The sequence below is a fragment of the Barbus barbus genome, assembly GCF_936440315.1.
Source record: "Barbus barbus genome assembly, chromosome: 41".
Classification (NCBI taxonomy): domain Eukaryota; kingdom Metazoa; phylum Chordata; class Actinopteri; order Cypriniformes; family Cyprinidae; genus Barbus; species Barbus barbus.
The window spans coordinates 5,538,043-5,610,131 of record NC_136719.1 but is presented as its reverse complement, the minus strand read 5'-3'; the positions used below and the strand labels follow the sequence as shown (position 1 = coordinate 5,610,131).

The 72,089-nt window shown below is 36.9% G+C and overlaps 5 protein-coding genes across 7 annotated transcripts; 2 read left to right on the top strand and 3 right to left on the bottom strand.

The window, feature by feature from the left end:
- Positions 1-1,971: 1,971 nt before the first annotated feature.
- On the bottom strand, positions 1,972-2,929 carry LOC306860539 (putative methyltransferase YdaC; the record flags this gene model as incomplete). The annotated part of the gene is made up of 2 exons (XM_079402268.1): positions 1,972-2,168; positions 2,494-2,929. The coding sequence occupies 2 exons, from the start codon at positions 2,927-2,929 to the stop codon at positions 1,972-1,974; spliced, it is 633 nt and encodes a 210-aa protein (XP_079258394.1).
- Positions 2,930-15,384: 12,455 nt separating this feature from the next.
- On the top strand, positions 15,385-22,162 carry LOC306860446 (transcription factor ETV7-like). Of its 3 annotated transcripts, none has more exons than XM_079402170.1 (9): positions 15,385-15,666; positions 16,139-16,265; positions 16,700-16,864; positions 16,953-17,072; positions 17,809-17,913; positions 19,375-19,539; positions 19,663-19,805; positions 19,891-19,991; positions 21,283-22,162. In XM_079402170.1, the coding sequence occupies exons 1-9, from the start codon at positions 15,631-15,633 to the stop codon at positions 21,464-21,466; spliced, it is 1,146 nt and encodes a 381-aa protein (XP_079258296.1). In that variant the 5' UTR covers positions 15,385-15,630; the 3' UTR covers positions 21,467-22,162. The 3 variants fall into 3 exon arrangements, with proteins under 3 accessions (XP_079258296.1, XP_079258297.1, XP_079258298.1); XM_079402171.1 differs by having other exon boundaries at positions 15,388-15,666; positions 17,812-17,913; positions 21,283-22,161; XM_079402172.1 differs by having other exon boundaries at positions 15,509-15,666; positions 16,145-16,265.
- A 1,278-nt stretch (positions 22,163-23,440) lies between these two features.
- Positions 23,441-36,198, top strand: LOC306860398 (1-acylglycerol-3-phosphate O-acyltransferase Pnpla3-like). Its single transcript, XM_079402072.1, has 9 exons — positions 23,441-23,690; positions 24,617-24,849; positions 25,401-25,466; positions 25,565-25,774; positions 26,043-26,103; positions 29,318-29,539; positions 29,620-29,752; positions 35,303-35,425; positions 35,513-36,198. The coding sequence occupies exons 1-9, from the start codon at positions 23,486-23,488 to the stop codon at positions 35,775-35,777; spliced, it is 1,518 nt and encodes a 505-aa protein (XP_079258198.1). The 5' UTR covers positions 23,441-23,485; the 3' UTR covers positions 35,778-36,198.
- A 597-nt stretch (positions 36,199-36,795) lies between these two features.
- On the bottom strand, positions 36,796-44,565 carry LOC306860399 (uncharacterized protein). The gene is made up of 6 exons (XM_079402073.1): positions 44,412-44,565; positions 43,390-43,981; positions 40,717-40,857; positions 40,271-40,335; positions 38,522-38,788; positions 36,796-37,647 (listed from the first exon to the last, which is right to left on the bottom strand). Exons 2-6 carry the CDS (start codon positions 43,955-43,957, stop codon positions 37,603-37,605), a joined length of 1,086 nt encoding a protein of 361 aa, XP_079258199.1. The 5' UTR covers positions 43,958-43,981; positions 44,412-44,565; the 3' UTR covers positions 36,796-37,602.
- A 14,433-nt stretch (positions 44,566-58,998) lies between these two features.
- Positions 58,999-60,705, bottom strand: LOC306860764 (potassium voltage-gated channel subfamily A member 10-like; the record flags this gene model as incomplete). Its single annotated transcript, XM_079402653.1, has 1 exon — positions 58,999-60,705. One exon carries the CDS (start codon positions 60,703-60,705, stop codon positions 58,999-59,001), a length of 1,707 nt encoding a protein of 568 aa, XP_079258779.1.
- Between the last annotated feature and the right edge of the window lie 11,384 nt (positions 60,706-72,089).

Genomic DNA, 72,089 nt, shown 5'->3' with positions numbered 1-72,089 from the left:
TTTGTAACATGGGAAATATGATTTTCAAAGGACAAATTGCTGTCTAATATAACACCCAGATTTTTTACTTTGCATCTGTCTAGTTGCAAATTGTAATCCAAGAGATTCTGTGTACTGTACTGGTTTTGGGACGTGACCTAAAGATAACGATGAGTTAATAATATTGAGAAGCGGTTCTTCTGCTACAGGTAACAACTCTTTCAGTAGTTTAGTGGGTACAGGATCTAATAAACACGTTGTTGGTTTAGATGCACTGATAAGTTTATTCAGCTCTTCCTGTCCTATAGTTGTAAAGCACTGCAGTTCTACATTTGATATTGTATTTCTGTTGTTATCTATTTTATCAGTAAAGAAATTCATAAAGTCATTACTATTAAACTGTGAGGGAATATTTAGATCGGGCGGTGTCTGTTTATTTGTTAATCTAACATTTTTAGAGCTTTATAAATGAAAACCTTCACGGTCACTATTGTGACCTGTGGGATTAAATGGGTTTTAATATGGGTCATCACCTTTGGATTCAAAAACAATGTGTGTAGAACTAGAAAGAAAAGCACTCATCAAAGTCTGGACTTGTCTAAAATGAGACCTTCAGGAAAAAAGCTGCCTTGCAGGACATAGTTTCTTTAAATTAAAGATAATACTGTAATTTGAGAATAATTATGGATTTCTATAGGGACAATAGCCTGTTTGCCTCATAGGCCCATATAGACAACATTCCCTGCAGTGTGTTAAGTGAACTGCTGTTCACGGCAATGTTCAAACACTTTTTTTTGTGCTCAAGATTTCTAGGTATGCGCCTACACCAAGGGCGTAGTTTTGGTTTGAACATTGGGGGATGGTTGAAGTGGACCCTGCGGGTCATTCTCCCTCTTAAGGTTTATTTATTTGCTTAAATGTTTATTTTTGTAAAATGGTATTTTGTGCTATCCACCACACCTGCAAAGTTGGTTGATAGTGTAACTGCAATAAAGTAATAGGCTAGTTTATTACTTGTTTACATAGGATAGCCTATATAATGTATTTTAAATTATTTAGACATTTAGGCTATAGTTTGACAGAATGTTCTAATTCAACACACCATGGGAAGTCAATCTAACTTAACATTTTCTTATAATGATATTGTTTATTCCTTACTCCTTAACAGTTTATCAGGCTCTTAATTATTTAATCTGTGCCATCATTGGAATATCTGAAGGCCAGGTTTTTTCATCACTCATCATTAGAACCCATTGGCTCTCGATTCTGACTTGTACTTGCTCTTATGAAAAAGTACCACAGTTCTTAACTGTAGCATTTGTTATAATAAGGCTAGCCGATTAATCATTAGCAGGCCAATAATTACGTTTTTATTAATCTATATTGCATTTGTTATGAGAAACAACAGAAACAATAGCTACAACATGCCAGTTGTAATATAAATCTTAAGGGAAAAATCTATTCCCTTAACAGACTGTCTATTATATATTCTACAAGTTAGACAAAATGTACCACAATAAATAAGCCTGCAGTAAAACGTGATAAATTATAGTAAAGGTGGCCATGAGTAGTTTAAAAATATTTTAATGTTAGTGCTGGTGCAAGATTACGTTTTCTCCTCTTTTTAGTTTGTGCCTTTTTTTTTAGAGTACTTGCTAGTTTTGGTTATTGTTTTTTTTTTTAAATACGCCCCTGTCCAAAAACAAGCCCACCCTGAGGAAATACACACAAAAATGTCAGATCTTGCTTCATTGCACTGGAAAAAACACCTTTAAATAATTTAGGTTTAGGATTTAATGGACAGGGTAATAATTTGAAATGTGCATCATGATTATTTTATTGAACTTTTGTTAATTTGTATTAAATGTGAGAAGTGAAATGTTTTCTAAAACAGATATATTATATACAATGTCAATCACTGGAAATATTTACTCCTGTTAGATGAATTTTATTATTTAGTATTATTACACATCAGTACATTATATAGCATTTTTACTTAACAGCAGTGGCAAAAATAGCTTGAAATGTGATGAGTTTCTCTCTTTTATTCTCCATTCGGACATCTGTGAATCCAGAGGACTGCAGTGCTTCCATGTAGACCTCAGGACGCCATTTGTCTCCAGTGAGCACTTTCATATGAGCAGCTTTAATAACACTGTCTCGTCTGAGAGTTGTAACCATAATACCACCTGCAGGGACAGAAAATGATACATTCCACAATTATAACAAAAAGACATGCAGTTGGGTCCATCAATCTGACACAAAATTTTCATTCTCAATTCATTTTGGATGATATCATGTACTGTAGTTTTGAACTTATGGAGTTCATGCATCTCTAGATAATGAGAGGCATTCTAAATACTGTACAAAAAATAAACAATAAATAAATAAACCTTTTCAATAAACCAGTTCCAGTTCCATCGGTTTCTTTTATGAAGTTTACCATCTTAAATACAAAAGCATAGATGTTGATTTGGACATTTGATTGAATCACTCAAGTTCTCGAGATCTCACCTGGTTTCATCACTCTGTGAATCGCTCTCGATCCTGCTTTCAGATCCGGCCAGAAGTAATAACAGTTGCAGTGAAACACCTTGTCAACCGTGTTTTCCTCTATCGGCATGGCCACCAAATCACTGTAATACAGCAGAGCCTTTCCTCTTGAGATCTGCTCCTTCATGCGCTTACTGGCCATCTCATGCATGTATTGAGAGTAATCCACCCCGAGCAGTTTTCCCTCCGGACCCGTGAGGAGCTGCACTGCCGCTTGCAGACCGAAGCCCGGCCCGTGACCGAGCTCCAGCACCTTGTCATTGGGTTGTATGTTGCACAATCTCACTGCATTCTCCTCCAAAATCAGATTGTGCCATTTAAAGAACTTGGTCACCAGCCATCCAGTTACAGAATATGTGGGGTGACCCAGCTGTTTCCCCACTTTGGTAGGCAGCATTTCTATGCTGAAAACAAAAGAATAAAACTATACTGTATGTGTATATATATTGTAGATGGACCCTCAATAGTTAGGAACTCAGAGTGTGTGCTCAGAGAGCTACTCCCTCTCAGAAGGTTATGAGAAGGGGGTTGTGGGTTCAGGGAGCCTGAGGTAGGGGAGTGTGGGAGAAAGTATCAAATAGCAGCAGGACCAGTTCTTCTGGAAAATTTTAGGGCTGTGCTACATCCAACAATTTTAGCAAACATCCCAGTATAATTTAGATAAAGTGCCCGGTAGGGGACATGTTCGGTTCACTTGTTGTGGCCATGAAATATTAATTTGTGAGAATGTCATATTAACTTATATTAATTACACAGTTTTTGTAAATAAAAATAACTGTTTTATTGTATTAGAGACTGTATGAATGCGTTGGTTACTGTTACGGTACTAAATCACCTTAGATTGTCAGTTACTACAAGTAATTTCCAGTGACCAAGAGAGTAATGAAACAGGCAGTTGTATCTCAGCTTTATGAATTTACTCTATTAGAAGTTGAGTATCAAGAGATCGACTCAATATATGTACACTCTCATGATTTAAAGAGTTCACATAAGTGCAAATACAATGTACATATAAGGAGCGTAGGCCTACGCAAATAACAACTGAAAACAAATAGTTACAACAGATTTAGACCTCAAGGATACATAATCTTGCAATTATACTGAGATAACCAATATGAGAAACAATGCTCCTGGTTGGTTTTCACAGTCTCAGGAACGTTCAGATATCTGGTTAACTGTGAACTTGGGCATTGAGCTGTAGTCTAAGGTCCACTGATGCACAACATCCGAGGAGAATAAATGCAGGTCCATAAATGAATGTTTGTTACTGCAAACGGATCTTGTTCATGTGGTGTGTATAATTCTTGGGTGTGGTTCACATGCATCCATTTTTCTTCTCATCTCAAAAGCAGGTAAAACTCGCTGCCTAAATTCATCATAAGCACCCAAGACCTTATTTTTTAACTGCCTCCAAAGTATCAATTAAAATAGCCAACTGAGTTTCCGAAACATCTGATTTAAGACGCTCACGTGCACTACGAGCTTCCATTTTCCATTGGTCATATAAAGATACAATCTTTTTCTCTCTCTTTAACTGCTCTTCTTGCTTATAGGCTAACATTTTTTACTGTAGGAACAGGTGCACGTTTTGAACGGCATATATTTTCACTTTGAGTTTCTACATGTTGTCTGTCAACTTGCCTATTTACCTCTGAGCCGGTGTCTGATTTTGACATTCTCTCATATTTGTAATTCACCAGTTACACAATTCACATTTCACAATCAAGTTAATTTGACAACGAACACTCAGCAAATTCACTTTAACCACAAATTCTAAAACATTAACTCTTAAATGCAAAACTGAATAATTCGATACACTTTAGTCCATTAACAGGTGAACTGCATATGCAGCAATGTCCATTACCTTTAAATCGCGCACGATAAACGAGAGAAGATTTGTCCCTTCAGAACTAATTTCATTTCTTTATGTTCGATACTCACTGCGATCCACCAAACCATTTGGAAACAGTTCTCTTTCTTTAAGTAGTCCATTAGATCGGTTCATTTGCTGCCCGTAGACTTATACAGCCTTCCGCTGAGAGCTAGCTTTAATCTTGGTCCGTTGAAAGAACAATCACGCTGTCCCCGACGAGCGCAACGACACCAAAGTTCCTTCACCAACCATGGCGTTCCTTGAAGCAGCACCGCGGATCGACGATGGCAAGCTCTTACTGTAGCTCCCTGGCTTAATAAAAGGATAGACGACTCTGCGACTGGTGATTTCCAGACGTTATTTGAATGCTCGTCACTGATATAATCACCGCTGAATGCCGTAAGACATAGCACATCACTGTATCACTTTGTGAGAATCGACCGTAAGAGCTTGTACAAAAAAGAAAACACCAAATAAACACTTATTCAAGCATATTTAAATATAACACAAAATAACAAACAAATAATCTTACTATAAAGAAAACAGATCAAAATAACAACAAACATAAACGGGTAACAAGAAATCTAAAACTATACCTTGTTCTCCATTTAAACCAGGAGCTAAATCCTTTTGGACTCGTTGTAAATCGTGAACCTTTGAAATCGTGACCATGTGCGTCTAGCTTTCGCTCCGTACTGACATTTTTGGCGCAGACTCTCACTATATCCGCTCACGCCAATGACCGTCAAAATAAAAGACTTCTGTTACCATAACACAAATAAAATTAAGTGACATACAAAATATCAAGAATAAAATCGACACCAAGCTAAAAATGAAATAAAATAAAATAAAAATACAATGAAATCATTAACAGGGGGTGCTCACACTCTGTTCTTTGTGGGTCCTAGCACCGAAGTATAGTGATGAACACACTATACTGTCAACAAGCACTGTCCTTTGGATGAGACGTTAAACCAAGGTCCTGAATTTCTTTGGTCATTAAAAATCCCAGGATGTCTTTCGAGGTGTGACCTCAGCATCCTGGCCAAATTTGCCCATTGGCCTCTGACCATGGATGCTGCACACTGGTGGTGGATGAGGAGACCCCCCTCACAATGTAAAGTGCTTTGAGTGCCTAGAAAAAGCTCTATATAAATGTGCTGAATTAATTAATTAATATCACTTCACTTCAGCACGGAAGCTGTAGGGGTTGGGTGCCACTTTTTTTAAATATAAAATTTCTCCTGTTTTTTGGCTAGTCAGGGAGTTAGTTCAGTTCCTGTATTTTTTGTTCAGATTTTTACAAAAAAGGACATGGAGCACGTGGAAACACAAGACATGGGGACAAAAGTCTGACAATTACTCACGCCGTGCAACATCCAAAGGGGAGGGGGTGGGCGTTCTGTAGGCCTCAAGGGACAGGGTGACAGGATAGATGGCCTCCAGGGCGGTGCCCGTTCCGGGACCCACGGTGGAGCAGGGAGCTCAGGAGGCCATGGCTGGTCAGGGGACTCGGGAGGCCATGACGGATCTGGAGACTCCGGAGGCCATGGTTGGTCAGGGGACTTGGGAAGCCATGGCGGTCCCAGCCTCTACGGCTGGAGCCATACTGAGTTCTGGGGGGGTCTCTCCTCAACCACCACCAGTGTGCAGCATCCACTTGGATGATGCGACGGCAGCCACAGGACAACGGCGCCAGTGCGCTCACCACACACCAACTACAGATGGAGAGGAGAGAGAGTCATAGAACCAATTAAGAGGATGGGGATTATTAGGAGGCCATGATTGAAAAGGTCTAGTGGAGGGGTTACAATTTGGCCAGGACACTGGGGTTACAGCCCTACTCTTTACGAGAAGCGCCATGGGATTTTTAATGACCCTTATATTTAATGTTTAAATAGTTAATGAATTTGATTAAATTAATCAAAGAGAACAGAAACAGTGGAGGAATCATAATCAAACTAAACAAGAACAGGAAACAGGAAAAAACAAAAAAGAACATGGAAACACTGGGAGCATGTGGAAACACAAGACACGGGGACAAAAGTCTGACAGAGCCACTGTCTCCAAAATTACTTAATTATTTAATAATGACAGACACAGTAATGCATCATGTTCTATAATATCATCAAGTTTGTAGTGTGTTCCAGGGGATTAAAACGTACAATATATTTTTCAGACCTAGTGGAGAAATAGTAACTACTAATATAGTAATAGTAAATGTGTAAAGTTGCATAAACTCATTCTAACTTAGTGTCATATCCATATAAATCATTATTATGGTTTCTATGGCTAGGACCTGCAGTTCCTAAGAGGAATTAAGTTTACTACTAGACTAAAAACCTCAAACCTCCTGAGAGGTTTGCGATTGTAGCTCCGTGTAGCTTCGCTTTTCTGTTGAATCTCTATCTTATATTCACTCTCTGTTGTTTAAGTAAACTTAATTCCCACCATATTTCTGATCAAACTAATCTGACTAATTCGATCGTTCGCTTTTAATCCAAAGCCGTGAGTGCAGCACGCATGCAGTGCGTTAGCATTTGTTAGCCGGTTAGCTTGTCATTCGCGTTTCCATTCTATTACTGTTTTCTTTTTCGGTTTTCTTTTTTTTTGCTCCGTTTCATTTCTCTCTCTCTCTGTTTTTCACGAATTTATCAAACAACAGTGGTAAGACAGAATCAGTCATCAATCCCGGTGAGTAATGGCTTCTTCTCCTGCTATTGTTGTTTGCACCGCTTGCCATTTTTATACAGTTTATCTCTCTCTGTCGGCGACAAGGGATTCACATGTGATCCTAAATTTTAGTTGAGGATAGTAAGAATGTGAGGATGGTAAATATGGCTTTGGATGCTACTAGCTCAGGGAGTCTTGTACATTGTTTGGTTCTGGTTACAGAGCCTCCGCAGCAGGGCAACTGGATGACTGTTATGCGGCATAGTCGCGGGTCAAAACACTGCTCTTCCATTCCGATTAAAACATCAAACAGGTTCTCCACACTCAGTGACACTGAGAAACCTGATGAAAGTGCTCTAGTTATTGGCAATTTTATTGTACGGAATGTGAAAATAGTGACACCAACCACCATAGTCCAATGTTTACCGATCCAGGATGGGGCTTCCCTCCAAGCCCTCGATCACCACCAAAACTTCCTCTGGACGGACCATATTGCCGGCTCACACACTTGATCAGACCACTCCTGAGGCTCAGGCTCCGGGGTGACGATTGGCTCAGTCGCGGGTCTCGGATCAGGCTCATGTGTCACGGCAGGCTCAGGCTCTCCGTCTGAAGTGGGCTCTGGCAAATTTCCGTATAGCAGGATTCCTCGGCAGGGCAGACGGAGAAATACAATCCATTTTTCTCCAGCACCCACACAAGCGGCAAAATTCTTTTTTGGACCGTCTGCTGGCAGGCATGCCTTACACCGCTCGCTCAGGTTAGCAATGTAGAAAACACAGAGCGAGCGGTCTGGGAAGTGAGTAAGGCACGCCAGATCGATAAAGTCCCTGGTGTGGTCTTCCAGCGGACTGTCCTGCTGCTCCAGGCAAAGCAGCTGGGTTGCGGGCAGGTCCATAATGGGAGAGGGAAGGAAAAAAAAAAGAAAAACGCAGCTAAATAAATACTCTACCCGATAGTTTATTTTCAACTTTTTTATTATTTCCTTAATTTTTCTTAAAAATAAATTTGATTTGAAAAAAGTATGCCAGAACGCAGATTCGAACCCGGATTGATCACGTCAAAGGGAGTATATGACACGTTTTACCATCTAAAGCCCTATTCGGACGGGAGTAGTTTTACAGGGGTAGATGGGGTAATGTAATTTTACCACAAGACATCTGTAATATTAATGGCCGATTCAAACGGGATTAGAAATCTCAGTAAAACTATCAGAAGTGGGAGGGGTAATTCGATTTACGCACCGCCGTCACCTGCCTGTCGTCACATGCGTTTTATGTTACATGAATGTAAGTGCTCTTCCTCGTTCTGTAACAGTAAAAATGCTTGAGGTGGTTTAGACAAGACGAGTGATGCACTGAGTGATTGATAGGAGGCGTGACTGTAGAACTGCTGTGTGTGACACTCACTGTCAGAGAGAGTAAGCGTAGCGTAGCTGGTATTGTTTTACTAATCCTGCATCGTTTTATGTTGAAAAGAATTGAGGTTTGCCACTGACTTGTCCCTCTGTCTAGAACGCAACTGAAAGCTTCTTCAAGCGACTCCATATTTGAAAAACCGTGGAAAATGACAGGAAATGATGGAATATTTACGTATATTTTTACAGCTGGTCTATTCACACGGGATTAGTATTACCTGAGATAATTTCTCCGGGCCTTTTTACAGAAGGTAAAAGTTGTCGTAATCTTTACTGACATTGTCTGTAATGATTACTGAGATGGCGCATTCAGACGGGACTAAGCTCTGGTGATAATTAATTTACCCCACCTCTCCATGTAAAACTAATCCCGTCCAGATAGGTCTTAAGCCACTGGATCTAACGACTGGCGAGCGTTTTATGTAATGTTGACTAGCCTAATCACACGTTGATGGATGGAGCACCCTCAGGATCCCCACTTCCCGCGCCTATGACAGTGCGATCTTAGTTTTGTGGAGAAAACTTACATCTCGCAAAGAAGAAAGTATTTGGAGTGCACTAAAATTAATTTAGCATTTAAAATAAGTTTTTGGATGCGTGTAGACCTTCTCTTTTGCACGTGCAACATTTTACTAGCTTGCTCCCTTGATGCCCTCCCTTAGTGCTCTCTAAAGTTCCAACCCTGTATTGATATTTTGAAGAAAGTTTGTAACCAGGCTGTTTTGGGGCGCCATTGACTTCCATAGTAGAAAAAAAAAAAAAACTATTGAAGTCAGTGGTGCCCCAGAACTGCTCTGGTTCCCACATTCTTCTGAATATCTTCCTTTGTGTTGTGATTGGTTGTCAAGGCAGCCAATCAGAATTTAGCAGCCTCATCTCTGATTGGCTGGAATTATGGCATATTGTAACGCTGGGTTGGGTTGAGCAAGCAAGTGAAACATTGCACACGCAAAAGAGAAGGTCTGCACACATCCAAAAATGTATTTTAAATGCAAAATAGATTTTAGTGTGCTCCAAATAGTTTCTTCTTTGTGAAACAAACATTTTGTTCACAAAACTCAGTTTGCGCGTGTGCAAAACACATTTTTGCACACTCAAAATATGATCTTTTGCACGCAGAATTGTGGCAATTGTGATCTAATCCCATATGCTTTTAGCTATTATGTGCCCGCAGTTGGAACCAGCTTCCAGAAGAGATCAGATGTGCTAAAACATTAGCCATATTTAAATAAAGAGTCAAAACTCACCTGTTTTTTTATCTGTGCATTTACTGAATGAGCACTATGCTACGTCCAAACTGATTGCACTGTATTTTATGTATAATCATTTTTATTCTTAACTCTTTTAATTCATTTTAAATCAATTTTTAATTCACTGTTTTATTGTTGTGATTGTTGTTTCATGATTATTTTACTTCCTTTTTATGTAAAGCACTTTGAATTATCATTGTATGTAATGTGCTATATAAATAAACTTGCCTAAAAAAAAAAAAAAAGCCAACACGGATAAGTTGTGTGAAACAAAGCAAAATCAACGTTGCTCACTTATGAAGAGAAAACAACTCAACCTCGGCGTCCGATTCCAGGCCTTCCCGCTCTTTGAGTTCTCTCCAGCGCTGGAAAGCTGCACCGATATTTACGTGGGTCCTACCTCTTGCTGTAACGTTACGCTGCTGCGGGAAGAACGTTTGAGACACGGAGTAGCATTCACAGTCTTTAATAGAAAAACACAGGAGATAGTCCACAATAGATGTCTGTAAAAATGTTATCTCAAAGTTGTATAGTGGGCTACAACAAGCTAAGCTGCAGACACACTATATATAAAGGAGAGATGGGAGCGAGAAGGCAACCTCAATATTTCGGTAGGGGAGTGGGAAAGGAGTATATGAGTCACAATGGAAAACTACACATTCCTTGCTCTGGAGATAGTTTGAGTGGACGGGAGTTGCTAGGTTTTTTTTTTTCCACACATGCACAGATTAAACGAGAGTTACACAGATCCAAATGTTGGCGAAGGTGTGGGGTTGACAAAGCAAATAATTTCCACATTTTCTGGAGATGCCTTCTATTAATCAATATTGGAATTCAATGTCTAGAAATAATTTTTTAAGATTCAAATTCCTTTCAGTTTTGAGATGATGCACCTAGGTTTGATTTCCAGTGGTTTTACAAACAAATATCTGTTCAGAATCCTAACAATAGCAAGTAAGAAAGCAATTACAAGAAAGTGGCTAACCAACTTTGTCGACTCTTGAAGACTGGGTGGATATAGTGTAACAGACGCAGGCAAGTGTGCTGGTGTGTGTAAACCTCACTCCCTTGATCTCAAAGAAGTGGCGCTCTAGCGACTGACGCTAGAGGCCGTGGCCTTTAGCCTCCTCGTTAGAGCGCCCGACTCCCGCGCCGGAAACCGTGGTTCGAATCCCGCTCGGAGCGAGGCGAAGTAGAACCGGTTACAATAGGACAGGATATATTTTCAATGGAGAAGCTAACATATGCTCTAAGACTTAAGTCTCAGTTGTTTTCAGTATTATGGAAAGATTGGATTAAGGATATATCCCTATATGATCAGATTTTGTTTAAATGAATAAAATAAAGACAGTCACTATAAGTGACTTCTAAGCAGACATTCTGCAAGAATTGGGTCAATAACGTGGTGGGATTGCTTTGGTGTTGGTGGGGTGGGGGTTCATTTAATACTCGAATTCTGGAAATGTTGGGATGTTTTTTTTTTTATTATTATTTGAATAGAATGAAAATTAAAAGACTCAAATCACATGAGCCAATATTTTAACAAATGTTTAAACTGAGAAATTTTACAATTTTATGCACAAAATGAGCTCATTTCAAATTTGATGCCTGCTACAGGTCTAAAAAAAGTTGGCACGGGGGCAACAAAGGGCTGAAAAAGCAAGAAGTTTTGAAAATATTCAGCTGGGAGAACATCTAGCAATTAATTAAGTTAACCCTTAACTGTCACCGTCCCGTATACGGGACACCTAACTTTACTTCAATATATTACCATTAAATCCTAATCTAATCATGACAAACTATATATCATTGGAAAGGTCCAAGACTCCTAAATAGATATTTTACCACTGTTTGTTATAAAACATTATGTAGGAGCAGTAATAGATTAATTTATGACAAGATCGCACCTCAAAACATATACACCATAATAGGAGCTCTGACCTTTGAAACAAAAATTATATTCGTTTCCTTTTTTTCCTATCACATGTTTTAGTAATCATCATATATTATATATCATTTGAAAGCTTAAAATCTCAAAATTCATCCTGTGAAAACCGTTTTGAAATTGGATATTGCGTCACCATAGAAATGGTACTTTAAAATATTTTAGCGGGCTCCTCCCCCTTAGTGGGAGGTGTCATATTCTAAATGTATTACGGTCTTATAGAATCAAAACTTTTTATAATATTGACAAAATACATATCATCAGAAAGGTCTGGGCCCGGTTGCATGAAAACCCTTAAGTAAGGGTATCCCTGAAGGGGAAAAGATCCCTGAGGCAAGGGATTTCCTTAAGAGAGTTGCAACAAACGTCTTAACCGTCACCCTTACCTAAGTGTTTATATTAAGCGTTTCACTGTAGTTTCTGGCAGCGCGAGCTGCGGTTGCCATAGTTACTCTTCCATATCGCACTATAAACATAACGGACCGCCAAAATTACCTTACAACTACAGCTATAAAATATTTTTTATTTTTTTACAAAATATAATTTTTTTGACAAATTGATCTTCATATAGGTGTGGGGCCTGAATTCGCACGTGTTCCATCTATCACTCCGCAAACGCGTGGGAAACCAGCAACTGCAAAAAAACGCTCCGCTAATACGTCCTGCTCATCTCTGGAAGGAAATTTGACATATGTGTCAATTCGGCAACACAGGGCTAAGGCCACTCGATGGACAGCTCTGCAGACAGTGGATTTGTGTACTCTGAAAACGTCGCCAATGACAGACTGAAAAGTACCGCAAGCGAAAAACCTTAAAGCAATCAAAACTTGAAGCAGTGGGAGTGCACGACTTCGTCGGGTTTGGTGTTGGTGGCTCAAGCGTTGCGGTGAGATGAAGGATTGACTGATGATCAAACCTATATTCTCTCAATAACTGCGCATCATTCATAGTCTCCAATGGATTATTTAGATCATTAAAAATGCGCCTAGGTACTTGCTCCTCTTCTATGAACATGAAATAAGCCATCGTGCTAGAGTAAAAGATGACTTAAGGGAGCTATTTTGGTCCCTTAATTTTTTAAGGTGAAACGGTTACTAAGGACTTTGTAGCAACGCATAACAGAACTTAAGGGAACACTTAAGCAATTAAGGGAAATACTTAAGTGACAGCCTTAACTTCCCTTAAGTAAGCCCTTAGGTTTTTTTCTTGCAACCCATGTTTCACTAAGGGTACCCTTAACCTTATAATTAAGGGTTTTCTTATCTTAAGGGTTTTCATGCAAACGGGCCCTGAGTCTCAAGATTCCATATTTGGTGGTTATGTTGTGATAGGAGTAAGAGTGAGAGAGAAATTGATCCATTTGTTACAGAAAAGTGCATAAAAAAACTTCAATGGGGTTTGAATGGCACCCGGTGGCTGTTTGTGGTATAACGCCTAAACAAAATTGCATAGTAACCTCAATTTTTTTATATCAACTTCAAATTTGGAACACAACATATTTAGACATATGGCTTTAATTTTAATTTTAAAATATATTTTGTAAAATATTTATTTTATATAATATATAATAATAATAGTATCGTACATGTTATTTACAGTAAATTTAAACTTTTATAACTTTTTTTTGCTTTCGTTTTTTGAAATTATTTAACTTCTGCAATAATATGCTGATTGTCTTCTTTAAAAGGAGACCAATCTTAGGTCTGTATTCAAAAGCATTCATGAATTATTACAATTTAACTTTAAATAGTGCACTTTCAAAAAGTTTTCAAAAAGGGGGGGGTGTTGACATCAGGTCTATAACATGACAAGCAGAGGCAGAGTCTCTCAGAAGTAAAGATGGGCAAAAGCTCTCAAATCTGTGAAAGAGTGCGTTAAAAAGTTTGTGGAATACTTTAAAAACAACGTTCCTCAACATTAAATTGCAAATGCTTTGCAAATCTCATCATCTTCAGTGTATAACATCATCAAAAGATTCAGAGAAACTGGAGAAATCTGTCAAAGGCCAAAGACCATTGTTGGATGGCCGTGGTCTTTGGGCCCTCAGACGAAATTGCATCACATTTATCGGCATGATTCTGTAATTTACATTACTAAATGGGCCCAGGAATTCTTCCAGAAACCACTGTCGGTAAACACAACCCGCCGTGCCATCTTCAGATGCCAACTAAAGCTCTATCATGCAAAAAGGAAGCCATATGCAAACATTGTCCAGAAGCACCGTCGTGTCCTGTGGGCTAAGGCTCATTTAAAATGGACTGTTTCAAAGTGGAAAAGTATTCTAAGGACTTCCGGTTATAGTGCGCAACTGTTAGGTCACGCTGATTTGAGCTGATGCTAACTTTCTTAAAATGAATCCTACAAAGCGACCAAAACGTACCCGCAAGTGGTGAAAACTAAAAGAAATAACTCTGCAAGCGACCATGCCACCAAAAAACATAAAGCTGGAGCAACAGCCGAAATCTCAGCCACAAACTAGCTCTGACACCGTGGAAAATGGTCGTGGCCTAATGTTTAGAGAGTCGGACTCGTAATCCAAAGGTTGCGGGTTCGAGTCTCGGGCCGGCAGGGATTGTAGGTGGGGGGAGTGGATGTCCAGCGCTCTCTCCACCCTCAATACCACGACTGAGGTTCCCTTGAGCAAGGCACTGAACCCCCAACTGCTCCCCGGGCGCCGCAGCATAAATGGCTGCCCACTGCTCCGGGTGTATGTTCACGGTGTGTGTGTGTCCACTACTGTGTGTGTGCACGTTGGATGGGTTAAATGCAGAGCACAAATTCCGAGTATGGGTCACCATACTTGGCTGTATGTCACTTCACTTTCACTTTCAAAAGGTAGGCAAGCTGACAGCTAGCGAACAGAGCGACGCTAACGGGAACGACTCCATAAGCTCAATTCTCTTGGCCATCCAGCCATTAAGGGATGATATGACTAAGCAATCCTCCGATATACTTGAAGCTATCAATGGTTTTAAAACAGAGCTGATGTCACATTCCAAAAGAATCGGAGAGGCCGAGGACAGGATATCGCAAACGGAGGAGGATGTTACTACACTCCAGCAGAAGGTTAAGAAACTCAAGCAGATGGTCGAGACATTAACCAACAAGATTGAAGACCTGGAAGATCGCGGGAGCCATTCAAATCTAAGGATGGCCGGCCTAAGCGGAAGGCTCGGACACATGCGCTTTTCTGGAGGATTGGCTCCCCAAAGTTTTAACAATTTTGTGGTAGATGCAATATTGTGAAAGAAATTGATAGATTTGTGACAGAAATGCATAAAAAAAAAAAAAAATTCAATGGAGTTTAGATGGCACCCGGTGGCTGTTTTTGGTATAAAACCTAAACAAAATTGCATATGAACCTCAATTTCTTTTGTTATATCAACTTCAAATTTGGAACACAACTTATGTAGACATGGCTTTAATTGTATAGCAATTTTTGATTTTTATCTATTTTAAATAGTATAATATATAAATAGCCCTCATACATGTCATGACTAACAATTAAACTCATAACGATAAACAATACTTAACCTTTTTTTTCAAAGCTTCTATGCAATATTTTTAGTTTGCTTTGTTTTGTTTTTTTCTTACTTTTAAAGATTTGCTCATTGCACACACATTTAATCTTTCTGGGCTTTCAGGAAATACCAGATTGGCTACCTGAAACACAAACACCAGAGCGATCTCTCTTCCCATACAGTGTTTGCGACATTCATGTGCACACTAACCCTGGCAGATCCGCGCTTTCGTTTTCATTTCCCGGAAGGATTCTTAATATTGCAGCGATTCGCATAAGAAAATACAAACTCTGCTCTGCGAGACTGCGACTTTACGCGACACCACATGCTTTATTTGGTGTATACATCGACCAGCTATTGATACAGTAATCAGGTATTAATATTGTAGCGAGTTTGTGAAGTCTTGAAGGTTACAGAACATGAGCGACGCCTCCTCACCGCCACCTTTGATAAAGGTAAGGTCCACGATAGACACAGCACTCACTCAATACCAAATAATAGGCTAGTAGAAAAAAATAAAATGACTGTAGTCAGTGCGTTTATTAGAGCCACAACTCAAACTGCTCACTTAAGCAAATATTACATTAAACTGACTTTTTTTGTTGTTATTTTGTAAACCCTCTCAAATGTCATAATAAAAAGTTACATATCAATGTAGATTTTTGATGCAAAATTAGCTTATTAAAAATTTAACCGACGGTGCAAAACTGAAAATAAAAGCTGGTGTGTGTCTCAAATGTACTTTCACTTTTGCTGTGTGTATTGAGATTGAGTTTGTTTTCATACTGCAAGAGTCGATTGTCTAGTTTCCGCACTTTCTGATTCATTCATATAAATGCTTTATTATACATCACTGAAAACATGGATTTTGGATTTATTTCATTTTTATTGAAGTAAATGTTTCTTTCTGCTTCTTTCGCTTCCAAGCTTCAGCAGAGTTGTAATGGGAACAAACCCCCAGTTTGCTCTCCGGTTCTGCGCGACCCTAAAAATGAACCTCCCTTCGGGTACGACACAGTGCCTGATGAACTCTGCAAGCTACCTGGAAGACTACGTATGTTCCCACATAACATATTTACATGAACAGCTTACACATCATTATAAAAGAACAAATGTACTCAACATTATACCCTTTCAAAGATAACTTCTACAGAACACAAAAGATGTTTAACAGAGATACAAAGCTACACTTTCCACATTGTACACATACACAGGTGATGTTGTTCATCAAATTATGACCCAAATCTTCTTCGGTCCCCCACGCAAAGGCCTTAACATGACAAGAAATATAGTAAATCAAGCATTTACGTGCTTGGATGGTGTTTTTATGTCTTTTATGGAGATTCATAGCCATGTCCATTGCAGCTTCATCATTTCCATAAAATAATGAAATTCATAGAGATTTGGAATGACATGAGGATGAATAAATGCGGACAGTGTTTTCATGTTTGGGTGAACTAACACTGTGTTTTATGGTTGTAATGTAAGGGATCAATCCATCTTTGTGGAATAAGGAGGACGTGAATCTCTGGCTGCGCTGGGCTCAGAGGGAATATTCTCTACGACGTGCGGACCACCAAAAATTTGAGATGAACGGAAAGGCACTTTGTCTTCTAACCAAAGAGGACTTCCGTCTTCGCTGTCCCAGCTCTGGTGTGTGATCTGAAATGAATTCTAGTTATCAGTTTGTTCATAGCTTTCATGATAACTGTGCACTATGAATGGGAACTGCTGTGAACAGGTGATGTTCTGTATGAACTCCTTCAACATGTGAAGCAGAAGAGGAGATGTGCGATCTTCAGTCCGCTGTCCAGCTCCAACACACAGTCACAACAGACTACCGACTCGCACAGGACGACAGGTGATCTAGTTGTTCATAAACTTTTATTCATAAAATTGGGAGCGTTCAGCTAAAGTCTAAAATGCAATCAAATTCATCCATTTTAAACAGTCATGCATGTATTATTTGATCGCTTGCATATTTTTATACAGTTATTGTTTGGTTATTTAGGTTTAAATTTACAGAATTTTAGAGCCTTTTTAAGTTAAAAGCTGAGAGGACTCTTCCTTGTTCAGGCTGTTCTTGTGTAATCATCTATTATGGGCATTTTGATAAATGTCTGACTTCCTATTTGAACAGTTGACAGAGAATAAATGAATGACTTGCCGAAACTTGTAGCAAACCCACCGTTGAAGGAACTGAGCCACTGTTTTTGCTTCAACATGCTTTGGAGTCCTTGTAAAGGGAAATATTTTGCATATCATACTGAACATTTATATCAGTATTTTATAGTAATACCTTTATAACTGATACTGACGGGAAGCACACTGCTCTCCTTCATGGTGTTAAATAACATTTCTTTATTCAGGAGGGAATTTCCTGGTTGTAAAGCAGCTAGAGCTGTTGCCAATAGGTGTGGCTAAATTAGACCTACCTCCATTCAAACAATAGTACACAATACGTTTCTTTCATATTTGCCCTTTTCCATGTAATGTTATAAATAAAATGAATTGTTTTGCAATTAATAAATAGCATTTGATAATTGGTCTTGCAGGTCCTTATGTTCCCTCTAACAGAAATGTTCCTGTTTGTCCAGTAGATACAAACTCCGGGGTGTTAACAGCTGGATGCAGCACAGATCAGAGCCAGGAGAAGAAACCTCTGTTTTCTGACCCTGAGCACTCACATGGCATGCACAGAGGTCAGTGTTTAAACTGTCCTTATTGACCCCAGAAAGTCATGAAATCAAAGACCTTGGGATAGATTTCACCCAAACTTGGTGAAAATGTATTAACTCTCAGGCCAGCCAAGACATAGATGAGATTGTTTTTCATCAGAACAGATTTGGAGAATTGTAGCATTACGTCACTTGCTCACCAATGGATCCTCTGCAGTGAATGGGTGCCGTCAGAATGAGAGTGCAAGCAGCTGATAAAAACATCACAATAATCCACAAGAAATCAGTTAATGTCTTGTGAAGAGAAAAGCTGTGTGTTTGTAAGAAACAAATCCATGAAAACATTTTAACTTTAGCTTTCTGTTAAGACGTTTTTAACCTAAAATTATCACTTGTTAAAATACGAGTCCTCTATCTGTAATATTCAAGCACATATTAACAAAATATGTCTGTAACGGGGCGAACAAGACGTGAGGGTCCATGTGCAAACCTTTATTTTTAGGCTTATAAAAAGTGTGTGATTGGGTGATAGTGATTGTGAGATAGTTCTCAGCTGTGAGCATGATTAGTGTAATCAGCTGTGTGTGTGTGTCGTCCGTGCAGTGGATGATGGGAAATGCAGTCCAGTGTGCTGTGTGGTGTGAGAGTCAATATGATGGAGAGGCAACCTCTGGTGGCTATCGGGCGGAAGGCCACAGACCGGATTCGTGACAATGTCAGTGGATTTTGATGTGAGAAAACATGGAATTCTGACGGCACCCATTCACTGCAGAGGATCCATTGATGAGCAATCGATGTAATGCTACATTTCTCCAAATCTGTTTTGATGAACAAACAAACTCATCCACATCTTGGATGGCCTGAGGATGAGTAAATTTTCAGCAATATTTCATTTTTGGAAGAACTATTCAAGGTTAGATGCAGCTATGAAGATGTAGACATTTTTGAGAATGTTTATTTTGCAAGTCTTCAGGGGTTCATCTTTGAAATAATGTGATAGAAAGCCCTTTTTGTATTTAATAAAAAGTACAAAATATTTTATTTTCAAGCCCCATGCATGAAATATGGAAGATTTTGTAGACATGAATTAAGAATTTGATCCCATGATTTAATTAATTCCCTAGTATTGGTTAAACCATGGCTTTTAGTTTAACTTATAACTGAGATTAAAACAAGGGAAGAATTTACTATAATATCACCACAATTTACCTAAATTGAGGGGACAAACCTAACCACAATTGTGGACAACATGGACACAAAGTCATGTAAACAAATTTGTGGCCACGATATATATTTTCCTTCTTCAGCATGTCATATGTCTCGAGCTTCATAAAAAATGCACATATTTTTGTTGTTAAAATTGAAGTGTAGAATTTTATGTTAAAACTTTTTGGAAGTGTTCTGCACCCCATAGAGGACCCAGGCTTCCTGACCGATACAGGAATTAGAAAACTTCACTTTCTCCTTTTATTTCATATTTTGCAGAGATTTCACATCATTCTCCCAAGGAAAAAAATCAACAGACATCTCCAGACAAAACCAGACAACCGGTAAATGTTTACTGTACAGATGAGCCTCTCAACCTGTCCAATAAACCCAAAAATCCTGCAAACACCACACAAACCAATGAGGCCAATGGAAAGATTGCAGGTGCTCATGCATGTTGCTTCAGACACTGTAAACTGGCATTAATAAAAAAAAATGATATCAGACATTGTTAAAATTTGCTCTATGTCAAAAATCATAGAGATTGCTATTCCGTCTTTTCATTAGACTGCAAACTCTTATGGGACTATGTGTACCAGCTGCTGTCGGACAGCAGGTATGAGGCCTACATACGCTGGGAGGATCCAGATGCCATGATCTTCAGAGTGGTGGATCCCAACGGACTGGCACGACTCTGGGGCAACCACAAAGTACTACAGCAGACAAGACCAGCTCACTTCTTCATTGCTTTAAGTCGGATCGATATTAATTGGGTCTGTTTGTTTGTTATTGCAGAACAGGGCCAATATGACCTATGAGAAAATGTCCAGAGCATTACGTCATTACTACAAGCTCAACATTATCAAGAAAGAGACAGGCCAGAGGCTGCTCTTCCGGTGAGTGGAAGCACTTGAAAGGCATTTAATGCACATTTGTATTTTTGTACTCAAATGTAGTAGTCAGGTGACATGGGCTTTTCAGTCATTGGTTTATAGGTGATGCTGATATAATTCCTATTTAATGATGGTAAATGAGATGTACCTGATGTTTTAAAGAAATGTGCTCTTAATCATAAAAAAGTGCATTTGTAGTGTACTTCAAATTTTAAAAGAATATTTAAAAAAAACGGTTCTTGCATAAAATATATTAACGGTAATCAAATAAAAGGCTGGTAATTAAATACAAATGTACTTAAAGAGAGTACACTTTCCTAACACACTTAAATACAATTTTAAAAAGTGCAACTTTAATAATTGTCACGGATTGCTGAGGGAAGAAGCTCGAAGGAGCACAAAGGAGGCAGATAGTCAAAACAAATAGAGTTTTTCATAAATCCACATTGGAGAATGGGAGAACACAACCTCTTTACACAACGTAGGCAGGACAAAGAAACTGAGGAAAGGCAGGGCTATAAGTACTAAACCAAACGAGGGACTACTGAGTAAATTAACAAGACACAGGTGAACAGAATGGTATCATCAGGAAACAGAAGGTCAAATGATGAAGGCAAACTGAAAACAAAAAGAGCAACTATGAGACTAAAACACACACAGAACGTGACAATAATGTCAAACGCTTTACTTTAAAGTACTTTTAAATCATTGTTTTATTTTTTTTTTATTCAGCTTTAAACGACATCCTGAAGTACATGTAAAATACTATATATTATAATTTTAACTAGTGTTTTCGATATTACTTTTAAAAGTAATATAATGTAAATATGCTAAATTGCAACTTCATCATTACAAATGTGTAATTACAAATATATGTGACATTAGTATACCATGAATATTGGATTTCAAAGACAATATAATTATGAAATGATATGTAAATATGTACTTTAGTCCTATACTTCAATCAAAACACTCTAAAGTTCAGCAACATGCATTTAATATAAATTTCAGTTCACACTTGTGTCCACATTTAAAATATTCATAAGTATATTATTTCCGTATTATATTAAATTTAATTAAAATTAAGTTAAAACCTATTTTAGAAAATATGTATTTGAAATTCACTAACATATTTGAAAACAGAAATTCTTTATCATTAAAAAGGAGTCAGTATATTTTTGAACTCACACAAGGGGGAGCTAAAACTGTAAAAATTTAAAATATTCTGGCTTGGCCCATATATTGTTCAGTCATACTTGTTCTTATGTTTTCAAACACTCCCTCTGTGCTGCAGGTTTCTGAAGACCCCTGAGGAAATCATGCAAGGCAGGTCAGACCGCACAGAACCGACAGAGTCTCCTGACAGTCCTACATCTCCTGACTACAGAGAAGACGCTCTGGAAGTATCTCCTGTATCGACTCCTACTACCATGAGCCCCAGCTCTGATCACAACTTCAGCATATCACCTATCCCATAACATTCTCTCCCACATTCTGATCCAGGATCAGCCGTAGCAATTAATTATCCTGACTTTTTAGAATGGGAAACCCAGAGCTGATCTTCTGTCAGAGTGAACGTCCCATGCAGCACGATGTGAAATGCCATCAGCAGCACCAGAGATGGCTGATATCCCATAGAGGTTCCACAGGTCTCAGTAACATTTTAGGAGATGCTCAGACCACATGGTTTTGACTCAGGGTAGCAGTGTGCAGTTGTTTGCTGTTAGTATGTGTTAAAAGCTAATCGACACTAATTTCTCAACACAACAATTCTGATTGATTCTCATAGTTGATATGAAATTTTCTCTCAGGTTGTAAAACTGTGCAATGTTATTTTTTAAAGATGAACAAGAACTTCTCTGCATTACTGTATAATGGAATTTCATTGTTGATTTATGCCATTAATCAAATATCATTAATAATCTACAGGATGAAATATGTGCATTCATTAATTAACTATTAACTGTATAAAGGGAGTTGACAAATAAGATGCTCATTAACATTTTTTAGGTTGAAATGTATGGATTTTATATTTGATAAAATTTTATCTGATAATTTCTTTCAATGCCTTTTGCAGTTTTCTTACAGTAAATATTCATGTATGACAAATCATTGTTTATTAAGTACAAATAATATAATTGTATCTAATAAAATCTAGATGAATAAGAATTGATAAAATATTGATGAATGGGGTCAGTGCAATGAAATACCATGGACACAGGACCCGCTTTGAGGCGTCATCAAATTTCAAAATGATTAAAATTATTTACAATACTTTAAGACAAAACAACTATTGACAAAAGACAAAACAACTAACAATTAGTATATATCCTATCTTAATTTAAAATAATTCTACAACTGTATTTATTTATTTTTTTAAGAACCAGGGTTCCCACTTTCTTGTAAAACCTATATATAAGTTTATAAATGTTTGATTCCTAGACGTAGGAAAGTCATTTAAATGAAGAAGAAAAAAATAGTAACACTTTATTGTAGGGTCTCTTAACTAGTTGCTTATTAGCATGGATATTACTAGAATATTAGCCATTTATTAGTAGTAATTAAGCGCATATTAATGATTTATTCTACATCCCTAATCCTACCCAATACCTAAACTTAACAACTACCTTACTAACTATTAATAAGCAGCAAATTAGGAATTTATTGAGGGATAAGTCGTAGTTAATAGTGACCCTATTCTAAAGTGTTACCAAAAAATCTATATTCTCAATACATCAACATAAAACAGATTTTTCTGGTTATGCCAAGCTGTAAAATATTTTATCGGCCTTAATCCTCATCCAGTAAACCATGATCAACTGGAAAAGTCATAGGACCTTTGAATATTGCTGTGACCAATGGTGCCTTTGAGTCAAAACTGTTGAGAATCACCTTAAAGCAATCTATTCAGCTGGGGGAAGTGACATCACTGGCTTATTACTTACGGTAAATAAACCCTAACTATGTGAATGGTAGGTACATTTAAAATTATTTTATCTACACAACAAGTCTAAGTTTTAGAAGAGGAAGTTGATAACTTTTAGTTTCAGGTTTAGTGATTCATAGCTCTTCTAGGTTTAGTTCTTCCTGTTGGTGTGTGTGCTTGAAATCTATGATGGGTTTGGCTAATCTCTATGGTAATCTAGTCATGACTGTGCTCATTTTAAGACATTTACTAAATGTCAAGCACATGACTGCTCTAAGGACAACAATAATAAATTTACCTCTGATGGCCTCTGAAAGTGCGTAGACACAAATATAATAGGCCTCCTTTAGACATCATGAAGTGAGGAATTGATTTGAGAATTGGATCTCCTCAGTGGCTTCACATCATTCACAGTGTCCCAGAGGGGAAGGAGGGACTTCTGTGTTTTTAAAAAAAATCTTTTTGATTTAACAACACCGTGACCGTCTGTTTTAATATGTTGTGCTGATGCTTCACATCCAAAGTTAGTTCGAGCATTGAAGAACTCATACCATCTGAGATTATTCTAGTCATGTCATCACCGTTATGCATTCTGTCTAAAAATGACAACCTCTCTGTGTCTTTCTGCGGTTCTGGCTTTCTAGCTACATACCAGCTTGGTGCTGCGCAGAGTCTTTTGGATAACGCGGCCTGGATCCTGCAAGGAGCTCCGAGGGTCTATGGCGCATCTGCTGGTTCCCTCGTCGCTGCAGCGGTCGTCTGTGGCGCCAATCTAGGTAATCTGAGAACTTTCTATTGATAACTTTCATTGACTGACTAGGATTTAGTATTTTACTTACTGTAAAGGTTGTAGGTTTAAAACCCACCTCAACAGGACCAGGTTGGTACTGGGTTTACAGTTTTTTTCAACTGCTTACACAAAATCTTTATTTGTCACACAGTTTCTGAAACACCAGAACCACACACCAAATCTGCAAAACCATACACTAATTCTCAGCCTTTGACTCAGTTTTCTGCAAAACACAACACATAACTCTCTATGTAACACACAAAAATCTAACAGGAATTATCTTGATTCCTTTTTCGAAAACAACCTATCAAAATGGCACACTAATTCATCAGTGCCTCACACTAACTCCTCACATGTGCAAACACTCATTGCTTTACTAAACACCAGTCAAGCTTTAGAATAGGCCTATAAATACACATCAACTACACATGGTTGGTGTATTTCATTTCTTTCGTTTTGTGTAATACTGTATTCACAACCACAAATGCTTACAGTAAAAAAAGTTTGGTTTCAATCTTGTTTACCGTGAATTTTTCAACAACTCTCTGCCAATTACTTTCAATCTCGTACAGAAATGTACTGTACAGGAGCTCATGAAAGAAGCGCTTTAGGTTTTGAATAACTGTGTATATGATATATCCAAAAAATATTATGGCAAAGGTGTTTGCAATATAAGACAACTGTTTGCTTTTGAGATGTCTTTGTGATATTTTGAATGCAGTGCTTCATTTTGCGAGAGATGTTGAGGCATTTTGTATTTTGTGTGTGCAATTATTGGATTTGTGTGAAAACCTTTGAAAAAAAAAAAAGAGTTGAAAAAAAAAACTGTAATGTGCTGTAAGTCACTTGGATAAAAGAATAATTGCTTATAAATCTGTCAGTAGTCATTAAATCCACCCTTTCTTCTCATAGGACGCATTCGAGACCAGCTTTTGGAGTTTGCGCGATTTACCAAACAGCATCCGCTCGGTCTTCTCAGTCCCACGGTGGATATTTTCCGGTGGCTGGAGGTCACACTGCAGCGCTGTCTGCCTGATAACGCACACACTCTCGCCAGAGGCCGTCTGCACATCTCCATGACTCGCATCTCTGATGGAAAAAATGTCATCGTGTCAGAATTTAATTCCAGCAATGAACTTATTAATGTAAGCATTATGATTGATTAAATCTTCATTCAGAGTAACATTTTATACAGCAACAAAGCAGCACTAATAAATCATTTGCAATCTATTTAATTCATAGTTTATAAACTGTAGTCGCTACATTGTTAATATATTAAAAGGTTATGTACAAACAGTTATCTACAAATTATTATTGTTTAATTAGCACAAATGCAAAGAGTCAGATGTTTTATTTTCTGATGTGCAGTATTTAAACCAGTAGAAAAGGAGTTGTTAATGATTCATTAGAAGTAAATAGTGCTCACTTTAGATTAGGTCATGGAAAATACTAAAATAAACATAATAACCTACGTTATTAAAGAATGTTCATTTTTATCTATGAAATCAGATTTTCTAAAAAAAATTCTGAAAACATGCAGCCCTTCTTTTCAGGAAAGAGGAATACAATTCATGACTTGAGCTTATTTGTTGATGACGAAATTGTGTTCTCTCTATGACTCTGTAATATAGGTCGAACTCTGTTTTTCTTTCTCTTTCACTTTTTCTTTAAATGGCCTCGTTCCGTCCTTTACAAGGCACTTTTGTGTAGCTGTTTTGTCCCTGTTTATTCTGGCGTGATCCCACCGCAGTATAAAGGTGAGGTGAGTAAAAGTGTAAGTGCCTAAAAGCTACAGAAATACACTAAACCAACAGTCAGCCCAGAATAAGCTACAAATACAACACCCCTGTATATTCCCAGCACTATATGGATGGAGGTTTCACAAACATCCAACCCTTCGAGGATTCCTCTCCCACCCTCACCATCTCGCCGTTTGCTGGAAACATGGACATCTGTCCGTCCGATACCTCCACCATCCTGTGCGATGCCATCATCCAGCAGCTCTCCTTCCAGTGCTCCGTCACCAACTTCATCAGGCTGGTAGATGCCTTGTTCCCTCGGGACTGGAGGGTGAGATCTGTAACACAGGCACTTCTATGGTGCTTTTTTTCTTTTCAGAGTAAACACAACGCTGAACACCTGGATAGAGACAAAGAGCTTGAACATTGTGTCACTTTTTTTTTGGCCCATTAAAAAAAATGCTATTATTTCACTCAGAAATTGCTAATACATTTAACAAATAATTACAAAGAAACAGTAGGTACTACATTCAATTAAACGTGAAAAGGGTGAAGTAGTATTTCCTCAAATATAAACTGTATTTATTGTTGATTGTCAGATTTTGAAGAGGGCTTTCTACAGTGGATACCAAGATACTGTATACTTCCTGCAGCAGAGCAGTGAGTTTTTTTTTTTCATTTTTTTTTACTAACATTATTATTATTAATTTACATTTAAAATTGAAATATTCACAGGTATGTGTACACTTACTTTTTTGCATTTTTAAGAGTGATACATAAAATGTCAACGTATGGAGGACTAAAACATACTGTAAACCCTCTCATGTAAACAATTGTAAAGATGCACAAATTCTTGTGAATCTTTCGCCGTCTTTGATTGGAAATGTTCAGACTCCATGAAATTGAACAGAGGAGTCACTAATATTTCTAAAGTTGTTCACATGTAAAGGGTTTACATTTTAGAAGCTGTTCGTACATTGATATTATACATATTAGAATTCAAACAAAGTAAAAAGTATGTGCAAGAACTATTTCTATATATATGTATATAGGTGCATTTCAATAAATTAGAATGTCGTGGAAAAGTTCATTTATTTCATTAATTATCCCCGTATTATTTAGTAAATATCCCGGGCGCCACAGCATTGGCTGCCCACTGCTCCGGGTATATGTTCAATGTGTATACTTGAATGGGTTAAATGCAGAGCACAAATCCAGAGTATGGGTCCCCATACTTGGCCACACATCACTTCCCCTTTCCCCTTTTTAATTCAACTCAAATTGTGAAACTCATTTATTAAATAAATTCAATGCACACAGACTGAAGTAGTTTAAGTCTTTGGTTATTTTAAGTGTGATGATTTAGGCTCACATTTAACAAAAACCCACCAATTCACAACAAATTCACAACAATCTCAAATTAGGGGGAAGTCGTGGCCTAATGGTTAGAGAGTTGGACTCATAATCCAAAGGTTGCGGGTTCGAGTCTTGGGCCGGCAGGGATTGTAGGTTGGGGGAGTGAATGTCCAGCACTCTCTCCACCCTCAATACCACGACTGAGGTGCCCTTGAGCAAGGCACCGAACCCCCAACTGCTCCCCGGGCGCCGCAGCATGGCTGCCCACTGCTCCGCGTGTGTGTTCACTGCTGTGTGTGTGTGTTCACTGCTGTGTGTGTGCACGTTCGATGGGTTAAATGCAGAGCACGAATTCCGAGTATGGGTCACCATACTTGGCAGTATGTCACTTCACTTCATTAGACAAATTAGAATACTTCATAAGACCAATAATAATAATAAAAAATGTTAGTGAATTGTTAGCCTTCTGGAAAGTATGTTCATTTACTGTATGTGTACTCAATACTTGGTAGGGTCTCCTTTTGCTTTAATTGCTGCCTGAATTCGGCGTGGCATGGAGGTGATCAGTTTGTTGCACTGCTGAGGTGGTATGGAAGCCCAGGTTGCTTTGATAGCGGCCTTCAGATCATCTGCTTTGTTGGGTCTGGTGTCTCTCATCTTCCTCTTGACAATACCCCATAGATTCTCTATGGGGTTCAGGTCAGGCGAGTTTGCTGGCCAATCAAGCACAGTAACACTTTAGCTACCAATCAAGCACAGTAACACTTTGGTACCTTTGGCTGTGTGGGCAGGTGCCAAGTCCTGCTGGAAAATGAAATCAACATCTCCATAAAGCTTGTCAGCAGAAGGAAGCATGAAGTGCTCTAAAATTTCCTGGTAGATGGCTGCCTTGACTGTGGACTTCAGAAAACACAGTGGACCAACACCAGCAGATGACATGGCAGCCCAAATCATCACTGACTGTGGAAACTTCACACTGGACTTCAAGCAACATGGATTCTGTGCCTCCACTCTTCCTCCAGACTCTGGGACCTTGATTTCCAAATTAAATGCAAAATTTACTTTCATCTGAAAAGAGGACTTTGGACCACTGGGCAACAGTCCAGTTCTTTTTCTCCACAGCCCAGGTAAGACACTTCTGACGTTGTCTCTGGTTCAGAAGTGGCTTGGTAGCCCTTTTCCTGAAGACGTCTGAGCGTGGTGACTCTTGATGCACTGACTCCAGCTTCAGTCCACTCCTTGTGAAGCTCTCACAAGTGTTTGAATCAGCTTTGCTTGACAGTATTCTCAAGCTTGCGGTCATCCCTGTTGCTTGTGCACCTTTTCCTACCCAATTTCTTTCTTCCAGTCAACTTTGCATTCAATATGCTTTGATACAGCACTCTGTGAACAGCCACACCTTTCAGTAATGACTCTCTGTGACTTACCCTCTTTGTGGAGGGCGTCAATGTTCGTCTTCTGGATCATTGCCAAGTCAGCAGTCTTCTCCATTATTGTTGCTTCAAAGAACAAGAGATACCCGGAATATATACTGTAGGGATGATCATTAATTGAAACTCAAATGTAAATATTCTAATATTTTGAGATACTGATTTTTACTTTCATGAGCTGTAAGTTCTAATCATCAAAATTAAAACAAAACAAACTTTTGAAATGTTTTACTTTACATGCAATGAATCTAAAATATATGAAAGTTTCACTTTTTGAAATAACTTACAAGAAAAAATGAACTTTTTCACGACATTCTAATTCATTGAGATGTGCCTGTATATACATACAAAAATGCTATCATTCAAAAATGTTGGGGTCTGTAAGATTTCCATTCACTCATTCATTTGTTGGTTGGTTGGAAAGAAATTAAGTACTTTTGTTGTAGGCATGGATTATCAAAAGTATAAAATGCTAAAAAAAAAAAAAAAGCTGTTCTTTTGAACTTATTCGTCTGATAATTTCTCAAATATATATATATATATATATATATATATATATATATATATTAAGCAGTGCAACTGTTTTTAACATTGATAATAGTAATTGTTTGTTGAGCAGAAAATCAGCATATTATAATGATTTCTGAAGGATCATGTGACAATAATGATGCTGAAAATTCAGCTTTGATCACAGCAATAAGTTACATTTTATAATATACATTCAAATAGAAAACAGTTACTTTAAATTGTTGTAATATTTAACTATATTATTTTATTCTTCATCAAAGTAATGCCGTATTTGTGAGTATAGGAGACTTCTTTAAAACACACAAAACTAATTATTTCCAACCCCAAACTTGAATGGTGTGGTACCTATGAACACTACTGACATCGCATTGTTTAGACAAATATAAAATATTATAATATGAGAGACCTTTCTGAATGTAAATGTAAAAGTTGCACAGGCAGTTTTTGTCTGTTGCTATATTGTGTATTATAGTCCAGTCAGCATTTAGAAGTAAGGTTTTAGTTCTGTCCGTTTGCTTTAACCGGCACTGTCATTAACACTATCTTTCACACCTCGACAGATGCATTGCCGCTGTATCCTCAACGGAGAAAGGAGTCTGATGCGTCTGATGATTCGGTGAGCTCAGATCACTGGATGCTGACACAGACTGATCGTGCAGAGGAAGAGGAATCCCATCAAAACTGCCCTGAACAAACTGCCGTCAATGGGGTTTGTTCATCCGCGAGTCCATCCCGTCAAGAGCCGACAGTACATAAGAACTCACCAGTAGAGGTTCAGGAAGGTACTGTAGAGTCCTGATTCCATTTCTGATATTGGAGGATTCAATACAGAAGTGAAACAGTTTTCTATTCTCTGTTTTAGTGCTGCTGTGTAATATTGTGGGGCAGCTGGAGATTGTGAGTAATTCGAACGTCACTTTACCTCAGCGGACCCTCTCATATCTGCTCTTAATGTTCACACTGCCAATCTGGAGTGCCACGACCTTATGGGACAGGTACTGATCTAATTATAGTTTATTTCGGAAAATGTGACCCTGGACCACAAAACCAGTCATAAGGGTACATTTTTCAAAATTGAGATTTATATGTCGCCTGAAAGCTGAATAAATAAGCTCTCTGTTGATGTATGCTTTGTTATGACAGGACAATATTTGGCCGAGAAAATCTGGACTCTTGAGGGTGCAAAAAAATCTAAATATTGAGAAAATCGCCTTTAAAGTTGTCCAAATGAAGTTCTTAGCAATGCATATTATTTAGGGCTGCAACAACTAATCGATAAAATCGATTATTATCGATTATGAAAATCATCGACAACGATTCTCATTATCGATTAATCGGGTCTGCCCACAGTGTACGTCCAACTTCAGCTGGTTAGTCAAATTACGGCACTGAATAATGCATTTCTATGGACAAAATGCATCTAAAAATAGTGGAGGAAACAGAATGAGATTCTGCCGGAGAAGCACGTGATCCAAGCTGCCCAAAACATGATAATTCTTTATTTTAAGCTTTAAGTTAATGCATAACAGTAATGGCTTGCCCTGTCAGGCGCTTTGACAGATGCGTGTGCGTCCTCAGCGCAAAAACGTTCAGTTTACGGTCATATCCTTATCTATAAATGCCACATTCACGCGAGCATTTCCATTTTTGCATAAAGGTCCGTCCTGACAGTCTGTGTTAAGTTTAAAATACCGAATGAGCGCCGGCGCGGCGGGCGCGCGCACGCGCGTCAGACGGACAGAACACAGTAGAGAGGGAGACAATTAATAGGCTTTTCAGCGCAAACATATCCATTGTGCTGAATTATCTGTTGTTGAAAGTTAATTTAAGGTTTAAAATCAATTAAAATATTTTATGAGAGTAGGAACTTTAAAGGGATAACAGCGTGTAATTGTCTGTCTGAATATAAACATGAGACGCTCCATAACGGCCTTTTACAGGATAAAGAAATGACGAGGTGACTGTGATCAAAGTAGTTCCTGCAGAACATTACTCTTACCTGTTGGTTAACACTGAGTTTGTGTTTTTATTCCTCTTTATTATTATCTTTATTATTTTAATTTTTAATAGAGGTTTAAACTATATTCAATTTTTACAATGCTTAACAAATTTATGTAAGTTTAACAATGTGTTTATGTAAGGTTTGTGCCACTGCTGCTCTAAAGTAACAGTATTGGTGATAGCCAAAATCATTTTTCGGCTTTCTGTACTGGTTAGTACTCCAATATGTGTAAGCTCTTTAGTAACAGTAGTAGGCTATTTTTAATGCTATAATATCATTATTGCTGTTATCTATGAAAGAAAACCAGAGCACTTATTTTTTCTTGTATTTTTTATTTGAGTATTTTTTTTCCGCGATACCCAATTGCAGTCAAAAAGTACATAAACAATACCAGCAAGAATGCAAGCTGTTATGAGGCCATTTTTTATTATTATGTCTAATAAATGACAATAACATTTTTAAATTTAAACAAATTTTTGACAAATTTCTAAAATATGTTTTCTCTTTATTATGATAAGTGGTCTAATAAATTAAGCACTGTATGTTTTCATAGCATTCAGTTGTCACGTTTGTTTGAAGGACATTGGGCAGAATGTGGAATAGTGTTTTTTTTGGTCAATATTTTTTTAATCCGATTAATCGATTAATCGAACGAATAATCGGCCAACTAATCGATTATCAAAATAATCGTTAGTTGCAGCCCTAATATTATTAATCAAAAATTAAGTTTTGATATATTAACAGTAGGAAATTTACAAAATATCTTCATGGAACATGAACTTAATGCCCTAATGATTTTTGGCAGTAAAGAGAAATCAATAATTTTGACCCATACGATATATTTTTGGTTATTGCTACAAATATACCCCAGTGACTTGTGACTGGTTTTGTGGTCCAGGGTCAGAAATGTTTAGTGATGCACCGAAAATATTCAGCTGATAGTGAATTTTCAGTTTTGACTGAAACAGAAAATAGACTTACTTTTAATATGAAACAAAGTCACAGCTTTCAAATTCTTAAAATTTAAAATTTCATTACATAATTTAAACAATTAACGTGTGGTGCATGAACCGATAATTTCTTCATTTGTAGTTCTATCACAAAATAAACATGAATGAAAATCAGAAGGTGTTAAAAGATACAGTACATCTTTCTGAAATGTATCATGTCTCACGTAATCACTCAGTGAGTGTTTTTTAATCACGGAACACGTCAATGAAACAGCTCGTAAACAATATGTCACATAATGTTGGTTTACCTCAGGAACTCCATTCAGTGCCCATCAGCTTGTTGGTTATCGCCACAGATGGTAATAAGTACATGTACAAATTTACATCTTTGTTTTAATTCTTACTTAACCTGTCTTCAATTTTTAATGTGAATAGATCTGTCATGAAAACAAGTTTATTACACCCACCTTTTATATGTTTATATTTATTGGGTAATACTTTATTTTTAAGGACCAGTTCTGGTAACACTTTATTTTAAGGTGTCCTTGTTACACATTACATGTACTCACCATTATAATAACAATAATAAATTATGCCTAACTACATGCAAGTAACCCTAAGCCAAACTCTAATCCTAAGCCTAGCCATATAGTAAGTATACATGGAGTTAATTAATATTACGCAGTACTTAAATGTATACATACACTGTAACAAGGACACCTTAAAGTGTAAACCAAATGTATTATTACTTATTAGGCAAATATTAATGGCTTATTCTGCATGGCCATATTTAAGATCCATTAATCCTCTCTCATACCTAATAACAACAACCTTACTAACTATTAATAAGCAGCAAATTATGAGTTTATTGAGGGAAAACAATCTTAGTTAATAGTGAATATGTGTTCCCTATTCTAGAGTGTTAAGGTTACTCCATTAATTGGAGTAGTAAAATAATTATATCCTAATTATAAAAACAGCCTTATGTGCAATTTGTATGTTTATACAACTCCATTTTTTGAGTATTCAGTATTAAATAAATTAAGTTTACTAAATTAATTAAAAAGATTAATTAAACAATTATTGGTTACACTTTATTTCGATAGTCCACTTTAGACATTCTACTAACTATAAGTAACTTTGTAACTACATGTCAACTTCATGTCAAATAATTTTCATTAATTTGCAACTACATGTCTACTAACTCTCAGTAGGGTAGGTTTAGGGTAAGTAGAATAAGTTGACATACTAAGTTTCTTAGTGAGTATGCTGTATGTTGTGGACCTATCAAAATAAAGTGTTAGAAGATATTAAGCAGACAGTCTACTAATACTCTAATGCTAGTTGACATGTAGTTGCAAAGTTACTTACTGTTAGTAGAATGTCTAAAGTGCACTATCGAAATAAAGCGTTACCCAATTATTTAATAAACATTGGTTTCAGTATAAAATCCATTTAGGTACATCACTAGTTTCCTTTAAATGCTTAAAAATGAAAATTAAAACATAGAGCCTAAAACAGGGGTGGCTGCAAACAGTAACATCTGTAAAAACTTTAATATTCTTAGAACTCTACTAAAATCTCTGGTCTTCCATAGAATCGTACATTTACAACCCGAATTCCGGAAATGTTGGGACATTTTTTTTTTTTATTTGAATAAAATGAAAACTAAAATACTTTCAAAATCACACGAGCCAATATTTTATTCACAATAGAACAGATAACATAACAAATATTTAAACTGCGAAATTGTATGCACAAAATGAGCTAATTTTAAAAAATGTGATGCATGCTACAGGTCTCAAAATAGTTGGGACGGGGTCATGTTTACCATGGTGTAGCATCTTTTCTTCTTTTCAAAAGAGTTTGAAGACGTCTGGGCATCGAGGTTATGAGTTTCTGGAGTTTTGGTGTTGGAATTTGGTTCCATTCTTGCCTGATATAGGTTTCCAGCTGCTGAAGAGTTTGTGGTCATCTTTGATGTATTTTTCGTTTAATGATGCGCCAAATGTTCTCTATAGGTGAAAGATCTGGACTGCAGGCAGGCCAATTCAGCACCCGGACTCTTCTACTACGAAGCCATGCTGTTGTAATAGCTGCAGTATGTGGTTTTGCATTGTCCTGCTGAAATACACGTCTTCTGGAGGGGAGCATATGTTGCTCTAAAACCTTTATATACCTTTCAGCATTCATAGTGCCTTCCAAAACATGCAAGCTACCCATACCGTATGCACTTATACACCCCCATACCATCAGAGATGCTGGCTTTTGAACTGAATGCTGATGACACGCTGGAAGGTCTCCCTCCACTTTAGCCCAGAGGACACAGCGACCATGATTTCCAACAAGAATGTCAAATGTGGACTCGTCTGACCATAGAACACTTTTCCAAAACACTTTTAAAATTAGCCTTGTCCCACAGGACACAACGACGCTTCTGGACCATGTTCACATATGACTTCCTTTTTGCATGATAGAGCTTTAGCTGGCATCTGCAGATGGCACGGTGGACTGTGTTTACCGACAGTGGTTTCTGGAAGTATTCCTGGGCCCATTTAGTAATGTCAATGACAGAATCATGCCGATGAGTGATGCAGTGTCGTTCGAGGGCCCGAAGACCACATGCATCCAACAAAGGTCTTCTGCCTTTTCCCTTATGCACAGAGATTTCTCCAGTTTCTCTGAATCATTTGATGATGTTATGCACTGTAGATGAGGAGATTTGCAAAGCCTTTGCAATTTTATGTTGAGGAACGTTGTTTTTAAAGTATTCCACAATCTTTTTACGCACTCTTTCACAGATTGGAGAGCCTCTGTCCATCTTTACTTCTGAGAGACTCTGCCTCTCTAAGACATCCCTTTTATAGCTAATCATGTTACAGACCTGATGTCAATTAAACTTAATTAGTTGCTAGATGTTCTCCCAGCTGAATCTTTTAAAAAAAACCTTGCTGCCCCAGTGCTAACTTTTTTGAGACCTGCAGCAGGCATTAAATTTGAAATGAGCTCATTTAGTGCATAAAAGTGTAAAATGTCTCTGTTTAAACATTTATGTTCTCTATGTTCTATTTTGAACAAAATATTGGCTCATGTGATTTGAAAGTCTTTTAGTTTTCATTTTATTCACATTTAAAAAATGTCCCAACATTTCCGGAATTCTGGTTGTAGATCATGACAACCACAGATAAAACCACACCTGGCACCTCACTACCATGGCAAAAAAAAAATATATATATATAACAATATGGTTTCTGTGGTATCTAGAATGGCTTCATGGTATTTAGGCTAGAAACTCATTTATTTAGTACAAATACAAATGCACAAAACAGCTAGCTCATAACAAAAATGTCTGTACTTTGGCTCGTTCATTATACTCCCTTAATACATGACTACAATAATATTTTAATAAAATTGTAAATATGTATGTATTAAATATGTAAATTTAATACATAGCAGAAATGAAGGGGGACGGTTCTTTGCAAAGGGTCAATTGCCCCGCGTGCTGGACTTTGGACACCCCTGACCTAAAAGGTTATTTTAAAAGGCAACATTCCTATGCTGCTCATAAGCACTTGTGATTTGTTGTTTTGCAGGTATCAGAAATGGATCACTGACACTATGACTGTGGCATACTGGCTCTGGCATGGTATTAAACTCTTCATGATTTTTATTCTCAAAATTGTACTGTCTTCTACAAGGAAAGCCTTTGGAGATATGTAAGTACACATTTTTTCTGCTGTTAATTGTTAATGCTACCGTTGTGGAAGTTTGAAAATCATAACTGTCTTCTGTCTTTTGCAAAGGATGCTGAGTCTGATCAGTATCATACCTGCGCAAGTTCACAATGAGCAGCATAGACGCAAAGAGCTGTCTGAGAGACACATGGCCTCCTCTAATTTGAATGGGCACGTCTCCGCTGTTATCCCGCCGAGTCTCTCCATGGCACAGACCCTCCCAAACCTCTACACCCTCCTGTTTTCACTAGAGACAGAGAGCAAATGGAGAAGACGCAAGATAGAGGTGCAACACACATTACAGCAACACGTGGCCGATGTGAAAAGAAATTAAAAGCATGCAAGAAATGCAAGATGGTAATGTTACTCATCACAGAATGAAGCTGATACTGTATATTATTCTGTGCTTCTTCAGATTGAAAGTTTCATTGTTTTAATGCAAAGTACTGAATACTAATACGACTAGCAATGCTCTAGATTATTAATGTCATTTTCTTTGTAAAGACCTATGAAATTTGGTAATGTTTTATAAGCCCATATTTTTGCTGGTGAACTAAAAGACAACTAAAATATTGTAGAGGATATAAGAGAAAAAATAAAGGATTTTACTAAATGTATTTTAGGGCTGTCTAATTTAACATATTAAAATGTTACTATTTTATATTTTTACTAACATTAGTATTTTTTAAACGTACACATTTACCAGGTTTTATAATAGTACTATTTCATTCTATTATTTATATCAAAAGTATAGTAAAAAAAAAAAAAAAAAAAAAACACAGATCTGCATATAGTTTTGTGGAAAAAATGAAAATACATCTATAAATATCAATCGCAGTTACACTGTCAACTTTTCCAGTTTTAACATTTTGCTAATATTATGAAAATAACATAGCCACTTGTTTGTTTTGTTTGCGGAGTTTTCTGAATGTCCACCAAAAGGCATGAAAATCTTTTTTTTTATTATTAAACTAGCATCCATTATAATCATTAAAACCATAATGATTTGTGTCAAAGAACATTTCATATATATATATATATGCATGCTTTTGCATTTATTTATCTTGAATATATTGGACACCTGTGTTGTATTGCCACTATTACAGCTGACTATTAATTAGGTGGTTAGGTGGTTAGATCACAGGACTCTTCTTTCATCAAGCTCTGACTTCAAACTCCAGGAATCAGTTGAGATCGATTAGCAATGGTTCTCAATGCAGAATGTGTTAATACATGATGCACTGAAATGTCAAGGGTGGCTAATACCATTCCAGACGCCACTGCTGCCTTTCACATCCATGAACAAATGCTGCCATTATTTCATGGCAACTATTTATAAAGACATTACCTCTCCAAAAGAAACCAAATGTGGTTTTACTAAATGATTTTAGCACAATGGCACAAAACAGAGCATATCGAAACATGGGCCTCAATCAAGCAGTCGTATGATACATCTGCCACCATCAGAACAAACATCTACTGACGCCACCTCCTCAGTTAAAACCCACGACAAATTACCTTTTATAAATGCCATAATATGCAAGGAGATGCTCAACCTGATACAGCCAAATAACACATGATAGTTGTGATCCATATCTTACATTTTATACCCAAGTGTAATGTTGTTTAGCGTAAATATCATTTCTGAAATGAGGTTACACCATGAGATAAATGTTCAGTTTTCCGTGGTTTAGCCTAAATGTCATACATAGAGCAAAATATCTCCAATGTACACTACAGATCAGAAGTTTGGGGTCAGTATGATTTTTTTAAAATGTTTTGGAAGAAGTATTTTATATTTACCAAGGCTGCATTTATTTGATTAACAACACAGTAAAAACAGTAATATTTTGAAATGTTATTACATTAATTTTAAAATAAGCAGTCATTAGTCCACTCTTAAATATCACATTATCATTCAGAAATCATTAGAATATGGTAATTTGGCGTAACAAAAACATTTGTTATTCACAGTTTTGGTATCAGGTTCAACCTTGTTGTATTTTTTACAGTCTGTCATTGTATAAAGCTTACAGTATAAACAAACTACTAAATTTGGCTTACTCACAAAAAGCTGCTACAAATATGTCAATGTCAAATGTCAAATATGTTAACTCTATTGCACTTTTTTCTTTTTCTTTCGTTTTTTGACTTCACATTCAGTCTGTATCACTTGTACTCTGTTCTTCCAAATCTTCAGGCACCTACCAGGAAATGAAAAACATGATATGTGATCAAACCACTTACAATACGCCATTTAAAACCATCTACAAGAAACAGGAAACAAAATCAGGAAACTTAATAACTAACCTAATAACTAAAAGTTGGATTTATAATGAAAAACCTTACATTTCAAAACTACAAACTTCCTCCTCAGTGGAAAAATAAGCATCTATTGAAAGTAAGCTACAAACACAACCCAAAGCTTCTGTAAAATGTTCCTGTCACAGACATAACATGCTTTAACAAAAATGCATGGCCACTTTTACACATTAACCCATTTGGTGAACAGAAACTTGGCCCAGTCACTGTGCTTTAATTAACCATAACCCATTAAGAGCATATTTGTGTACGTACACATATGTTGTGAATTAGTAATCCACACAATTATTAGTGAATGAGACCCAAGATCCATGTTTGTGCAACACATTTCAGTGTAAATTGTTTCATGAATCTGTCACAAAATGATGCAGACTTTGCAAACAGACTGTAATTGAAGATCAGGATGGTTAAAAACTATATTGGGCACATCAGCACTCAGTTTCTCAGTTTACATACAAAAAAAAATGGACTATTTAAGTCTAGGGACCAGAGGGGGTGGAAAATCTGAGAATTTTTGGTCATGACAATTATAACTAACATTATAAGTGAAGCTAAGGTAAAAGTTAATAATAAAAAAAATGCATTATGAACCTTTTTATTGACTTGCGTAAAAAAAACAAATCTTTGGGTTTTAAGAGCTCAGACTCAAAAAGAAAAACGTGTGCATTTTAGTAACATACACCAACAAACAACTGTGGTCTGTTACTTTACTTCCAACAATTACCAACAATTTTTTTCTGCCTGATCTGTTCTTACCTGTCTGTGGGCCGCACACATTTGTGTGAAGGAATCCTGAAGGTACTGGTAACCAAACCCCATGATTCGACCGACTGTCTGGCTGCACAATCCAGCCACTTTGGCAGTAAAGTCCAGGGTGAAGGCGAGTCTGATCAGCTCTGGAGAGGCGTCTGTGGTCTGGGGAAGAGGACTGGGGATCTGGGCTATGTAGCGATCAGCGAGCTGCTGGAAGGAGCTGTAAGACAGTTTCTGGAGGAAGTCTTGGACACTCTTGTTCCTGCTTATCTAGAAAGAAAATTAAATAGAAGGGCATTTATTGCTGTTTTATTTATGGCTGTTTATGTGAATTCAGGTCATTTTTTTTCTTCATAATTTAATACATGTGGCAAAAAAATAGGCTGTGTTGTACCTAAAACAGCAATGTAAGAATGTTTGCTGCCTGAATGGATAATTATTCATCAATATGCATAATAGAAATAAAATTGAATGACCACAGAATACTGTGACTGACTACTCACAATAAAGTATCCTAAAAAGCCATGTAATAAAATGTGATAATTAAAGGAGTCCTATTATGCTCTTTTACAAAGTCTTGATTTTGTTTTGGGGGTGTACTAAAACATGCTGGTTCGAAAATCGCATTATTTTTCACATAATTTACATTATTACAATACCTTTCTCCCCAGCCTTACACAAACAACTCGATTAGTTCCGGGTTTGATGAAGGCCCGCCTTCCGAAAAACTAAATGTGTTGTGATTGGTTAGCTGTCCCAGTGCGTTGTGATTGGTAAACAGCTTAGACGGTGTTTAAGTATTGCCCCGCCCCTTGCCAGAACAGCAAGTTCGTCAATATTGCCATATCAGTTCAGAACTCGAGAATATTGAACAAGAGGATCGTGCAGAATCTTCGCATGCACGGACATTGCAAGACATATTAAAGTGGTAATGTTATAGTTGTTGTTTTATTGGGGGCTAAATCACGTTTCAGATGGGATGTCAACAACAGCTTAAAAATAACTGCATTGACTATGTATTATGTTTATTGTTCGTTAATTCTAACATTATAACATGAATTGCACTGAAACTGTTATACAGATGAATTTATTTATACCATAGTCCCACAGACTTACACTATTTGTGGCCGCATATATATGCAAATTGAATGTCTACCAGCAGGAGGCGCTGTTGGAGCGGGAGAGATCGAGCTTTCCCCGGTAACGCTGTACACAAAACAGCGCTCCGCTCACAAACACTGCTTTAGCAGACATTATATGCAATATTACATGAAAATGACATCCAAAATGTTCTGAAAATAGTTGGTTTCCATCAGAAATACAGTGATATAAAAACACCCGCACTGGGTTTCGATTTTGTGCAGTGCTCCTCAGCCCCCAGCCATTCAAATTTATGTAGGCGGGATTTACAATTTGTGATGTCATAAATACAGGAAAACAACTTTGTAGTCCAAACGAGCCGTTCACTGTAGTTCTTGAAAAGGGATTTTTTAAAAAAAAAACTAAATATCTCCCTTTGGAGTGGACTTTGAGATTTGTAACTTTGTAGATCGTTTTATGCCCAAACATACACACTGACTAAAATGCAAAAAGTGAAAAAGCATAATAGGACCCCTTTAAATGATTATTTTCTTAAAATTGATTTCGCATACATTAGATAACAGTCAAATGACTGAAAATTATGTCAAAGGAATAATTAAACATTTTAATTATAATTCTTAAAATCAAACGAATCAGGGTTAAAATGCTTACTTTTTGATCAATAATATCTCCATGTTGCTTCAGCAGGCTGATAATCCTCTCTGTAGTGTCATCACCTGGGGAGACACGTGTGTACATTTGCAATTTGCAATATGAAGCTTAAATTTAAATAAGCTTTGAAAAGTAAATAAATAAAGCGAGATCCCCCAGAATATTTTGTGGAATTTATTGTGCATGTAAACATTTCCTGCTAGCCAGATTTCATGAGATGGTCCTCACTGCAGAACACAAGATCCAGGGCGCGTGGTTGGATCTAGATCCAACTCCTCCCACCTTACATTTACCTAAACCTACCTGTCTCCACCCCCTGATCCCTAAACCCACCCATCCCCACCCCTAAACCTACCCATCTCCACCCCCTAGATGTGGATCCAACCCCATCCCCTAGATCTGGTGTTCTGCGGTGAGGGGCTACTGGATTTCATGGAGAGGGTCACCTGAAGAGCTGCAGCCTCCTACAGAAGCAGCAGAGGGCAGTGGATCACAATCTTCTTTTGGACTGAACTGAATCTCCTTCACAATCAACTCCAGTTCTTCTGACACCTTCTCAAAGTATGTATTACCAGAGTCCACGCTCACTACAAACAGAGGAAAGATTCACATATATAGTTGTTTGGACCAACAATACATTAACATTTAAGTGTACAGGCCTGTTCACACAAACACAGAAGTTGGTGGATGAGAGAGCTCAACGAGCTGCAAAAGAAAGAACACGTGCAAATTAAGAAAACATCTTCATAAATTTGCAACACACTGTAAATACAACACAAACAAAAACAGAAACGTGCTGAAAATAGACCCAGATCACATCGGAAACGATTAAGCGAACCGCAAAGTGATGAACGTGGCTGGGACATGCTTGCTCTGAAAGGTGAGATTCTTACGATTATTTAGCTTTTTTTGGGGGATATTATTAGCCTAAATAAGCTGATGAAATACACAATTAATGTAACTGTGAAAGGCTGCTGGCTAACATACTTTTACAACTTCCCTTAAAAAATTAGCCATGGTTTTACTATTAAAATTAATTAATACATTTATTATATAAAAATAAAAAATGGTTGCTATAGTTAAACCATGGTAACCACAAATTAACCATGGTTTTGCTACACTAACCATAGTTTAACCATGGTATTTGTGTTACTGTGGTTATACAAATGGTAATCAATGCCTAAAATAGAAATAACAACACATAATTATTACTACACTTTACACATAAAGATTGGTTCTACGCAGTCAATCCGTTTTGCAGTTCTTTAAACTGTTGTATTCAAATTAATCGGAAAAAATCACCCAGCCTTATAAAACCATGGTTAATTTTTGTTTTGTTGGGAGTAATTTTGGCATTGTTGGGGTCCTCCCGTTGTGGTCTGTGCTATTTGCACCACATTTTTGTATTTGCATTTGCTGTGAGTATTTGCACATGTGCTGTCAAACTGATGAAGATATTTTCTTAATTTGCAGGTGCCTTTTCTATTTGCATGTGTTTTCTGAAGTTGCAGCGCACTGAGCTCTCTCAAACACCGTACAGTTTTCTCATCTCATACATTAACATTTCCGTGTACAGGCCTGTCCACGCCAACACAGGAGTCTCAAAAAATGGCAAATTTCTCATGTGATCTGTCTGTTCAGACCAGTGTGTAAAAATGACATATGGTATGGGCAGAATGAAAATGCAAATTCACTCCCTGGGAGTAGGTGGTGGTTACAGAAAAGTGGAAATACCCCAGTACACAAAGCGCAGCACTTCCATTTCTCACACCCACTTGTCACAAAGAAGAAAGGAAGTCAAACATTATTTACATGTTCAGATTTTTGTAATTACTATTATGTTTTCAGACTACACCAAATATAACAGAACAGAGACAAGAGAGCCGGTTCCAGATTCTTCCTCTACTATTCACTATAGTGATGATCATGGGTCGATTCATTCATTGTGCCAGTCACGTGACAAATTAATGAAAGACTCAGAAGGTGAAATGATGATTTGTTTTTCTCAAAATGTATCTTTGCCACATTAAAATGAGTTCTAATTTGGAATATGATCAAAGATTGTATATAAGAGCATGTCCAGGGAACTTGGTTCCAGCAGCGACTCTGTCGTTCCAAACCGATAAGACTTTGGTAGCGATTCTTCAAAAATGTATTCATTTGACTCCTTCATTACATTTTCTGGTTACCTGGACATTTAGTGGAGGGACAGAATCCTCTCAGCTTTCATTAAAAGTATCTTGATTTGGGTTTTGTAGATTAACCAAAGTCTTATGGGTTTAAAACAGCATGAAGGTGAGTAAATAATGACAGAATTTTCATTTTTGGGTTAACTAACCCTTTAAAAGTGACATCTCGCTCTTCTACAAATCTTCACATGGTATGAATTCACAGGTCTGAGTTCATCAGACCTGACCTTTAGAGCTCAGTGAAATTTGAATGAGCTTACGTTTCTTACATTTCCACATTCACTCAATGGTCAGTTAATGGAATGAAAGGTGTCTCTATTCAAACTAAATGTTTATCAAACAATATTCAGTACCAAACATTAGTCTTGGTGTGAACAGAACTTTACTTGCTTCCTAAATGTCACTTAAGATAAGTTAACTTAAGCCAGAATAATGGCCTGTTCACACCAAAAATGATAACTACAAAGATAGATAACTATAACTTTAATTATATTAATATTCACACCAACGCACAATAACGTTCTGTTTACTATGAGCTTGTGTTGCCTTTTTGTTTTCTGCGGCTTTATATATGCTAGCTCTTTAAAAACATCTAGTTTCTGATTGGCTGTCAATGCTTCTATTGTTCATTAGTTAGAAAAAATCGTTCTAAAGTGATTCTAACGATATAGTTCCTCTGTGTCATTATCATTATAGCTGTAATGTGGGCTTTCCTACTCTCAGAATTAATTAAAGAATTAAAGCTCATTAAATTATTCACTCGTTAAAACTTTGTAGTTAGCGTTATAGTCATCATCCTTGGTGTGAACGGGTACTTAAGTAGCATACAGACTGTCATCAGTGGCAGAACTTTGAATTTGCAAAACAAGTTCACTTGTTTTTATTCACAGGGCTATTAAAACTATCTGGCCTGTCAACTTCAAGACTTACCATCTGAGAGTCCCTCCACACCTCCAGGAACAAGAGAGGAGTCCTTTTGTAATGGCTCTCTTTTCTCATCATTTTGATTGCTAAAGAAGATCCTTCTCAGAGAGTGTTTTTTCCTCACAGTCTCACTGTGGCCAGGTGAGCCTTTATGAGACGAGCGAAGCCCCCGTTCTATTGTATATTGCCCAGAGTCTGTTTCTGTAACTCGTTCATCTTTCACTTTGGGCTCAGTCTTCTTCTTAGAGAAGAGGTGGAGAAAGCCTCTGAAGAATGATTTGGTTCTGCTTGGTGCTTTGAGGCTCTTACGCCTCGTAACAAGTTCTTGTGCCGTGCATTCAGGGCACTCGCTGGTCTTCAGAAGCCTCTCTACTCTCAAACGGTGGGTGGAGGTGTCACTGGATGCCCGTCTGGATTGCCTTCCTGGTTTAAGCCATTTGAGTTTATTTAGCTGATGTTTCCTGCATCCTTCATTCAGGCTGAGGCTCCGCTTGACGTATGTCTCTAACAGACATTTAGCACACTTCTGATCCGACAACAGCAGCTGAGAGTTACGAGAAGCAAGCTTGGACATCTTTGTACTCTGCAGCCACAATGTCTGTAAAATAAAACATTATGAGTAATACTGTTAAAACTAAGCTTTATTTTACAGTACGTCCACTTACACAGAAAGCACTACATGGGGTAGAGTTAGGTTTACTGTAATTACTATAATAAGTAGTGTGTACATGAGGAACAGGACTGTAAATCATTATCTGTTAAAACGGAAGTTTAGTATAGAGATCATGGCTGTGTCTCTAAACCTAGTCAGCTTCCTACTTCAAAAGGTATTTTCGACATCATAATCCACGGTTATGATTTTTAAAAATGCTTGTCTAAGTCGGTTTGGAGACACAGCCTTCGGAATCTCCCATTGTTTGAACACATAAACACATTACATTTATAGACTCTCTTCTAACTCGTTTCGTGTCCTGTTTATCAGACGTGTCGCTACAGTGTTACTTCAGTAGAGCTGAATTAAACCTCACCTTTATGGATGTAGACCACCTTTGGGTGTAGAGATCGAATAGCGTTATTGTAAGTGAAACTTCACATTATAAAAGTAGAAGAAGTAACAGAAAAACTTCCCTGCGGTTCATGATTGTGAGAGAATCACGCGACTTCATGACCCGCCCACCTCATGAATAATTATTAACCTCATGAATAATTATTACACGATTGTAGCAGCAGATGAATATAGAACTGAAACTGGATATGAATGTAGTGGTAGATCTGATATATATATATATATATATTTTTTTTTGTATACATTAAAAAACAACAATTAGCACACTACATATGTGCCACGTGATAGCAGACTCTCCACATGATGGCGCTATTCATTCAAATTTAATTTTATTTGCATTCTGAACAGAAAAGCCTCACATGGTTTTCTCTCCTGTTGCCTGGACATAAATGCATCTTTGTTTACCTGTATTTGATTATTGAGAAAGTTCAGTTGTTGTTTTTTTACATCCTCAATGAAAATAAAGTTATTTGCATTGCAAAAACCATGTGGGATGTGTTATCACATTGAGGAAGTCGTGGCCTAATGGTTAGAGCGTCTGACTTGTAATCCAAAGGTTGCGGGTTCGAGTCTCGGGCCGGCAGGGATTGTAGGTGGGGGGAGTGAATGTCCAGCGCTCTCTCCACCCTCAATACCACGACTGAGGTGCCCTTGAGCTCCCCGGGCGCCGCAGCATAAATGGCTGCCCACTGCTCCGGGTGTGTGTTCACGGTGTGTGTGTGTGTGTGTTCACTGCTGTGTGTGTGTGTTCACGGTGTGTGTGTGTTCACTGCTGTGTGTGTGCACGTTGGATGGGTTAAATGCAGAGCACGAATTCCGAGTATGGGTCACCATACTTGGCTGAATGTCACTTCACTTCACTTCACTTCTACCCACGTTTTCATATGAAGCTTCCCTAATTTATCTCTACAACATGTCTTATGTGAAATATTTGGTTATTTCATTCTCTTTATGCTTAAGATAAACAAGCATCTCCATCATCACAGACTCTAGAAGTGTCCGTGAACTCAGTATCACAGTGTCTGCTTCAAAATCCTCTCTAAAACTAATGGTAAATAATCAATCAATATTTGCAGTGCAATCGGGCCTATTCATCAGACAAGGCTCGGTTAGTTCCTGACCATCCTTTAAATTGACAAACTGTCGGACACCTTATTTACTTATTCCGTTCCATTCAGATAACATCAAAACACTTGACAACTCGATGACTGTAGAGGCCTATCACAGCAGAATTCAATCTGGCTGGCGAAACATAACCTGTGCTTACAAAGACTGTGGTAGAGCAGATATTCAACTTAAATTCCCTTAAGAGACCGTACGCAAGTCAAAATAGGGCTTATCATGAGATCCTGTGTCTTTTTGGCATCTTTCAAGCAGATATAGGTCAGGAAACACCATGTTACCTCTAAGTCACCCAAGTGAATAATTCACATTAGTTCAACTCAACTCCAGTGGTTTAATTATTCAGAAGTAGGTTAACACTAATGTTAGATTTGCTTGATTTTGTTCCGCCAGGGAGCTAAAGGGGACATCCTGCCTTCTGTATTTAAGTCAATAAACAATAGCATGCATAAATCTAATCGACAATTGATCATGAGAACAGTAGTTTTCCTTAAACAGATCATACAGAGCATTAATGGGTTATTGTGATTATAATTCACTTAAGTGAATTGAATGTAATGTTTTTGGACACTTAAAGGAATAGTGCACCCAAAAATAAAAATCTGTGGACAATTTACTCACCCTTTGGCCATCCAAGCTGTAGATGAGTTTGTTTCTTCGTAGCAACAGATTCGGAGAAATGTAGCATTGCATCACTTGCTCACCAGTGGATCCTCTGCAGTGAATGGGTGCCGTCAGAATGAGAGTCCAAACAGCTGATAAAACATCACAATAATCCTCAAGAAATCCACACCATACCAGTCCATCAATTAACATCTTGTGAAGTGAAAGTGTTTCTAAGAAACAAATGTTTTTAACCAACTTTAAACCATCACAGATATTATGGCCAAAATATGAGTTCTTCTGCTGTCATCCTCTCACATCAAAACCCACCCACATATTTGTTTAGGACTGTTTTAGACTGTTTTCTCTTGTAAACAGTGCTTGATCTGTGCATATTTCTCTCCTGATTCAGATGAGATGACTTTTTCATTGGAGGAAACATTATTACGGATTATAGACTTGTATTTTAGCCTGAAGAAACACTCTGAAATATCATCATGATGCATTTGTTTCTTACAAATGCTTCACAAGACGTTAATTGATGGACTGGAGTCATGTGAATTACTTGGATTACTGTTTGGACTCTCATTCTGACGGCATCCATTCACTGGCAGTACATTATAAAAGACAATAGAAATAATTATGAAATGACATATAAAGTTGTACTTCAGTCCTACTTAAGTGGCTCAAAAAGCATTTAATATAGGCTTAAACTATAATACACTGAAAAAAAATGATTCATTGAATTTACAATTTTTTTTAAGGTAACTGGTTGCAATCAATTTATTTTAGCTGCATTTAAATAAACAAATTTAGTTGACTAACTTTCAACATTTTTAAAATGTAGCTCAAATACATTGTTTGCAACCACTTACCTACATTAATCATTTTTTTTCAGTGCACAACAATACACTAATTGTTGTGCAATGAAAAGAAAAATTCATTGAATTTACTAAAAAAATGTTAAGGCAAGTGGTTGCAAACAATTTATTTTAGCTACATTTAAATAAACTAATTTAGTTGACTAACTTTCAATTTTTTTTTCAATTTAGCTAATAAATTGTTTGGAACCACTTACCTTAAAACAATTTATAAAATTCAATGAACATTTTTTTTTCAGTGCACAACAATTAGTATATTAAGTGTATAAGTATATTATTTCCGTAATAAGTATGCATAAATGCATTTCTTTTTCACAAGTCATCCGGGTATCTTTTGCCTACTGTTTTATGAACACTAAGAATTCAGGTATACTCTTCTAGGGAATCTATGGGCAATCTATCTTAGTTGGCATTATAATTTAGGGATATTATTTTTGTCTATAATTGAATATAATGATGCATGCTTAGGTTTGGACTGAGTTTGGGTTTGTGTGGCATGAGGTTGGCGTCTCCCGTGCTGTTGTTAGGAAGGCAGAGATGACAATAGAAAGCTATTGAACTGTACTGATTGGGCAGGTGTGAAAAATAGGGCAGATTAAGAAAACATGGAGCGAAGGAGAAAGACAGATAACCTTTAGAATGATGAATGGCGCATCTGGGGCTGCAGACACAGTGGAAACAGATGGACGGAAACACACACACACACACACAGACATACAGTTAGAAGAGCAAAACACATGGGCGGTTGTCATGTGAAGAATGAGTGACAAAGTGAAGAGCTATAAAATGTTAAGCAGCCAAAGCTCGTGACCGTCTCTGTCCTCAGATGGTTAATAATACATGAGAACAGGTAAGCAGAAGTGAAGAATGAAAAAGACTGACTTCACTCTGTGTTCATACTGTCATGTGAGACTGTGCTTGGAATAGCATACTTGCTATTTCTGTAGTATGCATAGTGCACTGAACTTAGAAACAATTTTCACTCAGAAATTGTTAGTAAATTTTACAAATAATTAAGTATCACACTGAATTAAATGTGGAATTTTGAAGTAAAGACAAGCAGTATTTTTTAAATATGCTCCAATAATCTTTTTGCAATGTACTGTATACTCTTCAAATTTTCTGTACGCATGGAATACTGGAAATGTGAGGCATACACTGGAGCACACTTCACAGGTAATGTATCCCAGAATGCAATGCATCAATATAAATAACATCAAAGTAATATTTAATATATTTGTTATATATCTTTCTTGGGTGTTTTAAAATGCACAGTGTACCTGTATAGGATCACTGGGCTTTCTGACTTGCAGACACAGTCTGTGTTTTGTTTGTTTTTTAAGATTATATAAATATTACAGTATAGGGAGCTAAAAAAGTTGGATTTGATTAAGAAGCAAACAAACAAACAAACAAAAATATTATTACTATTTTTAAATGTATACAGTTTCCATAAAACGTACAGGGGAATACAATTTGTTTGACATAACCATATACATTTGTGTGACACATTATATTATTATATAATAATATTGTTATAGAAAATATAAATATCAAAACAATATTTAATATATATTTTAATATCTCTTTCTTGACTCATATGATCAGATTTGCTGAATTAAATGTGTAAAAATTTAACAATCAGGGTCATTATAGTTTATTAAAATGAAAACAAACTGAAATTAAAAACATTTTCAATACTTTTAAAAATATAAACATTAACTGAAATAATAATAGTAATAATTTCAGTTAGTTTCCAAGGCAACATTTATAATTTCCCAGCTTGAGTTCTATAATAAATTAAACTAAAGCTGAAATAAATAATAATAATAAAAACAAGCATATATTCAAAACAAAAACTACAAAAAAATGACAAAAACACAAAACAAAACCACTAAAACTTCAACAAAAATGAAAATAGAAAACATACAGATTAACCTAATTCATATTATCATTTGAAATGTTGATGGATGCATACTTTTAAACAAAATATATAGTAAAATACAGTATACTATGAATGTATACAGTATATACATATATACCAACACACATAATGTTTGGGTGGTTTTCTTTACTGTATTACAGTAAAACATCACTTTTTGAGCTTTTGTTGACGTGACAGTGGACATTAAGGCCTCTTGAGGGATAAGAATTAGTGAAACACTATTAAAAGCACATCAGTGTACCTGCTTTCTAGAAGCATTTCTCAGTGCAGGGAAATCCTCATGAACATGACCTACATTCTCTGGCAGAGAAATACACAGACCTCAAGCCCACTGATGAATGAAAACAACCCGTGCTACTATACCGCAATACTCACAAACCCAGTGCTTGAAGTGGGTCGGTACACACCGGTACGCAGTACCGGCACTTCTATATTTTAGTCTTTAGAGTACCTGCACTTTTTTGTGCGTACCGGCACTTCTGACATGTTGCCGGTACTCAGAGTAAAATTGTCAGGGTCTGGGTGATTAGGCTATATGATCCCATATATGATTAGAAATTATATAGAAACTGAGGCGGGATCACCTCTCATCTCGACCAATCACGTGAATGAACGCAAGCAGAGTCGGTCTACTTCATTGTGTGTTGCGCGAGAGCATGTCAGGGGAGGCGTGATGTGAGTACTGGCCCTTCTTTTTTCCACTTCAAGCACTGCACAAACCCAAAGTACAGGAGCATATAATATAATATAATTAGTGCTGTCAAAATTAGCGCGTTAACGCAGGCAATTAATTTTTTCAGTTTAACTCGTTAAAATTATTTAATGCCGTTAATGCAGGGGCTGGCCACCTCACTCATAACTGCTAATTCTGGCTCTTTTTTCAACCTGGTCTCATAAAAATACGTACCTCTGTGCACTTTCTGTGCGACACTGTTTTACGTACCTTACTGCAAGTTTCGCCGCAGTTTCAAAGAGAAATGTCCATTGAGTGGCGCTAAAACACAGGTTAAATACTTGAACCCTGGCATGTTTTTATTATGTTGATATAGGTACGTACTTTGGTTCAGAATTCAAATATCCGGGGTCTGTCCCTAAAAGTTAATGCTCTATCGTGTTGGAAATATGCCCTACACCAAACCCAATCCTAAACCTACCCGATAGTGTTAACAAATGCAAAACTGGTATAAACCGTGCCATTTCAACTTCCTTTTATGCAGATTTGAACTGTTTTGTCGAACCGTAGTTACACGGGATTCCACCCGGAGCTCCTCACCTTCTAAGTACAGCGCTGTACTCCGTGAGCTACCGAACAACCTTTCCGTCTATGAAAACAATATAAAAGTATATTTAAAAACTTTAATGTTAGGAGGGATTAATCGCGATTAATTTTAGAAAAATGTGCGATTAATTAGTGTTTTTTTTAAATATCGATTGACAGCATTGAATACCAGCCTCAAACTGTCATAAAAATGTATGCATCCATAATAATTAAAATGTAAGAAATAAACAGCCTTGACCAAAAATATTAAACATTCACAGTTTAATGAACAATAAAAGTTAGGTTGAAGTCATGAAAATATACACGTTTTCCATCATCATCAATTTGACTGATTTGACGTGGGACTGCAAGTGTTGTTAAAGATTAATGTGGAGAGACTAAGTTTAGCAGAAAGAAACTAGAAAGAATTTCAGCTAGGTCTCTTGTCTGCTTGATCACAATCTCTGTGTATCGCATTGCGTCCCGTGGCCAGTCAACAAGTCAAAGTCCAGGAGTCCAGAGTCACGGCCAAAATCTAGCTGTTCTTTACAGACAGCAATCAGCAAGGCAATCTCACATTTACAGTACTCATTTACTGGAAAACCCACCTGAAGCCTCATATATTCTTTTAGGTCAATAGTATGTCAGTGAGCGAAGAGTTCACAGCAGTGTTATTTTAGTATCACTGATATACAATTATAGCTCTTTATATATATATATATATATTATGTTAAAGTTTTAATTTTGCTGTCTGTTTTTGTCATTTTTATGCAATTTAGTCTAATTAATTTAGTAATTGAAGTAAGTCTAATTAAACCTTTATATTATTAAATATGGTTGGCTCTGTGACAAACTGCTTTTGTTTCTCTTAAAAGCGTCTGCTATATGAAAATGTATTACATCTAGGGTTATTTTTAAAATATTAACTACTTTATTCATTTTATATTTTTTATTTTAAGTTTACTTAGTTTTATTTATTTTAGTACTTGAAGTTAAACTAAACAAAAATGAGAAATGCTGCCTTGGTAAATTGTGTCTCTGTTTTTTTGTTTTGTACGAATTTGCCACTAGTTTGCCAAAATGTAAAGTAGTTACATTCTCATGAGATCAAGTTGTGCTGTTTTTGCTGTAAGCTACTGTAAAAATACTGATATTGCTGTAAGCTTAACAGTAGTTGAGTGACCGCACAGGTTCTGTTTGGTACTATTTACTGAATTTAAGCCACTGTGCCACACTAAACATCCAGTTATCCTTCACACAAGTGAAGACAGAACAGATTTAGCTCTAATGCAAAGTCTGTTTCAGCTCATTGTGAAATGTTGGAAATAATGCATAGAAAATCCTTGCCATTATCATTCATAATGATGTGTGTTTGAGGAGATTATTTCACGAAAGAAAAATCCTCACCCCCCCAACTGACCTTAATGTCTGCATATGTATGATTAAAAATGAGCCTGTGTATTCTGTCAGACAGGTTATTTCTTAGCATTATTTTATTTTATCTGGTGCAGTTCATAAAATGAAAAGTAAAAGTAGAATAATATCAGTGAGTAATATAATACAATGTCTGATTGAACTGCATTGCATTGTATATTATATTATATTACATATTTATCTTTTACTGTTTAACTCATTCATCCGTGTATTCCTTGTCATGACGACTTACTCATTACTTTTTTAATGCACCTTTTCCACAACAATTTCACGTGACTGGTTTACGAAGGCTGTAGTGCCAGCTCAGATGTTTCGGAGGATTTTTTCCTGACTCGTTAAACTTTCATGAGTTCACTCCATCTTTAACGAGTCTCTTTGACGGAAAGTTCCGTGTATCTGCGCAGACTTGTGCATTGAGATGGTTTAGTTTCTTGCAAAGGAAGGCCTTGGCCTCATTTGGTGGATTTCATTGATGAGTTTCCATAAATGGCATAAGAGTAGAATGGCATTCATTTGAATTAATTTCAGAACAAATTGATATTTTTAAGTTACACTAACATTCAGCAGTTTGAGGGTTTTCTTTTTTTTTTTTTTTTTTGACAAAGGCTGAATTTATTTGATTCAAAAATAATAATAAAAATGTTATATTTTAATATATTTCAAAATGTAATTCATTAATATTGAATAAATGCATTAATATAATCTGAATAGCTAAAAGTTTTAATTTCTTTAAGGAAGAAAAACAAAAAACTTTTGAACAGTAGTGTACATATTCCATATTAATAGTTTATAGTCCATGCTTGTTAAACATTAAGTCTTAAAGAAGCAATAATATTCTAAAAATGTGTGCTAAAGTATTTATACAGACTGTTCAGATAGAATTGTAAAAGTTTAATTTTTTGAAGAGCTAAAATTAAATTGCTTCCAACTCACCCACAACAAATTTATTCCTTTTTAATCTAAAGAATCTTCTGTTTTGCCAAGACCTGGATTACAACACCAAATCTCCCAACTAAATTAAAGACATTCATTCCAAACTAAGCATTAAGCTCAGGCAGAAAGTCTTTCCCTGCTGAGAAAAAATGTGGTGAGAACAAGCTGTCTGCGGTACAGATCGACCGTATACTGCATTGTGTTTGTGGGACAGAAATAAACCGAGCAGCCTCCTCCTTGTGTACGTCATATAGAGCCCCGTTCATCTCCTCAAATCTTTACAGAAAGATGTCAACACATACAGCTAGCAATAATTGATTGATATCGCAATGATGTTAATACATTTTAGAATAAATATAATGCAGATTGTTCGAGTATTAAAGAGTTGAAAAAATGAAAATTTACTCCAAAATGTAGTTCAGTTTGTCATCAGAACATTTTTGTTTTCTTTACACACAATATCTGTTTATGTGCATCATGAGTTATTTCAGGCGTAAGAAAAACTAATGTCTCTCAGTACTCCATAAGAAGAACAGCTACGTCTATAACCTGGTAACACTGAGTTATTAAAATACTGTACATCTAAAATATTTTTACGTTTCCACTTAGGCATGTGTTGACATCTGTTCTTTGCAAGTATGTGTGACATGCATGTACACACAGAGAAGCACACATGAATGAAGACATGGCATACTGAGTAGTTGTCTGTTGTCTAGAGGTTATAGTCATCTTTCTCTCACAAACAAACATACACAGAAATGTGCACGTGCATCATTTTAACTGGATTTACAGTCAAAGTAATGCATTTTAAATACATTTATTTCATACTAATATACTGACTTTTCATTTGAGACTTACCAAAATAAAAATGATAATTCAACTTCATTTGGAGTATCACATTTCCTAATATAAAGCCTAAAATGTGTTTTAATGTCACTATTGAGGAGGATAGTATGATCTTTGAATTATTATCTTAGATATTTAAAGTGTAGTATACTTTAGCACAATCAAATATACTTCAGTATATCTTTAGTTGGACTTCAGCACTACTTCTACACAATTAAAGTGCATTAAGTACAAAATTAGTTGTTGCAGGCTTTAAGTATACCAGTTTAGTACACTAACCCCCGGTTTCACAGACAAGGCTTAAGCTAGTCCCAGACTAAAATGCATGTTTGAGCTGTCTCAACTGGAAATATCTTGCTCTGATATATCTTAAAATATGTCATTGTTCTGTGCCAAGATGCACACCTTAATGTTTTCTTCTAAGGCATTTTTGTAAAAGTTGCTTAAATATCTTAATTTAACTAAGGCTTAGTCCTGGCTTAAGCTAAGCCCTGTCTGTGAAACCAGGCCTAAAAGTACAATTGCAGGGTATTTTTTATTATGTACATACATATGTAAATGCATTTGTAGTATACTTAGCTTCAAATACATTTCAGTATATTGATTTGTCTGTCTTGACAGTCCTTCAAAGGAGCCAGAGATTGTAAACGTCATAAAACTTGTCTTTAGCATTTGGAAACTGAATGACTTCCTTCAGCGATGAAAGATGGAGTTTGTTTTTGGAGAAAGTCTCCGGTTCACCAGCTAATTTATTTGATGAAAAATACACAGCAATAACAGTAATATTGTGAAATATTCTTATTATTTGAAATAACTGTTTTCTATTTGACTATATTGTAAAATGTAAATCATTTCTGTTTTATTTTTTATTTATAAGTATTTGCTGCTCAAGAAACATTTTTTTTTATCATTGTCAGTGTTGAAAATAGTTGTGCTGTTTTTGTGGGGTTTTTTCTTTCTTTCAAGATTCTTTAATGAATAAAAAGAACAGAATGCCTTTGAAATATGAATATTTTGTATAAATGTGTTTACTGTCAGTTCTGATTTATTTGATCAATTTAATGCATCCTTGCTAAATTCTTTAAAAAAATCTTACTGATCTCAAGCCTTTTAATGGCAGCGCATGTAAAATATGTAAAAATATATTTATATAGATAGGCTATAAGGTGATTAAAGGTATAATCGGTATGAAGACTATAGAGTTATATCAGTAGCATCAAACGCCTATAGCATGTCATATGGGATAAATGTCTTGTATTTTCTGCTGGACTCGTCATAAATTTGGACCCTGGCAACCAGTATGTAGTGCAAATGGGGTCAAGTTTGTTCTGTTTACTGTCCATAAATTTTGCATTAGTTTTGTGTGTGCGAATGTAGGAGGCAGGTGTCATGTCAACTCCTCACAAACACAGTCATGCACCATTCCTAAGACCTTGTAACAGCCAGTTTGTTATGTAATAGATATGACTATCATAATTATGCTTATACAGAGCTGCTTTCAGGTTCATGAATAACAGCAGAAAGCACTGACAGCCTCTCTCATCGCCTACCTCTCCTGCTCACAGCTGTTTCTTTCACTGAAGTACCTTGTCACATTTCATGCCTACATCCGACACTGTTCCAGTCTTTTCTTTGACCAGTGGCCATTGTGTCTCTTACCTCTTAGCGTGCGGCAGCGTTTGGGCTAGTGTTGCCTGCACTTCAGGGGTCACTCCTGGGGCTTTTGTCAGATCGCCACAGGAGACGAAGCTATGACTGGAGATAAAAGTCACAGAGTCGAGCTTTGCGTAATTTGTGCTCTTGCAGAGAGGTAATACAGTGCTATCCTCATTTTAACTCATGTTTGACTCAGTGCAAAATCAAAATGAGAGTTTTTAGCCCATTTTTATTTACTGTTTTCATAAAAGCCTTATTTTTCTCATCTCTAAGTCATATCTATTGAAACTTATGTCATGTGTTTAAGTTTATTGTAATCACAAACTTGTAACCATGAATTTGCAATTTAGTACTTCCAACATGTCTGAACTGTAACTGTAATATCAAATATTACACTTGAGTTACTTAACATGTGTTGTAGTATGTTTGTCAACACATCAAAACTTGTGTACTTTTGTAAAGCATGACAAAAAATGATTAGGTTGAAAATGTCACTTCTTAAAATGTACATTACCTCATGATTTACTCACCATCAAGCCATCCTAGGTGTATATGACTTTCTTCTTTCAGACGAATACAATCAGAGTTATATTAAAAAAAACTATGGTCGTTAAATGAGTCCATAGGGTACTACTCTTCAGACACATCCAAATCTGCATTTTACACTGAAAAAAAGAGACGGGCTGTGCTCAGAATCGCCCCTATACCCTTATATAGTGCAGTATTTGAAGGGGCAGACATTCAAGTGCCCTTAACAATGAGTGTACAACTGATGTACACTATAAACAGCTAGCTGCTTAAGAACTATACCCTGTGAGCATCTCACTGAATGAATTCTGCATGGACACATGTTTTATTCACATATTAGTGTAGGAATAGTGACTGACGGTGTAGTGGTTGATTAAACAGCAAAGCAACAACGTGAGAGGAAAAGGGAAGCATGGCTATGATCTATCTCTGATGAAAGAGAAAAAGAGGAGCTGCTCATGTTACAGTGAAAGTCAAGCCTGTTATTGCCGGTAATGAGGGCATCTTATATAACAGTAAATGAGAAAGAGGGGTTTCCAGAGAGGTGGGGGACTCAAACACCTGACCGCCAGATAACTTTTCAACACACTTTCTGACTAAAGTATCAGCTGTCTAATGTAAAACACCAGTGTGATTAAATACATGAATGCAGGTTAATGCTAAGTCACCAAAGCCATCTTTCAGTTTCTATATCTATATTGTTCATTTTAAATGTTACTTTATATAAGATTAGGACAGTCATGCCACAATTTGTTTTTTTTTTTAGGTAATGTGTAAATCCATGACTATAGTAATTTGTGATACTACACTCCAATTAGATATTGCCAATATCTTTTAATTGAACTTCTTTTCACATTATTAATTTTAATAGGTTCTTTATATTGTAGTTCATGTTGAGGACAGTCACACTGCAAGATGATTTCCATATTTTACTAAAAATGCAATTTGAATAATTTTATGCTCACAGGCAAAGTCTTTGCTGTCCTGGCAAATTATGAAAATCTAAGAGACAAAACTAATGCATTTATATCAGTAAAAGGACATGTCATAAAAGAACAAAATGACTTATTCAGCTAATAAATGCAAGTCTGTAATAACAATTATTGAAAAGTTTGGAAGTGACCACACCAACAGCCTGTGATTCATATCACTTGGATTTGCATTTCAGGTCAAACACTGCAACAATTACACAATTTATCATTTTAATACATACAGTACACAATTATTACCACAGTAAATGGCTTTATGTTACTTATTTACAGTCATAAATTTACAACCAACTATGATCAGTTGTCAGGCTAAGCACATGATATACAAGTTCCTGAAGATTTCGTATTAATATTTTCAAAGGCTTTGAATATTCTCATTAGATAATAGAATAAAAGGGTTTAAATGTACAAGTCATTCTCAACCACCAATGTTCAGTTAGTCTGTGAAGAACTCTCAATATAGAGGCAAAATATGCAAATAAATGTCAGATTAACAATGACAGCTCTCTGCTTAATAATGTCTTCATGAACAATAACACACTACCTTTTCATAATAAAATGACATAACTTTAAGTATAAAATAGCTGCAGTTATAACATCAAAAACACAATGAAAATATGTGTTTATATCAGTATGTCTTGGGAAACAGCTCAACAAGATTCACAGGATTTGCTAAACTACTTATATAATACAATGAGACCTTGGCTCATAGCTCCCTGATTCTCTTTCCAACAAAATGTTGTATATTCTCACTTATTAAGCAAAATGTTTCAAAAATGAATGTCTGGGGTGTTTTTCTCAAAGAAAATTCTTAATTTCTCTAAACTTTCCTTAGGTAACTGTTGAATCTGAGAAAGTGATATTTTTGTCGTCTTGATAGGTCTATGAATATATATATATATATATATATATATCATTCGAATCGAGACAACGTTCACCAATTATACAAGGAAATCAGTTCCACTCAATATAAAACCCGTATGACAGCATGCCTGCAACAACAGGTTCAGCCCATTTGAGTGAAAGGCACTGTTATGCTCATCTCATTCATAGAAATGACTGTAAGTGGAAAATTCTGGATGCATTTCTCCTCTTCATTGGCTGAGCTTCCTCTAAAGTGCCACAACAAACCATAATGATTATCATTTCAAATGCAAAATGAAACAATTATGAAATACTTAATTTGGAATTATATTAGAAAACACATATAGAGACAATGGTGTTACATATAAATGTTAAAGGTGCCATTTTGCATACTCAAAACGGTAGTGTGCTGGTGGAAGTCACCTAAACACACTTGATGACAGTGCAGGTGTCATTTAATTTTCAGAGTGGTTCTGTAATTTTTAATTACACATAGTGGACCGGATGTGATAGGTTTATGAGATTATGGTTTAGGCTGAATTAGGTTAATTTAATAAAAGGATTACGCAACACAGATGGAAATCTAACATGCAATTTAAATTCTGCTACTTATGTTTTCAGAGAAACTGTTATCACATTCGTATCATTCAAGTTAGGTAACATTTATAATCATCTGTTCCCAAGAATAAAAAAAAAAAAAAAATCTAGCAAACACTGAAGCACTATAACATTATTGTCTGAATCTCAAAAAACCTGTGGAGAACTTGTCAAGGTTACATTTCACAAATTTTGCAAAATAGCAAAAACTATAGTCATTTTATAGCCTATTTTAGGACCATCAATATTTATTTTGAATTATTTGCATTACATTTCTTCCTCATTTGCATTAATGTAATGCAGAAAAAAAAATTCTTATTGCTGAAAAATGTATGACGTAACTATATATAAGCATTTATTTATTCATATTGGAAGTACTTGCTGTAAAGCATTTTAACTGATAAAAATAAATAAGATACTCTATTACATTAATCAGAATCTGATGAAAATAGCCATTGAGAATAACGACAATTACAAAATAAAGGTAAAACATCAAGGTGCATTACTGTTATGAGAACTGGAATGAGCATATGTTTATTTACTATGATAAAACTTGCAGTGATACTAAAATAGACATTTCTTTATGCAAAATATTACCCTGATAGCACACATACATCACGGAGACATCTGCAAGACGTATTTTTTAGAGTGCTTGCCCATCTGCAATACGTCTATAGGAGTATTCCTATCAGATGTAAAATAGACGTTTAGAAAATGTCTTTAGTAAAACTGACATCTTAAAGACATCTATCAGATATTTATACACAGAAGATGCTTTCCAGATGAAGACATCTTGCAGTATGCTATCTGGGTCTCTTGATTTTGTGGTGAAATATGACCTGAACATATTTAATGAGATTCACGCTCATGAAAATAAAGATTCGATATGGGTTTTAGTACTTGGATTTGTCAGTCTGCCAGTTCCCATTTGCCTTGTTCAGAGAGGAACTACTTCCATGTTTTGTATTGTTCCCTGACTTTAAAGCTTGATCGGCTGACTCAGCTATGGGCTGCTTTTCCTCCTGCTCTGTCTCCCTATGGTAAAAGTAGTTGAAATTGGAGACGATTACAGGCACAGGCAGGGCGATGGTCAACACCCCAGCAATGGCACATAGAGTGCCCACAATCTTGCCACCTAACGTAATGGGACACATGTCTCCATATCCCACAGTGGTCATGGTCACTACAGCCCACCAGAATCCATCAGGGATGCTAACAAACTGGGTCTTAGGATCGTCCACCTCAGCGAAATAGGTGGCGCTGGAGAAGAGGATGACGCCGATAAAGAGAAAGAAGATGAGCAGGCCAAGTTCCCTCATGCTGGCCTTGAGCGTCTGGCCCAGGATCTGCAGCCCTTTGGAGTGTCTGGAAAGCTTAAAGATCCTGAAGACTCGTACCAGTCTAATGATTCGCAGGATAGCCAGGGACATACTCTGCCCCGTGTTGGACTTATTGGTGGTGGTCACGACCTCAGTTATCAAAGTGACGAAATAGGGGATAATGGAGACAATGTCAATCATGTTCATGATGTTGTTGAAGAATTCCCGCTTGCTGGGACAAACCAGGAAACGGACGCTGAGCTCGAAGAAGAACCAGATGATGCAAGCGGTCTCAATAATGAAGAAGGGGTCGGAGAAGGTGCTGCTGATGGTTTTGGGAGAGGCACTTGGAGGAGCACCTGAGGGATGCGTCTGGTTGGAGGAAACACCTGCAGTTGGAAAAATCTCCAGGTCCTCACGGAATTCTGGGAGAGTCTCCAGGCAGAATATGATGATGGAGATGACAATGACCAAGACGGAAACGAGAGCGACCCCTCTGGCTGCGTTTGAGCTCTCGGGATACTCAAAGAGCAGCCAGAACTGCCTGTAAATCTCATTGGACGGCAATGGAACCTCCACGTCTTTGATAAAGCCTTCCTCCTCGCGGAACTGGTCCATGGCTTCCTGTCCTAACTCATAGAAGATGATCTCATCCGTGAAGACATCTAAAGGTACGTTCGCGGGCCGGCGGACCTTCCCCCCTGACTGATAATAGTACAGGATCCCATCAAAGCTCGGACGATTGCGGTCAAAGAAATACTCATTTCTCATGGGATCAAAATAGCCCATTCTTTTCATTGGGTCACCCAGAAGGGTGTCTGGGAACTGGTCGAGGGTCCTCAGGCGGGTTTCGAAGCGAAGACCGGCGATGTTAATGATGACCTTTTGATCGCCGTCATCGAGAAGTCGCTTGTCAATAAACAAGTCCTCGTATTCTTTGGTCAGTTTACTGAATATTGTCTCACTTTGCGTTCCTTCACTATTCAGGAGTAATTTCCAGTTGGAAATCAGACTAGCGCAGCTGGCACGCCCTCTCCTTGTGTGAGGGGGCAGGACAGGTGATTGCGGTTTGTCCAGATTTTGTGGTGTCCTCTCTTTATATGGTGACACTTTTGCAGAATTGCAGTAGGAGCTGCCAGGCCCAAACTCTGGCATTTCTACCGTCAAAGCCGTCATCTCGTTGGGATAGTCTGGGTCATTGAAATTGTCCACACCGTTAGTATTCTCCATACCCTCAAACTCAACTAGCGCCACCTCTATCCTTCCAGCCTGGACAGTCATGTGGCTCCAGATATCAGACAACCACCGAATTCAACCTTTACCAGGACAAACCCACTGGTTTAGTATTTCAAATTGATATGTGTCATTTGTTTTTGAGGTGGAGGTCAACACAATGAGGAAGAATCCAACGTGCTGCGGCCTGCAAAACAAGAAAGAAGAGTTAGAACCTGGTTTTGACTAATAAAACTCCAGTAAATGGTGTTTGAGAAGCACTGAGGATGAAACACTGAGGAGAGCAGCTGGTGAAGGGGACATATTTTGGGAGGTGTCAGCATCACAACACTTCCAAAAATGTTAGTCGTCTCTGGGTTATTTTTGTTTTCGCTATGAATCGCTTTTACACTGCAAATGTGGGAGTACTGGAATAGTTCATATGTCTATAACAGTCCATGAAGAAAGTACTAATAAGTATTAAACATCCTCTTTCAGACTGACATTTTATTGATTGTTTACAAAACTATAATATCAAATTGAATGGTCCCACTTTATATTAGGTGGCCTTACATGAAAAATAAGTACAATGTAATTATTGTGTGTTATATGTCTGGTTTTCTGTTTCCCCAGTGACCTAGTTTTCCCCATTCTGTTTAATTAGTCATTCAGTTCACCTGTTGTTTTAATTATCTCATTAGTCTCCTTTGTTTGGTTCATGCTTTATAAGTCCTCAGTTCTCCCTTAGGCCCCGTCCACACGAAGACGGGTTTCTCTGTATACGCATCAATTTTTTACCGTATAGGCGTTTCGTCCACACGAAACCGGCGTTTTCGAAGAGTGAAACCGATCATTTTTGAAACCGGGTCCCAGGGTGGATAAATTTGAAAACGCCGGTTTCATGTTTTCGTGTGGACGGCGAATCCATATATTTTCTGAAACGATGACGTCATCAGCCCACGTCTCGCCCCTAATCAGACACCGCTACGTCACATAACAGCGACAACAACAACAACAATGTCAGACTACGTGCCTGTGTTCGTGCTGCAGAACCTACTGAGCTCATTAGTTTTATTAAAGCAAAATCTTCTGATTTGTGTGTTAGTTTATATTCAGCGCGCAAGGTTTACACACATGGTCCAAGTCTTCTTCTCTGTTTTTTTGTGTATCTCTGTGGCAGAATTACAGCGCCACATATTGGTCTGGCATGTGTACTACATCGTTTTCAGTTGGTTTCAGTGATTCCGTGTGGACGCAGATATTTCCTGAGACGACTCCGTGTTTACGAAATTTGAGGCAAAAAAAACGATCGGATACGGAGAAACCCGTCTTTGGACGTAGCCTTAGTCTTCGTCCGTTCTCGTCTATGTAAGTTGTTATTATTGCCTGCCTGTTGGATTTACTTAAAATCCCTGAATGAATTAAAATACCTTGTGTTTGATCTTCTTCGTCTTCCTGAAGTTGTGCCTCATCAGCCCCGTGACATTGTGTTTATATTTTATTGCAAAACACATTTGCTGCTATTAAGGTGGAATATGGGTATAATAAGGACATAAGGATGGGTTAAGGTGTAAGGGATGGGTCGACACTATAATTACTGAAATAAGAGATGTAATTACATGCAGGTTTTTTTTAAATATAAGTACAATGTAAAACATGTACGCAATAAGTGCATTGTATAAAATTATTAATTTAAATGTAAGTACATGGTAGTTAAGGCCACTTATAATATAAAGTGGGACCAATTGAATAATATATCATGCAGGTGAATCTCACAATATGTCATATTTTACCCACCCGTATTAATAGTTAGTAAGGTAACTGTTATGTTTAGGTATGGGGTGGAATAAGGGAACTAGAATATGGTCATGCAGAATAAGTCATTAATATGTGCTTTATAAATACTAACAAACAGCCAATATGCTGGTAATATGCATGCTACAGTAATACTCAAATAGTTAATAGTGAGAATTGGTCCCTAAACTAAAGTGTTACCAGAGGGCTTAATTATCATGAAAGTATGTGCCTGAAAATGAACCAAAGCAGGGAATAACAATGTCCTAAAACAGGCTTTATGTAACAAATAATTTATTTTTTTTCCTTTGATTTTGGGGCAAAATGTGACCTTGACAGCCATGCACATGAACACTCAAATGCTTTAACATTTTTATTTAAATACTTTTACAAAGCTTAATTGCTTTCCCATTTTCCCTCGCTGTCACAAACTCAAGTTCCGTACATTTGAACAGACATTTGGACGGGTTCCCTGTGATTCTTAATGTGACACACCTCTGACACAACAGTCAGCCGGACATCACCTCAGCTAAAGAGTAACCCCTGTCAAACACTTGACACCAGAGTCCTGGCCTGTGAGGCAGTGTGGGAGAATAAGAGAGCTGCTGAAAGAGAAGTCGAGAGATAGTAGCAGAGGGAAGGAAGCAGAGAGAGAAAGAGAAACTGCTGGCCCAGTGAAGGCCAAGACAGTGGGGAAAACAATCGCCCCTCATCTAATTCACTTACTATTCTACTGACCTGCATTGGGTTCAGAGGAAATGTTGCAGTGCCATCAGCCAAGCTGTACTACAAGTCATTAGCAACAGCACTTTGTGGAGCCAAAACGTTTTTTTGTTTTGTTTTTTTTATCCTGAAAACCTAAAAGGGAAAAAACTTTAATGGAATTTCAAATAAATACAAAGACAGCATATTAGCTAAATTAAAATTATTAATGGAGCACTGCCCTGCTATTACTCAAATTAACTTTTTTTTCAAAACCCTTAGCCAAAGTATTAAACTTAAAAGCATAACTCATTTGTATTATGGATGTGAATGATACCTCAGATCTAATATACTTTGTGATTGTATGTTTCTAAAGTAAGCAAATTTTTGCCGGGGGGAAATAAAATGGGACCATAAACTTCCACTGAAAGAGGGATCAGAGTTCAATCTAGAGATTAGAATATCAGGGATGAGCTGCTTTAATAACCACCTTGCAATAATATACTTAAAAAAGGGTAACACTTTATTTTAAGGTGTCCTTATTACACATTTTACATATAATTACTATTATAATAACAATAAATTATCCATAATTACATGAAAGTAACCCTAAAACAAACCCTAATCCTAACCCTAAACATACGGTAAGTACCTGTAGTTAATTAATATTACTCAGTACTCCAATGTATAATTACACTGTAACAAGGACACCTTAAAATAAAGTGTAAACCAAAAAAGGTATATAGAAATATACTTCATACTAATATACTACCTAAAACCACTTAACTACAACAGAACAATGTGCTAAAAATAATGTAATAAAATAATTTTTTTTTCATGCATGTACAGGTGTTAGAGATTTCTAAACGTGCTATATTTCCAGGCTAATTTGTAAAAAGGAGCGTAGTTGAGAGGTTGAGCGGCACGGACAGATGTTTTATTAAAGATGCCAAAAATGGGTCATCCTGCTCAGCTGCCACTGACCAGAAAACAGAGAACATGTGCGTCACCGAAAGAGAGAGAGAGAGAGAGAGAGAGAGATTGTCTTTATACAAGAGAAACAAATACCAACGGGTGAAGAAACACTGCTATATCAGGAAAAAAACTTTTGAAAAAATACAAGCATGCATAGAATAAAGACAATAATAAATGCTAATAAAATAAGTGATTGACGGATGCTGATCAGTGCTGTTGAGCTGGGAAATGACATTGACAGGAATCTCACATGATCGGAGATATTCAAGGTCACTCCACCTCACTGCTGCTGGTAGATACATTCAAACTGTCTTTATAAAATAACATATTTGACAATCAGCTATTCTGGTTTAATTTTATGTTTTTGGATTTTTCACATCACATGAAGGCCATGTAAGTAAATTCAAATAAATATGAGTGCAATCAAGTTTATTTGATAATTTTCATACTCTGTATTTTATCTCTACTTACTTTACATAATATATAAGCTATAAAAATGTGCTGAAAAATGGTTTGTGCACACACACACACACACCTTAAACAATAAATAAATACATACATAAAAGTTATTCCGGTTAAATCTCTAAGGCACCAGCACACAGACGGTTTTCTAAGGAAGCAGAAAATAAAACCTCTGTGGAATTGTAAGCCTTCAGGCTGTAAACCCTGTTTCAGTTATATCTGGAATTTTTCTTGAGTTTTATGTCAGTTTAAACCATGGACAAATAAGCAGTTTGTTTTGCTCATGATCAGATTTTTAATTGAACCTTTTAGAAGAGAATGCAGGACACTAAATAGCATAACACTTTATTTTGATAGTCCATTTTAGACAATCTACTAACTACAAGTAACTTTGCAACTACATGTCAACTAACTCTCATTAGAGTATTAGCAGACTGTCTGCCTAATAACACTTTTTGACATTCTAACAGTGCAAGTACGTCAACTTAACAGTCTACTAATACTCTAACAAGAGTTAGTTGACCTGTAGTTGCAAATGAATCAGAATTACTTAACTTGTAGTTGCAAAGTTACTTATAGTTAGTAGAATATATAAAGTGGTCTACTGAAGTAAAGTGTAACCGTAAATAAATCTTTAAACAGTAATATGACAAATTGATAGTGCACATTTCAACATTCATAGCAGAGCATATTAAAAGCAACATTCACACTTATAAAACACTGAAATTACAGATAATTCAGCACAGAACTATTCTAATAAAAATTTATGTTACTTCCTCCCAAAACATGCACAGCAGGATGTCTGAACAGATGTTGCCTAATACTCATTTATTTAACTGAACACACACACACACACACACACACACACAGGCCTACCTCTCGTGAGAGAGGGGTCTCCTGTTGGCTGATGTTTCTGCCTGTTGCTTGTTCTACATTTGGGTTCAGAGTGGCTTAATCTATTAAAGTCGGCATTAGGTAACCTTATGCTGGTGAGAAACTAGATCTGCCACTACGCAAACAACTACGCACATACAAACGCAAGCACACAAACTCAAGCATTTGTGTGCATACACATTCAGACACATACAGAACTACCATTAAAAAAATCACAAATACAAGACACAGGAGGCTTAGCCATCACTCAACAGTAAAACAAAGTCTGATTTTGAAGTGATAAAACTTTAATGGAGGTCCATATAAGCAGTGCTGTAACCAATCTCCCCTCAGTGGCTCACCTTCTCACCTTTAACAGCGAGAGACGTCTCATCGCTCTTGTAAAACAGCTGTTAACTGTCATACGATAGATTCTATATTCATCACGACATGTCGACACACCTAACCGGTGGCAGCCCAGACACATCTGATGAGCGTAGATCTACCAAGGCTGAATATCTAGGGCCTTACCTCATCCAGCATCAATACACACCAGAGCGATCGTTTACATACCACATCAATCCTGAGAGCGCTTATTTACAGATCACGACACCTCAGCGGCTCAGCGATTCATCCTCCACACTTACAGATATCAGCTCCATCATCAGCAGACAGCTGGCGGCCATTGAGATGACAGAGGAATACTGACTATTTATCTGCGGATTTGAGGCATTGATTTTTGACTTGGATCAGATTACACTAATTTTGTTTTGTTGTGAAAGTGCTGCAGATGTTATATGTTTTATTGGTTTATATAGGGTTCCTACGGGGTTTGGAAAAGTATGGATTTAAGCATTTTCCAGGTCTGGAAAAGAATGGAAAAAAGAAAGCAGAGTATGGACAAATATTTGTATTTCCAGACTTTTGACTCGATTTAGTTTTTTTATAATAGAAAATGCAAAATGCAGGTTATAAGCATTTTGGGTTTCTTCACACTATATTATTAGCACCGTGTTACATAACCTCAAGGACCTTTGCAAAAATAAAAAAAATATTTGATGTGCTCACAATGAACCATGAAATTTAGCATATAGGACAATGCACACTGAGCCACCTATTGTGCCATCAGCCCATTTCGCAGTGTGGTTTCTTGGCCGCCACAGAGTATGCCACAATGAAAGCCAAATCTTAAACACTTTTTACAGTGCCAATCTTTTTTATAGACCCTTGAACTTAGTAAATTGTATGCCATCAGCCCATTTCGTGTAATGGTTTCTCCGCTACCACAGAGGATGTATTAATTTGGACATCAGGCCTTGATATTAGAGGTACTACCATAAGAAAAGCTAAATTTTCTGCAGGTAGATCTCTGTTAATTCATGTGCATCCACGTTCTCGTTTTATTCATAGTAAGATGGCAGTGATGGCATCTAAATCTGATTCTGCTTTAGCCTAGATTTAAACTGCTGATTTTGTCTGGCCAGAGAAGAATTAAACTATTATGACAAACTATTTCCCCGTCTAAATACTGTACAGCTGATATAAATCCACCCAGCTTTATATCAAGCCGATGTAAAGCTACTTTGACACAATTTGCATAGTTAAAAGCGCTATACAAATAATATTGACTTGACAATGACAAGAATACATATTCTTATGTAAAAGCACCCTGCTGTAACTATATCCATGTCTGGTCTGTTCTTGTTAAGAGAGATTAGTTATACACTGTCCTGCACCGCCATAATGTGACATGATTAATGACTTGTGGGCTGCAGTCCAAACAATGCATGCTCTCATCAATTTCTCTCTGTCTGGCCATTAAAGCAAACAGTGACTTCTGTTACACCTTTAAAACCAGCTCATTTAAAATGCAGTGTTTAAGACATCCCATCTCCATGTGACAGGCTGTTATATAGGTGCACTTTTCTGTACAATGAATTTAAAACCACAAAGCTTAAAAATGTAACTGTACATCACAAGCAGAATGTTTCCATAACAAGCATGCTTACAATTCGTTAACCGATCTCAGTCACTTAGAATTTAATTAATATGAAAGTCAAAAGCCATTTTAAAGGCTAAGCATGTAAAGAAAATCCTAAAGAATGCCATTTGTTCTTTGAACAGATTTGACTGTGTTATTAATAGGTAGAAGATTTAAGTGGGAAATCCTCCATGTGATTACAATCATTCCATGAATAAGATGTTAAGCATAGCCTAATAATGAAAAACATACATTTTGTATTCTGAAAAGGATTCTAAAATGCACAGCACATTAAGTACATTATATTTTAATGTCGCTATACTGTATGATAAAAAAAGACAAATTAATAAATATATAACTGAATAATAAAAACCTCATACATAAATCTATACTTTCTATCCACAGCAGGTGATTTTGGGGTTGGTCAGGAATCGGGATGCTTCTATTAAGAGGATTAATGTGACTGAGGTAGATCAGTGATATGAGCTGAGGATCACTTCGCTCAGCTGAACATTAGCGCCACATGGCTTCAGGCTCAATTATAGTGGGCACGACTCCAAAACATCAATCCATCGTCAGGATCAAGAGGTTTCCTCACAATAGATGACCAGTCCATCCCTGTCTGATACAGAAAGACCCATAGTAACATGTCTGCAGTGCATGTTACTAAAGATAGCAGCAGCTACGGAGCAGGATTTTGCTTCATTAGGAAGTGTCCACTATAATGAGAAGCTTTTCAGTCATTTTTAACTGAATGGCAGTTTTAATACTCAATGACTTTGCATGTATAAATAAGGCTATGAGAGGAAAGGATGCTCCCCTCTCCCTCTTTGGCATGCAGTGTGTTTGGCATGCAGTGCTTTGGCCCATGGTGCTTGGGGATTCTCCTTGGCAGCGTGTCTGAGATTTGCAGAGACAAGGAAGCCCTAAAAAGCTCGAGATGTCAGAGTTCCAAATTACCAGCCTGTCCCTTTGGGTCACCCAGTCTAGAGCACTCAGAGTATCATACAGAGATAAATCCACTGGCCATCAGCAGCATATGGCTGTGCAAACATGGCAAGTATCCTAAAAAACTCAAATACTGCAGTCCCGCACAAGAGTCAGAGGACAGGTGGCATATGACAAAAAGTGAACTAAACTATTAAGATTCCATAAAAACTTCAACAACACAGCTGTGAACAGTGAAGTTCTACACAAAAACAAAGATGAATATAAATTATCAAGTTGGTAGTCCACTTTTCACATTATACTCCATGTTGAATTTAATGCAAGTAGCATTTACAACACCTATGGCTATGATGGCTATAGTAAAAATGTCATAGAAACTAAAAGTCTAAAATCTCAAAACAGTATTTTTGCCTGTAGTGTCTCGCCTTTTTTGTCCTAACATTTATAACTTTAAAAAAGTGAAACGTTGTGAGAATCTTCCCTGTTAGCTGGGTATGTAAAGTAAATCATTTCAGATTGAACCATAATATAACCTCACTGAGATCCTAATAAACAAACCCCAAAGTGACTTTCCCCACTCATTTGAGTCTCTGACACAGCACTGATTGACACAGCTTGATCTGTGAGCGTCTGGTGTCTGTGTGGCCTGTGAGCGCAGGTGGAGTCACACTCAGCCCTTGTGCGGCAGCTGTTCTAGCCTGATTTAGCTGCTGAATCACATCTGCAAACAAGCCCAAACAAACCATTAGATAAGAGCTGAGCCTGACCACACAGATGTTACATCTCCACTACCACTTCAAGCTCATCAACACGTGTACAAGGTCAGAAAATCAGTAATTGAGCCTGATTAACCATATTATACTGTATCATATGTGTTGTTTTTTCTTTTCTTGCAAAACACGTCAACTTGAGTTTCCATTTTTAGTCCTTGTACATCATAATGAAGGGCTTACTGCACTGCACGGAGGAAATAATTAAGAGGGAGGGCGAGTGATTGGCATTGCCAACTGGCACAGCTTGATAAAACAAACGTGTTTGCATGAATTAAAACCTTTACAGAAATTGCACAGAAAAACTGCAGGAAAATTCGAATGGCAGAGACATTAGTAACAGTACAAACAGAACTTAAGCACAGTGAAAGACACATTGCAAACTATGTTGGGATGATGTGAAATGTCTTTTGGAGGGATCTGTAAAGTGACCTGTAAAGATCACAGAATCATTAGATGAAGGTTTGCAGGGAAACCCTTCCAAAATGTACACTAAAAATACCCTGCCCCTGCTGTGCAACCATCTGTGCACTGCTCAACAACGGCATTAGTGTCTACACACACAGTCTCTGAAGGTCACGCCAGCCCCTCAACGCCTACGACTGACGAAGAAGGACGAGCTCTCCACCCTTCGTTGTGCACTACATGCTGGAGATTATTTGGATTATTTGCTGGCCAAAAAGTTCATGTCATTATATTTACATTCTATAGTTGTTGCACTTTTTTATGGATATCAAAAGCTCAATAGCCTATATTTTAAAGAAATATTCCTTTTTAAAGGGGTCATATGACATTGCTAAAAAGAACATTATTTTGTGTATTTGGTGTAATGCAATGTGTTTATGCAGTGTAAGGTTAAAAAAACACATTTTCCACATACTGTACATAATTGTTGCCCCTCTATGCTCCGCCTTTCTGAAACGCGTCAATTTTCATCGTTCTGAGAAGCGAGGTGTGCTCTGATTGGCCAGCTATCCCATGCGTTGTGATTGGCCGAATACCTCAAGCGTGTGAGGGAAATCTTACCATGATGTGATGCCGTGTCCCGGGCGCGATGAGACAAAAACAATACAACAATGAGGCGTTTTAGGAGGGCGTGGACGAGTCTTAAATTTTATAAAGAATATCTCTTTGGTTTTGAGACTTTCATAATCTTTGCAACTTCAGGGATCTTATCTATGCACAATCAGCTTGTAACACTCCAAAGAGAAAGGAAAACTTGAAATCGCATCATATGACCCCTTTAAATATCGTGGACATCCACCCTTCATCATGTACTCCATGTTGAATAGATTGCAATAGTCCTGTTTATCTTTTTTTTTTTTTACCAGTTTTACGTGATATTTGTCGTAAAGTTCATATTTGAATATTTGGATTCAGGAATGTCATGCAATTATTTATGTAATTATTTAGCCCTTTAATTTTCACCCCTAAAAGGAGCAACTGAAAAAAAAACTATTTAACTTAACGTTCTTATAGACATCTAACAAATAACCTCAAGCGCTTTTTTTTATATGTATGTTTATTTAAAACTCTACAGTATGGTTGAGCTGTCAGTCCATGGCAAATCTTGATTTAAATTCAGAGAACTATTTCATGAGTTATTTTCCTATAATAAACATTGCTTTAACTTTTCATAACCTTCAGGGTCCACAAAGATAAAAACATATATATGTAAGCGTCTGTATAATATATATAGCCATATGACAATATTTATGCTACATGATCTCCTTTTACAGACATATCAACAGTATGGTCACTCATGATTTTGGATAATTATTAAATAAACATTTTTCCATTTCTCATATATTTTGCTGTATTTCTATTCTTTACCCTCTACCTTATTCACAACAACATTATGGTTTCGTCCCTACTTACTTGATTGCTTGTTTGACTCGATTATCTGATGACTGACCAGCACCGATCTCCCTTTTGTGTGACTGACTGAAGTTTGTAAACTGCTGCTGTCACTTGGAAACGGAAAATTCCCATCCCTCCATAGCAACAGCTGACACAGAGGTGGGGCAGTACAGCTGTGGAAAGATTGCTCTCTCAATCTCCTTCTTTTGACAGATTTATTTCCTATCAAAGTAGAGGTATCAGTTAAAGTTTAATATCTGTGTGTTATTATTATATATTTTTTAAATAAACCAAGCAAAACTGATTTTGACAGCTAGTGATCATCTATTTTATGGAAAAGAGAAGCTTTTACATTTTCCGTACATTTCAACATGGTGGTGGGAACCAGACAAACACAAGTTACAGGCCTTTATCTGACAAATTTATTATGACAGATGTCCCTTTTTATGTCTCTTTTTCACAACATGTCAGAAACACAATTATTACATGTTTAATCAGGTCGACTGATTGCACTATTTTGAAGATGTACAGTAGCCTACCTATCAAGCTTTTACTTCACATGCGGTCATAATTCTGCATAATTGTGCATAAAGTTAAACAGAGTGTGTCATGAATGGCCTGGTTGGTATACTGACATGTGTTTATTAAAAGTTAATTATTTTGACACCTAAATAAAACGTCTTACAAAAGTTGATTATTTATCTGGTGTTGTTTTCGTAGTAAAAGTTGGTATTTTTGCAATGTTTCTAAAATCTTTTGTTTTGGTTAATTATTTTTTTTTTTTTTATTATTATTAGATGAGGTTTCTAAAACGTTGCACTGCAACACTGCCTAGTTGCAACCAAAATAAAATGTAAAATAACATTTAGACATTTTGGGTGCCACTGTGAATAATAAAAAGCTGAAGTAGCCTACTGTTTTTCACACACCTCTGCGACCAATTCATACAGAACTTATAAGTTCTACAGCTCGACGAAACAAATTAAATGCGGCTTGAATTGGTTTTGTTCAGGTGTAAACGCTGTCATTACCTGTGGCTGTGTAATCAGTGACGTGTCGCTGAGAGCGCGCACCTGTGCAACAGAGCT

What these genes read in the sequence shown, in the direction of transcription:
- LOC306860398 (XM_079402072.1), top strand. Translation starts at nt 23,486, where the DNA reads ATGTCATCACCGTTATGCATTCTGTCTAAAAATGACAACCTCTCTGTG. An exon ending in TGTTCCCTCGGGACTGGAGG is followed by an intron (nt 25,775 to 26,042) that starts GTGAGATCTGTA and finishes GTTGATTGTCAG; the next exon opens with ATTTTGAAGAGGGCTTTCTA. An exon ending in AGGAAAGCCTTTGGAGATAT is followed by an intron (nt 35,426 to 35,512) that starts GTAAGTACACAT and finishes TCTTTTGCAAAG; the next exon opens with GATGCTGAGTCTGATCAGTA.
- LOC306860399 (XM_079402073.1), bottom strand. Translation starts at nt 43,957, where the DNA reads ATGTCCAAGCTTGCTTCTCGTAACTCTCAGCTGCTGTTGTCGGATCAG. An exon ending in GAGATATTATTGATCAAAAA is followed by an intron (nt 38,789 to 40,270) that starts GTAAGCATTTTA and finishes TTTTCTTTCTAG; the next exon opens with ATAAGCAGGAACAAGAGTGT. An exon ending in TGTGTGCGGCCCACAGACAG is followed by an intron (nt 37,648 to 38,521) that starts GTAAGAACAGAT and finishes ATTTCCTGGTAG; the next exon opens with GTGCCTGAAGATTTGGAAGA.
- LOC306860446 (XM_079402170.1), top strand. Translation starts at nt 15,631, where the DNA reads ATGAGCGACGCCTCCTCACCGCCACCTTTGATAAAG. An exon ending in CAAGCTACCTGGAAGACTAC is followed by an intron (nt 16,266 to 16,699) that starts GTATGTTCCCAC and finishes TTGTAATGTAAG; the next exon opens with GGATCAATCCATCTTTGTGG. An exon ending in GACTCTGGGGCAACCACAAA is followed by an intron (nt 19,806 to 19,890) that starts GTACTACAGCAG and finishes TTGTTATTGCAG; the next exon opens with AACAGGGCCAATATGACCTA.